Consider the following 72089-nt stretch of genomic DNA (forward strand, 5'->3'; position numbering starts at 1 on the left):
CATTAAAAAAAAAGTAATTCAATTATTTATTTATTATTGTATTGTTATACTGCCTTCAATCACATTCTTTCTCATATCATTTTGCAAATTTTTTATAGTAAAATTTGTAGTACCTTTATCGTTTTCTTAAAAAAAAAAAAAAAAAAGATCTGGTTAATATATACCCTTAGGGCATATATTAACCATCCATTTTTTGAAACTGTTTATGAGGATTTGAAAAAAATTGTTAAAAAAGTTATCACTTTTTCATTTTTCCATAACAAGTTTCTTAAATGGTATTTTAATATATGCCCTAAGGGCATACGTTAGTAAAACCTAAAAGAAATTATAGATTAATAGAAATCCAACCAAATCACCATTAAGTATACTACAAAATACTCACAAATTAATGCAACAAGAATAGACTGGGGTGCTACTTAAATAATATAATATATAAATGCTTGAATCAATTTTTCCTGATGAGTAATGCTCCAGACACAAATTATTTTATAACATTGTTACAAATTGCTGATGTAACTTTAGCAATTTTCAAATACTTATTGGTAAGTAAAAATATGATATTAGTTATGAATCCATATTAGAATTAGTAAGAATTTATCACATCTCACTTTTTCATTTTTCCATAACAAGTTTCCTTAAATGGTATTTTAATGTATGCACTAAGGGCCTACATTAGTAAAACCTAAAAGAAATTATAGATTAATAGAAATCCAACCAAATCACTGTTAAGTATATGGAAAATGTTAATATTACTACAAAGTACTCACAAATTAATGCAACACAAATAGACTGGGGTGCTACTTAAATAATATAATAAATAAATGCTTGAATCAATTTTTCTGATAAGTAATGCTCTAGACACAAACTATTTTATAATATTATTACAAATTGTTGATGTAACTTTAGTAATTTCCAAATACTTATTGGTAAGTAAAAATATGATATTAGTTATGAGTCCATGTTAGAACTAATAAGAATTTATCACATCAATAGTTTGTAAAAATATTGTAAAATAGTTTGTGACTATAGAATTACTCCATTTTGATGGGTGACACAAAACCTTATTTGATAAAATCTGTAATATCCTAATATTAGTCAAATGCATTATTTAAAGTTTTCAGCTAAGGCCTCAAATTGTATTGGGCAGCCCTAGAGAGGAGAAAGTGTCCTATTTGATAATTTATATAAATGACTAATAGATTTTGTGGGGTCAAAGAATTTGGCATCTCCGACTCACTTTATACCAAGCCCAAGGCCCATGCCGAGGAGGAAGAAACGTCCGAGAACGAAGTGAGAAAGTCTAAATTACCCAGGAACATTACCGAGGACAATCCTGTCCTCGGCCAACCAAGACCATGGGAGGAGGAAGCAATGGGCTATCAAAGGTAGCCTCCTAGAGCATCCCAAGAGAAAGAACAAGTACAATGTGTCAGTTATGGAAGCATAGTAGAGGAACAATTCCAGGATAAACTGTCACCTCCACATTAAATACCCACAACTAACATTCTGGCTGCATTAACGAGGAAATGACCCCTGAACAGTGCAGTCTTGGTTGCTGCAACCCATAGAAAGAATGGGAAGGCGACTGATGGGATAGGCACTCAAATAGTGACCTGCTTAATCAACAAATGTAGGGCTAAGATCAACTGAAAGGGGGTATATAATGTAAGAAATCCTTCTAGAAAGGGGAGGAGGTAGAAAATACAATGGCAATTTATAGAACTTTTCCAACCTTTGTAGTTAAGCACTGAAGAAATAATAAGGGTTACACGTTCCTCAAGAGAGTGCCGAGGAGCAGAATTTCATACTTTAGCCCATGTTCTTGTCATTCCCCCCACTCACTACCATGTTTAGTTGTTGCAATCCTCACTAAGGTCTCATTCTTAAACTCATTCTCTACAAATTCATTGTATTGGACTAGTTGGGTCTGAGTTCACTCGTCCAGCAGAAGAAGTGCTCAGATCCAGTTCCTACAGATTTTTATTATTATTCTTATTACTCTTATAATATTAGTATCTCATTAAATTAAAGCATATTCAAGAAATATATTTCTAGAAATAGATAAATACAAACCTTCATTTTCCTTTTTTTTTTTTTAAATTATGCACACTATATTTTTATTATTCTACTTTTAAAACAAATGACAAATGTAGGTTTTGTAGTTAAGAGTTAAAGATCTTTATTGCATTTGTCATATAAGAAAAACAAGGTTTTTTTTTATTAGTTTATGTTATTTTTATATTTTTCTTATATTGAATTGTTCATAAGGTTAGCAGAGGATATCATTAACATTACGACTTAGCCTGTGAGACTAACAATACATCCCATGCATGCAGGGGCGGAGGCACGTACAGGGGTGGGGGGGCCATGGCCCCCCCAAAATTTTAAAATTTTTTAAAATATATATACAATTATTTTTATGTTTTCAAAATTTAGTCTAAAAAATAAGAGTTGGCCCCCCTCAAATATTTGAATTAGTCCAATAATACTCTTAAAAAAAAATAATTGGTCTAATAGTTATAAAGATATAACTTTATTTTTCGCAATTCTATTTTTTATTGTAAAATGTGCTTTTATATCTGTTAAATATTTGATATAATTTGGTATCAAACATGTTTAAATCTATATTTTTCAACCCGTTATGTGACGATTAACAAGTCATTGACTCATTAAAAAAATTTTGTCACTAAAACTACACATGAAATGTGTCTTTAGTTGCCATATAATGTGTTAAAGTAAGGTAGCTTTAAATATGTTTGGAGCCTAACTTATTTCTCCAAGTTTTGGATCATTCATGTTTTTGAAAATTTCATTAGTTTAATTGAAAGATTTTTTACTTACTTTAGCATAAAATTTGATAATTTGTGTTTAAAATAAATTTTTTTAAGATTTTGACTATGAAAATAGAAAAAATGAATTTTTTTATGAAAGATCGCCGTCAAAAATAATTTTGATTGAAAATATTAAAATATTTTTTTTTTTTGGTTGGGTGTGTGTATATATATATATAACTTATCAAATAAAAAAGTGTGTATATATATGTGTGTATATATAATAAAAAGCGCGCGTGTGTGTATATATGTGTGTGTGGGTGTGGAAGTTGTCTTGATAAATATGTTAGCGTCGCAACTTGGCCCCCCCAAACAAAAATTCCTGGCTCCACCCCTGCATGCATGCCTATATCTAGGAACAGAAAACAAACTTCGATGAGCAATAGTTTGTTAAAAACAATTGTATCTCACTAAAAAAAAACTTCAATACAGGGGTTTAATAGCAGTTTTGTCACAAAATAATTCAATTCATTTCTCTCTATGTTACTCTGAAACAAAATTATTTACCTTCCATTTCTTTCCACTCCTCTAATTTAAAACATCCAAATAAATTTACGTAATTATATTTCATTGCTTTCTTTTCCATTACTCAAATACATTTCCATTAATTTATGAACTCTCAAATAAAGTGTAAACAACAATATAAAATGATCAGGAGACAAAAATCCTTACTGACCTCGAAACACAAAAGGGACGAGACTTGTACAAATACAAGATGATTGAGAAAACCAACAACAACCTCTTTCTTTGAATGAGGTCATGAGGAGATTTGAAATGGTTATGAACAAATGATTGAGCAAGCACTTAGAGGGAGGCAAAGGTTTTGGCTTGAAACTTTCCTGCGAAATTTGTTTGACACACAAGTGATTTGATGATATGCCGATATGGTATTTCTAGTTGCATTGCATTCAATTATTTTTTGAAAAGATAACACTATTTATGCTTCATTGTCAATAAAATGTTTGAATTTAATTGGGTAGTATCGATAGACAATAGTGCTTAAGATTAATGCTACATGTCCCAATACAATTGGTGAATAAGAATTTTTTGATAAACAGTTTGTGAATAAGGAAGAAGTTAAATTAAATTAAATACATGCCAAATTGTATACAAATATTGCTTCCTAGCTTCTACCGTTTCCTCTACTCTACTAATATAGAGTACCCAAGTCCTGACATATCGTGAGAGTTAGCTCAGTTGGTATTGGTTTGATGATTAATACAATTGGTGAATAAGAATTTTTTGATAAACAATTTGTGAATAAGGAAAAAGTTAAAATTAAATTAAATACGTGCCAAATCGTATACAAATATTGCTTCCTAGTTTCTACCTTTTCCTCTGCTCTACTAATGTAGAGTTCCTAAGTTTTGACATATCATGAGTTCTAGTTAGTTCAATTGGTATTGATCTAATGATAAAGAGTAGTGGTCAGAAGCAAATATCATGGGTTGAAATTTAAAAAAAAAAAAAAAAGTAAATTGAAAATTACACCACTAAAGTTTTGGGGGTGTTTGGATTTTACATCTTAAAGTTTTATAATTTGGATTTCATCCCTAAAGTTTGGAGGTGTTTGGATTTTACATTATAATATTTCATGATTTAGATTTTACCCTATAAATTTTAGGGGTGTTTGGATTTTACTTCCTAAAGTTTGTGGGTGCTAAACTTTAAGGTGTAAAATCTAAACACCCCAAATTTTAGGGGATAAAATTCAAATTCTAAAACATTAAAATGTAAAATTCAAATACCTCAAAACTTCAAGAGATAAATTCCAAAATTTAAAATTTTAAGGTGTAAAATTCAAACACCTCCAAACTTTAAGAGGTAAAATCTAAATTTTGAAATGTGTGTAAAATCTAATCAACTCCCAAACTACAGGAGATAAATTCTAAATTCTAAAATTTTAGGATGTAAAATCCAAACATGTCCAAACTCTAAGAGCATTTTCATCAGGTGTGCCAAATGTCAAATATTTGGCATTTGGCACACCAAACACCAAAAATAGCCCCTCATGAGGTGTGCTAAATGTCTTAAAATTTTGAGACATGCTACAGTACGTTCTAAAATATGAGAGCATACGAACAAGAATGCCAAACACTGTTTGACTTATTTTATTCGTTTTTTCTCTCTCGTCCTATCAGATGTCTCTCTCCGTCTGCAACCCATCTCTCTCTCTCTCTCTGTTTGGCATTCTCATCGCCGTCTTGCCATGCTGATCTCGCCATTGCCGATCTTGCCACGCCGATCACAACACGCCGAGAGATAGAGACCGCCCAGGCTCGCCACTGTTGCTTGTCGTGTGTCGTGGGTGAGATTTGCTTGTCGTGGATGGTGGGCTTTGCTCGCTGTGGGTCTGGGTTTTGCCGTTGTGGGCATGGGTTTGTTGAATCGATGTTTGAGGCTTGGGTTTGAATGGGTTGTGGGTTGTGGGTATTGGCTTTGGTGGTCGGTGGTTGCTGGGTGTTTGGGTGGCTTTAGATGTTGGTGTGGTGGGTTTTGGGTGTTGTTTTGGTGGCTGTTTGGGTGGTTTGGATTGGTGGATGTTTGGGGTAGTGGGTCTTTAAGTGTTGGTTTGGATTGGTGTTTGGCCAGATCGATGGGGGTGGCAGTGGTTTGGACTTTTGGTGGGGGTTCGGGTGGCTGTGAGTTGTGAATTGGGTTGTGGTGGGCTGTGCAGTGGTGGTGGTGGGCTATGTAGTGTATATTACTGTTTGAAGTGTTTTTTCTAATGATATTTTAATGTGATGTATATATTATTTTAATATATGAGATTGAAGAATAGAACATCTGATAAATGGTATGTTGTAAAATGATGTGCTAAAATGATAAAGTAAATTTTTAGTGTGTTAAAATGATATTTTTTATGAGAGAGCTGATGAGAATGTCCTAGGAGAGTAATTTGCCATTTGCTTAAAAAAGAAAAAAAAAGAAAAAGAAAAAAAAGAAAAGGTATAGACATGTCATTTTGAAACCTTTGTTTGACCCATTTGTCCATTTCCCTCCGCATCCTCTGCTCTGAAATCAAATTCAAAAAAAAAAAAGCAGCAGCAGCAGGAGCGGCTTGTTGTGAATGGGATTTCAGTCTCAGTCTCAGAGCTTGTTGAGCTCCCCAATGTTAGACGATGACGACGATTTCCAGATCCCTCTCAGTCTCACCCAAGCATCCATACGGAAACCTCTCAAGCCCACCAATTCTAATTCCACGCGCCGCCCATCCAAGAAGCCGAAGCGCTCTGGCAAAGAGAATGTAAATGTCCCGGGACCCACAGCCACTCAATCTCGGAAATCTCAACTCCATGATTTTGAATCCTCGGATTTGATTGGCTGCAGCAGCAGCAGCAGCTTGGATTCGATTCGGTCCAGCATCGTCGATTGCACAAATTCTACGGCCACAGATGAGAAGAAGGGATTGATGAAAATCAGTGGCGGTTACCTCTGCAATTCGATAGAGTCTAGGTTATTGAACTCCGCTGTGGACAATGTCGTCGGCGGCTCCGAGAATGAGATGGGTGAGGACCTCGATTTGTTGCTCAATTTGGGTTCCGATTCTCAACTAGAAGAAGATTGGGTTCGATGTCCACTATGTGGGATTGACATCTCCGACATGAGTAACCAACAACGCCAAATACACACCAATCAGTGTCTTGACAAAGACCAAACTCAACCTCAACTTCAACAACATGTAATAAGTTGGAACTCTCTCTTTTTCTTCTTCTCTTACTTGTTTGTTTATATTTTGAAAGCTAATATATGGGGTATTTTATTCAGGTTGTTCTTCCGGGTGATGACGATGATAAAAGTGAACCTCAAATTGCTCGGCAAGTTGCTGATGTTTCTACTGTTCTCGTGTGGCTGCGCAGCCTCGGTTTAGAGAGATATGAAGATGTTTTTGTTCGAGAAGAGATCGATTGGGACGCCCTACAGTGGCTCACAGAAGAGGTGTGTGCTTCCTTCCTTCATAATCAACGCTAACGTATTGTTAAAGTAATTGCTTTTAGTCCCCATGAAGTGATGAGCTAAACCCATGAACGATTTTAGTCTCTGAAGTTTAAAGCGATCACTTTTAGTCCCTTACATGATGCGGCCAAAATATATTTTAGTCACTAACAAACTTAAAGCTATTGCTTTTAGTCCCTGTGAAGGGATGAGCTAAACCCATGAGCGATTTTAGTATCTGAAGTTTAGTCCTTTAGATGACGTGACCAAAATATATTATTAGACTTCAGTTTATAAGAAAGATGAAAACAAGCATATGGTTAAATATAGGTTGGGATATAAAAAATTTCCCTTCCCCTCTTCTAGATGAAAAGGTTTGTTTGTGCTGCTAATATGATAAACATTTTACGTAGGGTGATAATTGAACTATAATCATAATGAATTTCTCTGTTAGAATTCAAACAATGTGTGTTGTTTGGGTATAAGTGTATATTTTTTCAGAATTCAAACAACTCATATTTGCTCTCTTTATGTTATGGTGCTGTTGTTTTTGGTACTTCATCTTGTGGCTTGTTTGTTTATGCAATAAATTTCATCTGATTTTTCCCCTCTTTTCTGCTTCAAAGGATCTGTTCAGCATGGGTATCACTGCACTTGGTCCTAGGAAGAAGATTGCACATGCTCTTAGTGAACTTAGAAAAGAAAGTGCCCGTTTGTCTGAAACACATACTGATATTCATGCCAGTTCTGAACCTCAAAGGCACAGCACCCATGGGGTTGAAATGCACAATGATGCATCCGAAGGAGCAGTTGATGAAACTAATAAAGTAGCTACAAACAAGTTGATTACAGATTATTTTCCAGGCTCTGCTAGTGACAGGAAAAAAGTCACTACCTCTGGGGGACAGAGTCGGGTAGAAACAAGAAGCTCCAATTCTGGGCGTAAACGTGCCATGTCAAAAAATAATGTTGCAAATGGAAAATTCAAGGATGTTCCCTCGTGGTGTTGCATACCAGGAACATCATTTCGAGTGGTAAATGGCCTTCCAAGTAATTATAAATATTGTCATTTTGATTTGTCACTTTTGCAGTCTTGATTGCTCCCTGCACTGGACTATAATGAAAATAAATTATATTGATAACGATAATAGTAAGAGTTTCCTCTTATGTAATGATTTTGTATTCATTGTGTGCATTGATCATGGTCATGTTGTTACATGGACATTTGTAAAACTTGGTCATAAATGCTGGCTGGCCATTGAGCCAGCAACACGTATTCAGTACTCTAGTCACTTTCATATTCCTTGCTGTAAAGCAGACATGGGTTTGGTGTAGTTCTACCCCCTGCATGAAATTTGACGACAATGAATCTGGTTAAGTACAATGACTTTCTCTTTCTTTATGTGGAACGCTTCCAATATGTACTTGCTCTTGAAATTTAAGAGAATTTTAGGGCTAATTTGCACTTCTTTGATAATTATCACAGAGTTTGTGTTGCTAATTTTGTTCTGATTGGCATTTGCAGGATGCTTTTCGACATCTTAGAGGAGATTGTTCCCATTGGTTTCTCACTCACTTTCATATGGACCGTAAGTTCAATAACAATTCTTTTTTGTTAAAGTTTGTTAGTCTGAGAGAAAATGTTTAATATGCATTTGTCATGTCAGTTGTTTATAGCAATCCCACATAGATCATTTATTGTTGCTTCTAGAGTTGCTTTCTGCTTAATACAAATTGTTTTGCAATATTTTAACATGTTACTTTATATAAGGAGTATTTACTCTGAAACTAAATCCAATGTTTCCTTGATTATTACTTATTCAATTAAGTTTCAGTCCCCTCTCCGCAGGTTCCCCACTGGATAATTAGATATAGATTCCTTGCACAGGCCTAGTTTTATGCACACTGCAGACTAAATATGGAAATTCTAGCAGTAGTGACTTGAATCTTGATTTCATTCTGTGACAAATTTTCCTGAGTAGGCCATGCACGTAAACGTTTTTGAGAAGAGTTTTCATAGAAGTGGCAGTTTACATACATTTGGGAAGGGTATTTTATAATCTCGAAGCATCACCTTCTCTTTTTTAAATCACCTTAAAAATGCAATTTACTGATGTGCCCATGAAATTTAATGGAATTCTTTCATAGTTAGGCAACATTAGATGCATTCACATAGCATTACAGAAACATGTGTGGTACTCTGTTGCATGAATCATTTTCTTAAACTATAGGTCCACTGTGATCATGTTTTGTTGTATTGAGGACAAAGTGAGGTTCAAGTAATTACAGTCATATTTCATTGTCCAAATGAATGCCTGAGGTTGGGTTGTTGCAATCATTCAGAAGTCAAGATTGTCAGTTTATAATTCATTAATTACAGACTTTTGGTTTTATGCCAGTACTTCTTTTTTTCCTGCAGATTATCAAGGTCTTACAAGGTCCTTCTGTCATGGAAAGATTTATTGCTCCTCCATAACAGCTAGTCTTGTAAATATGAAGATTGGGATCCCGTGGGATAGATTGCAAGTTTTACCCCTCAACCAAAAGATCAATATTGCTGGTATTGATGTGACCTGCTTGGATGCAAACCACTGCCCTGGTTCAATAATGATCCTTTTTGAACCACCCAATGGTAAGGTGTGGTCCTGACTGACTTCCTAATACACTGTACCCTAAATTCCATTATTGGCCTACCATTGATTTGAAAGCTGATCCAGGTTCCCTTGCATCTAGGCTATTCTGCATACAGGGGATTTTCGCTTTAGTCAGGATATGGCAAGCATCTCCGTTTTGCAAACATGTCCTATTCATACTCTTATCCTTGATACCACTTACTGTAATCCCCAGGTGAGTCTATATAAACAGTTGAATTATCTCTTATCAAATCTCTGGGCTTTAAACAAGTTAGGCTGAGTAAAACTCCCTTTTGCTTGGCTTGGTTAAAGCTCACCACAATCGTGTTAATGTAATTGGATGAGAATTATGTTTAAAGCCTGTAGTCCTAGGTTTTTTAAAGTGTAAGAGCATTTACACTGGCTTATTAATGTGTTGATCTTTTCAAATTAAAGTTGTAGGTTTAATTTCAGCCCTCTCAAGCTCAACTGGGATTGTTCAGTGAACCTGGTTTGAAGCTTGGGCTTGGCTCTTAGATAGATGAATTAATATGGCTCATTGGCAATTGGCATGCCTTCTAAAACTTTGTAATTTTTTGCTGAGTTCAAATTTCTGTATTGTTTTAGTGCATTGCTGGAGACATGGGCATTATGTGGTCATTGGTCAGTGCATTAGCGTTGGAAACCTAGTATTCTATTTTCTTGCAAGATATGCATTGATGTGGTAGATTCATTTATGTGATTTTATAATTTATTATGCACCTATATCTCTATTTATGACATATACCTTAAAAAATATTGCCTATTTGTTGCCAATGAGTTCTAGCTCAAATAGCTCCCCTTTTCCTTGTAAGATCAAGGTGAAAGGCAAGGTATTGAGTTCAAGACTTACTGGTGTGTGTGAGTTAACTTATCAATAGAAAATATTTCCAAAGTTGCAATTCATAATTGTTAAAGTTTACATTGCAGGATATCCATGTCTTTACCTGTAAGTTGTAAGTTGTAACTTCACGTATGTGCATCTTTGGCACTCTTTAAGACAAATTAATACCAAAATATTAATGTTGTTCCCTTTACTTCCAATGTAATAGAGATTTTTCCCCCTTAAAAGGGGTCAAATTACTTTATTATTTTGGTCACTGCTCACTATTCTATCTGGAGCATACTTATGATGTGTACTGTTCATGATTTCTTGCAGTATGACTTCCCAAAGCAAGAGGCCGTAATTCAGTTTGTGGTTGATGCCATTCAAGCTGAAGCTTTCAACCCTAAAACTCTTTTTTTGATTGGTAGCTATACAATTGGTAGAGTTCATCACTCTCTCCTTCTCTCTCCCCCTGCCCTCCCTCCCCTTCTTTCCATTGATCTCCATAGTAGACTAACACATTGAAGTAAATCCTTCCAAGATTCTGGTTAAAGGAAGTTTCATGTGAACAAATTCAATTTGTTGTTCTGAACTTAAGCTTACATCTTTATATGCTTATATACTTTTTCTTTTATTTGGTTACCGAGTCTTCTCCCCTCCACCCCCTTCAGATTGCTGTATTTATATATTTATTTATATTTCTGCTGACAAGAGTATTTTCCCTTTAACAGGAAAGGAGCGGCTGTTCTTGGATGTTGCACGTGTGCTTCGTAAAAAGGTTTATGTCACTGCAGCAAAGCTGCATATATTAAGATGCTTAGGGTTCCCTGAGGAAGATATGCGGTGGTTTACAATAAATGAACAAGAAAGCCACATTCATGTTGTGCCTATGTGGACAATTGCGAGCTTCAAACGTCTGAAGCATATTTCCAATCAATATGTGGTGCGCTCAAGATTATTACCCCTTTCTTTTAAGACATGAATACAGTTGTACACACACACACACACACACACACACATTCATATGTAAGCATGTATGCTTTAGTACATGTTTGTATAAGGAACATTTCATGAGATCCCAAGTACAATATAAGATTTATGACTCTCTCTCTCTCTCTCCCCCCCTCAAGTTTACCTGTTTGTGACAAATTTCTCAAGGTCCTAGCTATAGGCAATATGACCATTTTAAAGGACTGACAATATAAATTTATATCTATTTTGCATTTTTAATACTGAATCTTACTTTGTTTCATGAAATGGACATTCATCAATATCATTTGTATGCTGATTGTCCAGGGTCGATTCAGTCTTATAGTTGCTTTCTCTCCCACCGGGTGGACATTTGGTAAAGGAAAGAAGAAATCTCCGGGAAGAAGGTCACAGCAGGGTACCATTATAAGGTGATGCAATCTCCTCAACTTTAAAGACCTTTTGAAAACTATCTGGTGCTTAATTACTTCATAACTTCTGGCCCAGTTCCATGAAATATGCAATTACTGATGGATAGAGTGGGGCTGAACATGTGCTGCTAAAGTGTTTCTTCTCCATAGCCCTAGCCTCCAAACTTCATAGTATACATTTTATGCAAAAAGGAATTGACGTAGTCTTTACTAATGCTGGTATGCATATTCTATTTCAACCTGTTTTTAAGGGCGAAATTAATTTTTTTTTAAAAATAATAATAACTTTCAACCACATTTGACAAGTTTGGCAAACTAATAAAATACTCATTCCCTGGGATTGTCATTGTAGCTCAAAATTTATATTTACATGCATATGTGAGTATTTGATGACTGATTTATATAAATAGAACATGACTAATTTGACTTGAGGATTGATTTTATATTTAGTTAAACAGGGACTAATTTGAGATTGTTATGTTGTTTTCCAGGTATGAAGTGCCATATAGCGAGCATTGCAGCTTTACAGAACTGAAAGATTTTGTGAAGCTTGTATCTCCCATAAATGTAATACCAAGTGTAAATAATGTTGGGTCAGATTCTGCCAATGCGATGATCTCCCTCCTATTATCTTGATTTGTACAATACAGGCTTCCTTTAAGTTCACCATTCCAAGGCCTTAGAAAAGAGAGTTAACGTTGCAACATATGCTTTGTAATAAACTTGTAATGGCACAAACTTGTTATCATAAAATCGATCACTATGAAGCCAAAAAGAAGCAATTCTTATCACTTAGAGCTGACTAGCAGTGTTGACTTAGGCCGATCATGCATTTTTTTACTATATATATAGACTTGTGCATGACTGTTCGGAAAAAACAAGGATTGTGCAGCACAATGGATGCAGTCCATTCCATCCTCTTGTTCTTCCTCCCAACTGCTCATTTAAAACTAAGTGGGACAAGTTTAGAATACTTTCTGCCTACGCCCTCAGCTTGTTCTAAAAAATTTTAAGATTGGAAGCTTTTTATTTATTTTTTTAGTTCTTTAAAAATGGGTTCACTTGAACCCACTTGTTGGAGGTTAGGGGTTGGGATGTAAATAGTATATGACCTGATTCTCAAAATTCTAAATTGATATAACATGGTGTTTTTTCCATCAAAAAAAAAAAAAAAAAGAAGAAATTTTGGATATGTCCCGAGACCAATAGTGAGATGAGGTGACCTCAAAAGATGGTGATAATACGTTTGCTTTGTGGTAGATGGAGAGTGAAGGACAAAAGCACGACTCGTTTATTGTCCGACGGTCTACAACAATTCAAAGGATAGGATTGTCTACAATTTTCTTCAAAATTGGAAATCCCAACTCCATTAAGAGCATCTCCAGCAGTTTAGGCAAATTTTTACCAGTTTGGAGAGTGAACAGTACATTTTATTTTTTACCTACTTACTTTTTCAAATACACTTTCCAACAGACTCTTTATTTTATTCTCTATCTCATTTAAATATTATTTTTTTATTCATTATTTATTATTTTTTTAACAACTACATATCTTTCAACATTTTTTTATTCAACACTTTAATTATTATAATAGAAAAAAAGATTTGAAGAATGAACATTAAGCTCATCAAACCTAATGAGCTACTGTTTATTAGCAAAGAAAAAAACAGGATATAGCTAGTCCCTTGGAGCATGAACAGTAGCTTATTTTGTGGGTTTTCTCTCTAAAGTAGAGAGCATCTTGTGTTTAGCTAGTCCCCTGGAGATGCTCTAATATGGCTGATGTTAAGACACATTGCATGTTCTTTAATGGAACAAAACAGAGCCATGGAGATCACAAAGTGGGCCTCGTAGGTGATAACAGGTACGCAACAAACCGCACTCGCTCTTGGCCTTTCAAAGAATGAGAGGTGATCCAATCTTGATCTAATATGTCAGCGAAAACTCATGCGCACAAATATGCACACGCTTCAGTCCTAGGATGAAGCAAAGTTGTCCAGTGTTCTGTTGTACTTAACGCACGTGTTTAACAGTGGACATTGGTGTCCTCGGAAACATCAAAACCTTTTTCTCTACGACGATGCTCAAGGCCACGCGCTCTGAAGCAGCTTGTAGTTTCAACTTCAATGCCAAAAAGCTAAGTAAAAAAAAAAAAATCAGAGCATGAAGGGCCGTGGATTTGGATGAAAACAACAAGCGGCGTAGTTGACGTCTGAGTCTTTGGGCCGTAGTTATGAAAAAAAACCAGAGAGAATGATTGCACCCTTCACTTAAGAAATTATTAGGTTTAAGAAGGACAGCCGAAATGGTTATCTTTGATTATCCAATCTAATAAAACATAGTTATTTATGCAAATATAACATCACCAAGTAATTTTTTATTTTTTATTTCTTGTGTTGATTAAGAATTAAGCTCACTCATACATTTGTATAAGTGACATTAATTTATTAGTTGAGAAGATTATTTCAACACTTCTTTTGTGGGCCCAATAATATCTTCCTTTACACACTAATTTTTACAATAATTATACGTGGCAAAAGACAAATTGTGATTAGTTATTTATCACTTTCAGATAGTCCAATCACATTTTCTTCATTTGTCACAGTCTTCTGCATTAAAATTGTGGAACAAAAATGTGTGGTCTCAAATTTTTTTTGAATATGATCCCTCAAGTCAATTGTATCCATTCCTAGGGTAGATTTTCATTCCCTCTCCCTTGTGCCCACGTTTGTTTTCAAAAATAAAATAAAATGAAGGAATGGTTAACAAGTGCCAATGTATAATCACCACACATGGCATGATACAACTGGGTTAAGGGCTTAGTTTTAAATATGATTGTTTGCAATAGTTTTCTTCCCCCTAACATGGGTGTCCAAAGTGTAATTCTATGTCTCACACAATGTAATTATATTAAGGAATTCTTTTGGGGTGACTTCAAGTTATTTGTTATGAGTTTGAACCTGATATTTCATGAGATGTGACTTTAAGAAACACTAAACCAACCTTTGAGGCTTGTTTACAATAATTTGTAAGGAGATAAAAGAGACACATTAATGGAATCAATGAGAATCTTATATATGTTGAGGACAAGTTGAGAAGAAATGAGAGAATACAATATCGGAAATCTATATATTACTAAAAGCTGAAGCGTAGCGTTTAATGCTGCTACTCTCACGTTGCGCCACATTAGCTGCCATGTCATTTTTTTTTTTTATAAATATATTTTCTCCAACAATTTTTAAATGGTTTTTACATTTTCAACCCCATAAATGCTACCCATTACTTATTTATTTACTTCCACTATCACCCTATAATAAATCTAAATAATTAATCCAACCCACCTCTTATTTATTTAGTTCCACTATCAAGCCTAACCTAAAACCTTTTCAATTCAATTTTTGGGTTTTGTGTGAGCCTTTTTTCTTTTCTTTTTTTCCAATTTTTCTATAATTGTTTTAACATTTATTTTTTTTAATATTTACACTTCTCCAACCTTTCTATCTCCCTTACCATTTCATCTCCCCACTACTTCTACAATCTTTCTCCCTCCTTTACCTTTTCATTTCCCCACTACCCTCTACATTAATATCATTCTTCCTCTTTCCCTTCATCTTCCTTTATTTTTATCTTTCTCCCTCCTTTACCTTTTCATTTCCCCACTACCCTCTACATTAATATCATTCTTCCTCTTTCCCTTCATCTTCCTTTATTTTTGTCTCTTCTTATTCATACTCTCTTACTATAAATTTGTCACTATCTCTTCTATTCTATGCATAGTTTTCTCTCACAAAAAAAAAATGGTTCTCTCTCTCTCTCTAAATTTTTTGGTGGATTTTTTTTTTCTCGCATCCCTACTTTAGGTTGATAATTTTTTATATTCTTTAAAACTCTATTTTGGGTTAATGCGATTTAGTTTTGTTTTTTAAATTGTTGTTTTTGTTGTTATATATAATATTATTCTATTACATAGTATGTTTTAGATAATTTGGTATTTATTCTGTTACATATCATGATTTTTTATAGTGCTCAATTTAGATGTTAAACTATGAGAGACTTTACTATTTTTCTTTTCTAATCCTTTGTGGTGGACAAAGTACTCCTAATAGTTGTATTAGAAGTACTCTATAATGCCATTCATTTAAAGAAAAGTAAAGGTTAGCCAAGCAAAAATAATCGGATAGGTGACAAATTTTAACTTTTGCAATTTTATTTTAAGTATTAATATTTTATAACAATGCATGTATAAATTTAATTCTTAGATTTTGCTAATAATTGTTTATTTGATAATATGTTTTAGGTGGCCAAAATTATAATTTCTACAAAGAAAGTAACCTTAATAGATTATCAAAAACAAAATTTTATCCTAATATTGGTTCAATTAATCATTGTTAAGTTTTATTATTATTTTGTTTTTTAGTTTACGTTTTTTTGGTGTTTTGGATTGTTCCTAATTACATTTATGATTGTTCCTATAATAAATAAAAATATAATTATGAAATACATTACTCATTATTAGATTAGATTAAATTGTAAAAAAATAAATAAATAAAACTACCATAAAAATAATTATCACGCGCAATGCACGGGTTCGCGGCTAGTTTAAATATAAAGAGAAAGTCATCATCATCATAAGTATTATAATTTGAAGTTTTGAACTAGTGCAATCAAAGACATTTAGAAGGAACTAAAGCGTTCAATTGTAATTCTTTAGGCAATTTCTTTGATTCATAGCAATGTTTAGAACAAGTCAGAAGTCAGAACTTCTATGATCAGTATTAAAAAAATGGAAAAATTTTACATTTAAAAGGATGACATGGTTCAAACTTAGCGTACCTAGTCCGCGAGACCACCACTCGTTGGTACCTCGTTCCGCTTAGGGCACGTTCTTTGGTTATGCCCCTCTTGGTCACACAACTTGCATTGCACCTTCCTCCCCCCCTCCTTCCATGGTGTGGTTCTTGGCCATCTCCCACCCTCGTCCATCTCATTCCTAATTCGTGTTGAGACAGGGCGACCTTTCTCTCGGATTAATCAAGGGTTAAGGAGGACCTTTCGAGTTTCTGTAGAATCCGACCATGATAATCTATCTTTCAACACAAGGAAAACGAGAGCATAGCTTCGGAACAATGCATCCACGCTATAGCATGGGTTAATGTACTGCTCTGCATTATGTCGATACCTAATACAAACTGCAATGACATGTGAACATGGTATCTTGTACAGTTTCCATTTCTGACATGTGCAAGTTCTTTGCAGCAGATTAGCTCCATGTGTGTGATCCCCATGTCCAGTAGTCCCCGGATTATGTGATGTATCTACTTGATATTATTTTTTTTTTTTGAGAAGTATCTACTTGATATAATTGTTATTGCGCACTCAATCTCGTCACCCTGTGAGGCTCCGCATTCGCCTTATTTCTCATGAAGATATCCAAGGCATATTTAGTCCATTTTTTTTCTCGAATTCAACTGCGCTATGCTTTTATTGCAACGATCATCAAAGTAAGCATTCAGTTTGAACCATGTGTATTTCACCATTGCCGTAATGGGCAAGCTACGAGCACCCTTTAGAACACCATTGAAGCACTCGGAGACGTTTGTAGTCATTGCCCCATAACAGTAACCATTGTCAAAAGTTAGAGCCCATTTCTCTTTGGGCACACCCTTCAGATATTGGTGCACATCCCGATGGACATTCTCAATTAAATCGAAAGTGGCATTGAACTTTCACTCCTGGGTAGCACTTGCTGCCCTCCATACTAGATTCTTTAAAGTTTCATTTTTCCATCTAGTGTTAACATTACTGCATAGATGACGAAGGCAGTAACAATGTTCTGTCATGTGAGGTCGCAGGGAGACGTCTCGATTAGTGTCTTTGAAGATAGCTTGTATCCCAGGGTGTCTATCAGATATGACACACAGGTCTCTCCGGTCGGTAACATACGTTCCTATGCAAGCCAAGAACCAACCCCAAGTCTCTGTGCTCTCGCTCTCGACAACGGCGAAGGCTAGTGGATAAATCTTATTATTAGTATCTATCGTCATTGCAGTCATCAATTTCCCTTTATGTTTTCCATAGAGGTGGGTTGCATCAATGCTAATCACAGGCCTACACTTCTTGAACCCAACAATACATGGACGAAACACCCAAGATACAGACTTGAATGTACAGGTTCCCCGTTCATAATTATCGTCCACTAGTAAGTTATACTGTGTACCCAGACTTGCATCCGTAAGTCCTGCCAAAAAACGCAGCAACTCTGCATAAGACTCCTTAAAATCCCTATATATAGCTGCAACGGCCTTTTGTTTGGCATCTCATACCTTGTATGTGAACCATAATGATTACGTTAGAAATGAATACAAGTTAAATCATTATAGTTGATCCAACAAATGAAGACTTGTAAGGCTATCAGATGAATATAATATTTCTTTCTCTTTATTCCTTTTTTTCTTTTTCTTTTTCAATTTCAATTTTCATAATATAAAGTATTCATGGGTTTTGGGAAAAAATATCTTGGTTATACTTTACAAAAGACTGATGTCTCTACATTGTATTGAAAAAAGAATGCAAGTTAAAGAATACCTTGTAGTAAGATACTTCGTGTTTTAAGTCTGCCAAAACAATGTGACGTAAGTTCTTTATCTTATACACAGGGTCTTCTCGTATATAGCACTCAAGTACGTATGCTAGGAACGCCGAATCAATCATCCGACCATCATGAGTATTCTGAATTTTGTCACATGTGTGGGGGCCCTTGCATTTTGCGATCTTCCAGACATTGTCTCCCTTGCAACAAATCGCATGGACTAACCATGGACAGGAATCATCCTCACAACTCACTATAAGCCTCTCTGAGTCTGAATGCTCAATTTTGAAGCTAAAATTCTATCGCAATGCGTACCAAATCAACGCAAATTTTACTACCAATTTAGTGGTGAATACCATCCCTTTCAGTGGTTGCTCCCCAGGCGTCCAACTTGATACTTCCGCTTGCATAACCGGTGATGGATCAAACATATTATTCCAAGTGTTTTTGGTGAACCATTCCGGTGTAGGATCGGGACCTGGGCATGTGTCTCTATTCTCTTCTACAACCACATCTTCGATATGATCAACATCCTCATGTTCACCCATGGTATCTAGGAACTCCTCGAAGTCATCCCTAGTAACATCAATATGGTTTGCATCATCACCAAGCCTGTGATCATCTTCATTTTCGGATGTGCCCCCATGCAGCTCATCATGAGATAAATGCTCTCCTTCATGCACTTCTTAGGGCCTTTCCTCCTCCTCAGTTGAGTTCACATAGGGAAATGTCTGACACTGTTCACTGCCATTCCCATCTCCTGTGTTCTCTACACACCCTTGATAAAACTGTAATGGTATTGACTCGATGTGCTCATCTACAGTTCTATCGAAAACAGTATGTTGTGAACCCTCTCCAGCCTTTACTATGGCGGGCACAACAGTGACATAGAGCTCCGAAGCAACGAATCCTTTCACCATCATTTGTTGAACAACTTCCCACATCATCTTCACTTCGATGCCACCTGATAACTGTAGTGAATTATAGAAAACCTGGGTGCCTACAACCAGTTGAGGTGCTCGATACACGATGGAAATGTTATGCCTAGACTAGTCTAACCCCATTGCCTTTAATATTCTTTGTTGCAAGTTCATAAGGCCTATTCCCCGCTTCACCTTAACACATTTTTGCTTTTGGTTCGAGCCTTGGTATGACAACACATGCAACTCATGATAATACGTCTCTCCATCGTAGTACACAGAAAAAGTGAAAATCCATCACCGACCTGTTATTAACAATATTAAAAGTTGTCATAATCTATAAATAGTTACGTACATTTGGCGTATGATAAAAACAATTTATATTCAAACTCAACCTCCTCGACTTTGTGTATAGACATATATATATATATATATATTATACACATATAAAATAATAAAAGGCCATAATATTACTGTAAAAGTCTTTGTTGAGTATTGAATTCATATTATTATGAACACCTTTATTACTGTAAAAGTCAACAAAATATCATATTACCTCTATCTATCAACCCATGACTTTTATACAATTAAGCCACATGCAGGGAACCTGCCAGTGGGGGGCGAGTGGGGCACCTGCCCCCCCTGACTCCTAAAAAGTCTATTATATATATATATATATATGCTTATGTAAAGTGAGTTAGCTTCTGGCACAGAAGAGAAAAACAAGGAAACAGTTTTCCTAAACAAACTGTACAAACATCACATGACGGCCTTAATAAAATTACAAATCTGAAAATTGAGAAAGTTTAGATACATAACAAAATCTCACAATATTTTCACAATACTCTTGTTTTTTGTTGAGATGAATTTTAAAATATTTTATTTTATTTTATTATGACCAATGATGTACTAACACCTTAATTTATTGTACAAATATTGTGAGATTTTATGGTGTTACGAAAACAACTCCTCCCGCTTTAAACAAAATGACACAATAAATGCCACCAAACTGAAATTGTTAACTCTTTTTCTTTTTCACTTCCCTAAATTTACCTCTTTTCTGGTTTGAAGTTTTGCCTGTGGAGCTCTAATTACACATAATAATAATAATAATAAAGTATGGTACTAAAGTTGAAATTTTTTTTTTCTCAAATTATATCTCTAAACTTTATGTATATGGATTAATCTCATACTTTGATGATTCATTGTCAATAATGAATTAGATGTTTTACCCTTGTTTATTTATTTTACAATTTTTTTTTTAATTTTAATAGGCATTGTATGACAATTATTGTTTGTTTTTAATTTTAATAGGCATTGTTTATAATTTTATTTATTGCAACTCATGCATTGTTTATTAGGCATTATTTATTTTAATTTTAATAGGCATTTTTTATTTATAATTTTAATAGGCATTACATGAAACTCATGCATAAAAAAGACTTACGAACACAATCTAGAAACTAGGCATCTAACTCAGTGGTGAAAATCACATATTGTAAACACAAACTTTTTCTAAGACCCCAAAAAAAAGTAACATGATGAATAACTCAAAACTCTCTCTATATATATAGATTCTCAATATATATATATACACACACGAAATGGGAAAATATATTTGTAAAGTCATTGGCAAAAAAAGAAATATATGTAAAAGGTTTTAAATAATAAATAAGGAGAGAGAAACAAAATTGCTATTAATTAAGTGAATGAGGTGTAAGTCAATTAGTATTTAATACTATTTTTTTAACCATTAGATCAATCACAAATCTACGGTCTACAAATGGTGTAACTCTTGTCAAGTTACACCATGTGTAACTTGAACCCATCTCTAGAAAAATATATAAAATTTATATAGTTTTATCTAGATTTAATCAGTGAGTGTATAATTATGTAAACTTATAAATTTGTTACAATAATTATATAAATTTACAATGACATTATTATTTTATATTTAGATTTTTATTATTTCACTATGTATCTTGATTATAAAAAAAAAAAAGAAAAGATAATAAATGATAACTGTTGTATGAAAAAAAAAAAATCAAGAAAAACCCTTGCTCATATTGTGTTTGGGAGGAGTATACTCAATCATTTATTTAAAAGAATAATGATAATTGTGGGGCCAGAAAGTCAGGCAGCCCCGGCCCACTTCGAACCGGGCCCAGAAGCCCACGTCGAGGATGTATGTAGGGTCCGAGGATGAAAGTAAGAAGCCCAGTGTCCAAGAAGCTGATCCGAGGACGACTCTGTCCTCGGACATCCGAGACCATAAAAGTGAACATGCAACACACCATCAAGGGGGGTCTTCTTGAATATCTAAAGAGGAAAGAGCAAGTACCACGCGTTAGCAATGGAAACACGATGGAGGAGCAAGTCTAGGAGGAACTGTCACCTCCACATTAAATGCCCACAACTAACGTCCTGGCCGCATTAATGAGGAGGGGATTCCAGAACAGTGCTGCCTTGGTTGCTGCAACCCACAGGAAGAATTTGAAGACTGCTGATGGGACAGGTACTCAAGTAGTGGCCTGGTTGCTCAACAAATGTAGGGCTAGGATCAATTGAGGAAGGGGTATATAATGTAAGGAATCCCTCCTAGAAAAGGGGGACAGGGAAGGAAAGGAAGAGGAAGATGGTAGCAACCTGTATTCTCCTGGAAGCAATTGTAACAAACCACTAAAGAAGTAATAAGAACTGCAAGCTCTCAAGAGAAAGGCCGAGGAGCATCATTGTTCACTTTCATCTACGTTCGCACTATTTAAATTCACCAACAACCATGCATGGTCGTTGCATCCCTTACTAGGGCCTAGTTCTTGACCCTGCTCTCTACAAATTCATTGCAGGGTTAGCTGGGCTTGGGTCCACTCTCTCAACACGCAGGAAGGCCCAAACCTAGTCCCTACAATAACAATGTAAATATTATGTTTCTCTAGTTATTGTTAATGAAGATTTTACCTATTTAAAAGGACAAGAATATGCTCATAGTGTGTTTGGAAAGAGGATAGTACTCAATCATTTATTTATTTTTTAGAAAGAATCATTTATTTATTTATTTATATTTTTTTTTTGAGAAAGAGAATAATTTATTTAAATAAAGAGTAACGATAAGATACAATGTGTTTCTCCACTTATATATTGTTAATGAAAAATTTCTCTATTTAAAAGGACAAGACAATCTAGAAAATTTTCATGCATGTTACAATTGTTTCTCATAATAACGTACATGTCACGGGTCCCTTTAGACTCCAAGAAAAGAAAGACCCTCTCGCTCATATCCACACTGGTGACTAGACTAGTTACCCCAGCTGGTATGTACCTTTACTACTTATAAGCCATTTCATGAGTTGACTCTATAAGGGTCCGTTTGGATAGCACTTATTGTTGTTGAAAGTTGATAAAAATTAATTGTTGCTGAAAATACTGTAGCAAAATAATTTTTAAATGTGTGAATAGTATTGTGAGACCCACTTTTAATATTAAATATTACATGAATAGTGCATAACAGTGCGTAAACAGTGCACACACTGTTCACGCACAGTAAATTTTGTTCCCCCAATTTCAATAAAGTGTGGAAAAAAAAAAAAAAAAGGCTAAAACGCAACTTTACTTTGAGTAGCAAAACTTGCTATCCAAACGCTGGCTAAATTTTACGCGTTCTTGCTTAATATATGTCGGGAAAAATAGTGTTTTTTTGTTTGCCATGAAGTAAAGAAATTGAAAGTGGTCATATCTGCGTGTATAAATAATAAAATTGAAGTGCTAAAGTGGCACAACCAAAGCAGACAGGCTGTACGGCTTGTACTGCTAGCACTCAAAGTGCGAACGATGAAAGGACTGACATGAGGTCAAAGGAGAGAAAGAGAGTAAAGATTGGTGATTCGTCACTGCTTACGGCAGTTTTTTTTTTTTTTTAGAAATATTTTTAATGGACTATTTAAAATAAATTTTGATATTATTTTTATGAGGAATATAAAAAATCGTCAAAAAAATTAGTTTTTTTTTTGTTTTCTCATAAGATGTTTTTAAAAATAATTTTTAAATTAATATCCTTAAAATATTTATTAACTTTTCCAATATAATTATTTTGAAGTATAATTTTACTCTTGTGCCCGTAAAAAGAATTATCAACTATCAATATCCCAATTTTATTGGAAGACTGCAGCTTATCTCTTTTGTTTGTCCAAGTGATAAATGGCAATCTTTAATTTACCAATATGACATCAATTGATTTATTTGGTTTAATTAATTTAATAACACAAAATTTAGGATTGGTAACTAAATTTTGATGGGACAATTTGTAATTGGCTAAAAAAAAAATTCACTTCCTATAAGAATACAAGTAAATACATGAAGCATAAGATTGAGAAAATCAAAGAAAATTTAATACAAGGTCGTAGCAAATGCACAAAGGTGGAATTGTGAGAGGTTATTGGTAAGCAACCTTAGTCCCAAACTGAAAATTTTTAATATTACATATATATTATTGTGTAAATGGTTATAGAGAAGTTAAGTGCCTTTATGCAGGTCTTGATAAATCAATTCATTGCATAGCAAATGTGAATAATGAAAATATGGAAAAATGGATAATAAGGACATCAATATAGTGATGGCCACTGATCCTTTGATACTTAATTCAATGAATTTTTATGCCATATGGCAGCATCCCATTAGGTCCCGTGCACAGAAAGCATTGGACCTAAGCCTATTATTATTATTATTATTATTTTGAAATGGTTACAAACTAATTAACATAACAGTAAATGCGATTAGTGTCACATGAACAATATAAAAACAAAAATATCTTCTTCTTTTTTAATTTTGTTTAGAAGTTTACATATCAATTCATAAGTTTATGTTATAATATTTGTTGTAGTTATAACATCACTTTACAAGTAACTCCAACAATGCCAAAGGTCTTGTACCTGAATTGGCACATTTTCATGCACAAAATGCTTGGGAGTTTAGGGAGAAAAAAGTTCGAGTTGCGGAGTTAACAGCATATTGTAATTATTTTTCAAAAAAAAAAAAGTAACTCGAACAATATATAACAACAATTAATAACCTTTGATAATTGTTAGACATATTTATATAAAATTATGAGCGCTTTTAATTACACGTTAGTGGTATGTGTGCATCACCTTAATTAAAATTGTGAGTTCAAAACATAATTTTAAGTAAATTGTGAAATTATATTTTTGAGACATGATTTCACAATATCAAATTTATAACACACAATTTCTAAATTTTCAAGTACTGACTTGTACTGTACGTGCAACAAACAATTTTTCTAAAATGATTAGAAATGTTAATTCTAAGTCCAATGACAAGACGCATGAACACTAACATGTAATTAAAAAAAATGATTACGTGTCCCGTCTAGAATACTATACCAATGCGCTCTCTTGCCATTTTGTGGCCCAAAGACAATTGTGATCGGTTTTGCGGGTTCAAAGCCTGCTTTGATCTATTGATTTGATTGATCAGTCAAGTCAATAGATCGAAGAAGGAGCATAATGTGTGGCTTAATTAATTGTCACCAAGATAAACCATCAATCATGCTAACCCATGGTTGAAAAGAAAAGACGCAAAGTCCTGTCTATTTTTTTTTTTTTGCTAGGCAAGTCCTGTCTATTTTGATATAAACAGTAAACTGCTTTCGCATTGGATTGATGATATACACCTGCTTGTACTTCTTTTTTGATAAACACACCTGCTTGTACTTCAGCACTTAACAAAGATTATGCAACTTACATTAAAAATTGTAGAGTCATCTGGAAAAAAGAAAAGGAAAGGTTTGCTATTTTTGCTAGCTAGCTTAGCCACTATATGCATTGGATATTGATGACCTACAACTTGTATTTCAGCTCTGATAACAAAGACGATACAACTTACATTAACAATTGTAGAGCACACTGTTTATATATAACCAGAATCATCTGTAAAAAAAAAAAAAAAAAAAAAATTACATTAACAATTGTAGAGCACACTGTTTATATATAACCAGAATCATCTGTAAAAAAAAAAAAAAAAAAAAAATGTAGAGTCATCTGGAAAAAAGAAAAGGAAAGGTTTGCTATTTTTGCTAGCTAGCTTAGCCACTATATGCATTGGATATTGATGACCTACAACTTGTATTTCAGCTCTGATAACAAAGACGATACAACTTACATTAACAATTGTAGAGCACACTGTTTATATATAACCAGAATCATCTGTATAAAAAAAGGAAAGGTTTGCTATTTTTGCCAGCTAGCTTAGCCACTATATTAAGGATATCCTACTGGTCGGAAGTGAGATTGCAAATCTGAGTATAAGGAAGATGGCACAACCAAAAAAAAACCGGGCCATTTTCAATTTGGAATGGGAAGGAACTCTCCGGCCTAATAAACTTACTAAGCGAAGAATAATTGGCAAACGAGTCTGCTCGAGTTGGATAAGATTTCAGAAATTCTAGCTAGAAATTCCAAAGGAAAGATGGCTGAGAAAAAGCCTCAGCAGCATTTTCATCCCCATTATTATCTGCGACAGGTCCTGGTAGTACTGGAGGATACAACATTTCCCCTGAATGCAAACTTTCTAGCCCAGAAAAAAGCCCAAAATCCGAGCTAATACCCATGTCATTGGAATCTAACATGCTCAAGAATGACCAATCCATGGCCTCATTGTTGCTATCCACATGGACTGTCCCATCAGACACAGATGAAGTAGAGGGCGTGTAGCATTGATCCACGACCATATGTGAACTAGATTCACCCAAAAAATCATTGTCTTTTGGTGGGTGTGAGTCCTTATCATCATCATCATTAGCAAACCTAGCAGCAAGCACTCGAATTTCTTGTGGACTAAGAGTTTGCCTGCCATTAGCATTGATATTAATCTCCGGAGGAGTGTCTGGGAAATTGAACTTAGCATCAGGACCACGCAGACAAAAAAGGGCTGCATCGAATGCCCGTGCTGCCTTTTCAGGCGTGTCGTATGAGCCTAACCATATTCGCTCTCGGCTATTCGGAAGCCGAATTTCAGACACCCATTTCCCCCATTTACGCCTTCTTACACCTTTGTATTTGGTGTCACTTTGCTCCGAAGGTTGTTGCACTTCCCTGCTAGAGCTACTACTTGTTGTTATTGTTGTTGGCTTTAACATTTTTTTTTTGTGCAATAAAACCCAGTGCTAAGGTTGTACAACTCTGCTATATGGAAAAGAGAGAGCGATATCAATTGGAGGGAGCCAACAGGTCTGGTTTTTGGAATGCGCTGGATAATGAAAGTGGCGGCTCTATATAGTGCTATATATAGGGTAAGCAATACATAGTAGTTTTACTATATTTTGAAGTTGTAGAGAAATAGCTGTAGAATTTCGAATGTCCAAAAGACAAACGTGTTTGATGCGAGTAAGTGGACACGTGGCAGTGAGAGACGCGGTAGGGCCATTAGGACTCTGAGGAGAATAAGAACACGTGAAAGTGTTTCTGAAAGATACATTTTCTTTATGTCTAACTCGTGTGTCAAATGTTGATTTTGTTGGACCACACCAGGTCACTGGAGCTTTCCCTGGCCAACCCCAGAGGATTCAAGAGTACTCTCACCCATGGGGCGTCCAAAACACTTATCCTTACCTTACAGGGTAGAAAATAAGCATAGGGTTAAGAGGATTATCAAAAAAAAAAGAAGCATAAGCTTAAGACACTTGTCCGTTTGTTTCAGCTTTTAGAAGCTAAAATGCGCTTTTTGAAACCAAATAAATAAAATGAGCATTTGGTAAATTTTAAAAGTTATTTTTTTCTAAAAAAGTTATGTTTTCATTTGTGAAGAAAAAATGCGGTTCGCGAAAGCAACCTTGAGCTCCATTACAAAAAAGCGTTGGTGCATTTCATGTTACCATTGCACAAATTTCCCAAATTGGACACTAGTTTTTCTTAAAAACCCAATTTTATCCCTTTGTTTATAACACAATTTTACAAAGGAACCCAATAATGAAAAAAGAAAAAAAAAAAAAAAAACTGATCTGACCTATTTCTACCGCATGTCGTTGGTAGTAGGGAAGAGATCAAGCAACAGTGGGGAGGAAGACATGTGGCGGTGAAGGTAGAATAGATCAACAGACGACGGAGGCGTGTTGAGGAAGACAAGCGGCAGTGAAGGCAGAGATCAAGCACCGATCTGACCTATTTCTCCCTGTTAGGACATATGTGGTTCACTTGTTAAGAACAGATGTCACTATTTTATGTAGTTGGCTAATCCTTTGACAAAACGCATTTTACTTGTATTTGGGTAGATTTATGATGTGTTTAATACTTCAAGAAACCTTGTTTCAAGTTCAAGTGTTAAAGTCATGCAAGTCTGTCCAAGAATCAAGTGAGAAAGTGCTGAATTTTAAAGCTTGATAGCTGCTCGACACATCCTCGACACTTGGCTATCTGTCGAGCTCTTTAGTTGATTTTTATCACAATCTCGATAGCTTCTCGATAGCTGGTCGATCGATCGAGAAAATTTCTGTCCCTTCGACACCTTCTCGATAGCTGTATCTGTTGAGATTCATTAAACCTCGACACCTTCTCGACATCTGCTCAACACCTTCTCGATATCTGCTCGACACCTGCTATCTGTCGAGGTTACGAAAATTCAGATTTCTGTTTTTGGGCCAGGCTTATGTATTTGTGTAGGGTTTCTTTTCTCACAACCCTAGACCTATATAAGGCTTATTTTAGAGGCCGTCACACAAGAGAATACAAGGAGAACATATGCAAAAGGTGACCGATGCCTTATTCTCTCTGAAAGAAGCTACTGCATCTTTGTGCCTTAGAGTTTTGTAACCAAGTACTTCTTGATCTTCATTGTTGATGAAGTGAAGAACTTTGCAGCCAACATTCTTCTTCCTTAAATTGGTGAGTGAGTCACGTACTAGGATTCGTGCAAAGGAGTTAGTCACGTATTGGGATCCGTGCAATATCAAAGGGTAGCATTCATATATTAAAGAGTTCAGAGGTTCTAAAGCGGTAGAAGGTTTCTGCTGTGAGTTCATCTACAGGGATTGTAGAGTCTAGGGACAAAGGTTTTGTACTAGATCTAAAACTTTTCTTTACTATAGTGGATTGCTTTTCAGGAAGGTTTCCCCCTAGGTTTTTTACTGTAAAACTGGTTGGTTTCATTAGTTTTCCTAGGTTATCATATCTTGTCTTATTTATTATTTCCACTGCATGATTTTGACATGATATTGATGTTTTTTTGTTTTTAACAAGTTTTATTCATAATAAATCTAATTAACAACTTGGGTTTAAAACTTATTAATTTTATCAACCGGGGTCTATATTTCTCAACACTCCCTTGGCGATTTCCCCCTTTATCTTCGTTTGATGAGAATCGAATTGTGTGATGTGTGTGACCTTTAAGTTTGTGTGTTTTGATGGGATAGGAGGAAAGAAACTTGCAGATGAAGTGGTAAGAGAAAAGAGAGAAAGGGAAAAGAAAAATAAAAAAAGAAAGAGAGCTTTGCGGAAACTGGAATGTTCTAGAGGAAGTGGTAGGAAAAAAAGGGGAAAGAAGGAAAAAAAGAAAAGAACAGAAAGAAAACTGGAATGTTCTGGAGGAAGTGGTAGGGAAAATGGGGAAAGAAGGAAAAAATAAAATAAAAGAGAAGGGTATGTGTGTGGAGGAGAAAAAAAAAAGAGGGAAAAAAAAGAAAAAGAAGAAGAAGGAAATATGGATGAAAAAAAAAAAGTAAAGAAATAAGGGAAAAATAAAATAAAGAATGAGAAATAAAACTTGAGAAATGCTATCACAATATTTTCACAATAAATCTTAAGTGGTAGGTTATTATTGTTAATATTGGCGAGAAAAATTTTTTTTTAGAAACTTTGAAAGTTTTTTTTAAAATAATTTTTTAGAAAGTATTTTCACAATACTTTATATATACATTGTCCTTTTTGGTAATTTACCACTTAAACCGCCATTTTTATAAGTGCTAGCCAAACATTCAGTTTTTTCAAAAAGAATTTTTTAACAACTTTTACTAAATACTCAGCTTTTTCAAAAAGCATTTTTTCATACCGCACTTTTTGAAAATTCAACTTTTTCAAAAAGCCCAATTTTTAAAAATTGAACCAAACTCAGCCTTAAGAGTGAAAATTCATTATGGAAGGGAATATGGGCAATGATATTATGCGTTGAGACTGGCAACAACAGTGGACCGAGATAGTAACAGTCGTACTAATTGTGTTTGGTCTATATTGTCTCATTAGGAGGTAATCCCATGAGCCAAAAGTAGCCTTAAAAAAGAAATGATATAGTCCTAACCAGTGGCGGAGCTAAAAAATTTTCTCAAGGAGGGCCAACCCAAATGTATCATTGTATTTGAGTAACTTTAACTTTATATATAAATGAGTATGACTTTATTTTTGGAAAATAACAAAAATCTTTTGCTAAAGAGATTTACTTATATATTTTTATTAACTTATACTTTAAATGCTCCTAAATTTAAAATAAAATAGACAACAATAAATTAAAGAGAATTTGTACTTTTTTTTTTTAAATGAAAGGGGGCCATCACCTAAAATTTACTCAATATTTAAAAATTTTAACATTAAATAGAGGGGGAGGTGGCATTTTTGGAAAATCCCGGGGGGGCCACGGCTCCTTAGCCCCCCCCCCCCCCCTCCCTCCACTATGGTCCTAACATGTTGCACATGTTGCGTAAGGGTATAAATACCCCCTCCATCAGCTTAAAGTGGTATGCATAAAGTCAAAACCTCCTCTAATCATTTCTCTTCCCCCCTCCCCCCTCTCCAATGTAATACCATGTTTCTCATGAGGACTTAAATGGTACTTAGTTTTAGTAGAGCTTCATCTCTCACCAATCCATAATCTATAAGCCCTTAAACTATCTAGTGTTGGTTTTACGACTGCTTACACTTAGGATGTGTTTGGTTTGGTGGAAAATATGTTCCAACTGTAAAATATTTTCAAGTGAAAATATTTTCCAAAAAATCTCTCCCAATAACTAAAAAGTGTATCATGCTTGAATCTAACTGGGGTTCGCGGTGGTGGAAATTATTTTATGGTGTTTGGTTGCATTCCTCAAAATGCTCCGAAAAATATTTTCAAGTGTTTGGTTGTGTTCCTAAAAATGCTATGGAAAACATATTTTTTACTACTTTCTCACATTTTCTTATCTCCCAAGCACATACAATATAAAAAGGGAAAATTTTAGATTAAAAAAAGGCATGATCAGGGACAAGTGGTGGTGGCGGCCACCAGCCACCGACGGTGTGGTTGGCGATCGAAGACCGGAGACGCTAGTAGGGATGGTGGTTGGATGGTAGACAATAGGGGATAGGAGGCAAAGGTTCAATTGATAAGTTTTGGATGAAATAAAAAATAGTTTACAGAAAATGAAAGCATAAATTAATTCTTGCCATAAAGCATAAACCAAATTTATGGTTAATTACAGTGATGGCTCTAAAATTTTTTTTTAGTGTGGTCACTAAAAAAACTTAAATTATACAAAATTTAATAAAGAGTAATAAAGTAAGAGAATTGAAATGATAATAAAGAAGAGAAAGTAAAACGAATGATATTTCCTATAACTGCAAGCTAAGTGAGTCGCTATGGAGAGCAAAATTATTATGACTGCAAAGCTAAAAAGAACATAACTATCAGTACTATCAAGGAACTCATACTAGCTACAAAATTTTCTTGAGTCCTTCTTTCAAGGAAAAATGAAATTAGAGATTATTTTTATGTAATAGGTGGAAAGTGTTACAAATTTGAATGATTATTTTTCTTTTTTGAATATTCTTTTTGTTGAATAATTATTGTTTGTTCAAGTTTTGTTTTTGTTAGGGTTATTATTGTTGTTATTTGGGCTTTTTTTGTTGTTGTTTTTATTTAAGGTTGTTTTTTTGGATGGTTTAGGATTATGTTTAAGGGGCTAGAATTATTTTGGAGTAATGCTACATCTACAACATTTTTAAAACAAATCTTACACAACAATTTGTTATTAGTGGGTTAAAAAGTGATGTCAATATTGGGCCCAAATTAGAATTAGGAACCAATTTCCACTTATCACATAAGATTTTGTTGTGAAATTATTTTAAAAATATTGTGAATGTTGCATTACTTTTATTTTTATTGAGCCTAAATTTTGGTAATTCTCAAGTGAAAGTGGTCAATATTTTCATCAGCATGGTCAATATAGGTTAGTTAGTGTGTGTGTGTGTATATTTTTGCAAGTATATATATACATTTTTTGGCAAATAAGGGCAGTCTTGTGACCATCCTGAGTTACAAATGGAGCCGCCCATGGTTAATTGGAAAACAATTTCCGGTTGACCAACATTTTTGATCATCCCAAACACCTATATTTTTTGGAAATCAACTTCCGTCTAACCAAAATTTGCCTTAATTTTGTTTAATTATATAGTTTGAAGAGCTTATCAAGCAAAGAATTGAAAAAAAAAAAAAAAATAGAAGTAGTTCTTGATTTAGTGGTGAGATTAGCTAGGTTTAATTATGGTTGAACTGTGATGTTATGAATAATAAATATATTTTATTATACTTATTAACATGTGAACTTAAATATATTTTTCATTTTGAAAAAATTAGGATAACATTATAAAGATTTATATAAAGTCAATTGTCATGTAAACTACCCATGTATTAAAAAAAAAATAGTGTTCACATTTTTTTTATTGCTTATCAAGGTATGATTAGTTTTGTGGTGAAAAAATGCTTAATTACTGGGTGGAGTAAGGCCACCTTATATGAAGCGCGTGCCCTGGCGTTGTTAATTCTCTTCCCAATGATAAAGTGGGTTGCAACTTGGTTTGGCTTATATTCGACCCAAAAAAAAAAAAAAATCCGACCAAAAAAGCAAAAGGGTTAAACTTTTTATATTTGTTAATTCTATGGATATCGGTCCAATTTGGCTTTAGTAGTTACCGGCATGCGGGGTCCAAGCAACGAGATATTACATTATAAAATTTATGATCACAATTTTTTGTGGCTTAACTTTAACGTGGTTATTTATGAAAAAAAAAATATATATATTTAACGTGGTTATTCAGCAATTTTTTTTTTAACTTGATAAATTATAAATGATAAAAAAAGAGTTCATATAAAAATGACAAACAATCAATTATATAATCTACTACATAAAATAATTGTAAAAAATAATATAATAAATGTCATAATTTGAAATCTTAGAATAACTCATATTATATTACATAGCATGTGTTTCCATGAAATTACTCTCACAATTATTGTTCTCATAAGATAATTTTCTGTGTAAAACAAACTTTTATTCCAAAAGAGATTTTTTTTTTTATTTGGTTTTGTCTTTCATTTTTGCGTGTTGGATTTTAGATTTCAGAATTTAACATGCTTCCAGAACACCAGTCCTACTCCCATATTTGACTCGGGCCCTGAATCAACCAATAAAAACTATAAACTGATGGAACTGAAATAATGCTCATTAAAAGTCGGTAGTCGGCACTTGACCAGCTTTCCTTGTATTCCTGGTGTCCTCATTCTCGAATCTCGAATTATTTAGCGTGCGTTTGGAAAAAGATTAAAAATAAAAATTATTTCATTATTCAGTTTATTTTTATTATTATTTATAAATTTTATTATATTTTTTGTCACTATTTATAGGCTTATTGTACTATTTCAATTAATTTTTATCTTTATCAACAATATTTTTAGCAATAATTTTTCAATTTTAACAAAATAAGTAGTATCTAAACACATCTTTAGTATAAAAAAAAAATTTACTAACGCATACACTTAAGGCATATGTTAATAAATTATTTTAGAAAATATTTTAATGAAAAATGAAAAAACAACTAATTTTTTCACAGCTTTTTTAATTTTTTTTTAAAAAGTTTTCAAAAATAGATAATTAATATATACTCTAAGAACATACATTATCCAGACAAAAAAAAAAAAAAAAAAGGGGTTGGGGGTGGCATGGCCCCCCTCTACCCTCTACCCTTAAGTAGATCCGTCCCTGCTACATGGCTTGTTATAAGTATACTAAACTATTAATGTAATTTATTCTAATTGAGACTCTACTCAAAGTTTTTTTTAAAATCAAAATATACTAATCCGATAAAATGTCAATTATCAAAAGTTTCAAAAAATTGAAAAAGGATTTCATTATTTATTTTAATATGAATATATTATGTTTTCGGCATGTTATTTGAATAAATTTAAATATAATTTCATTATTTATTGTTCAATTAAAAATATATTATATATCAGAAATATTTTATACAAGATTTTTTATTGAACCATGCAATGCATCACTTATATCTATAAAAATATATAGTACTGGATATACTATGCATATCTATTCTTTGTTTGTTTGTTTGTTTTGTGTGTGTGTGTGTTAGAAGGGGAATTCATTGAAACTAATTAGCCAAAACAGGCAAAGTACTGACTGAGAGCCTTAAAGAGTACAAACCAGAGGCATCTGAGTCCAAATACAACATAGATTATATAGACTCTATAATAATATATTTAATATGTTCACTCAAACAAATTACTATAGCCACATAATAATTTTAATGTATTTATAATACGTAATATTGTAAAAGTAAGTCATACGCCATGTAACACTTACACTAAGCTCGATAGAAAAACTGGATTTGTAAGACTAAACATTTATTTAACACAAAATAAATTATGAAAGTTGATAAAAATGATTCGAAATATATAATGAGATTTCCTTTATTTAGAAACTTTAGGTAATAAATTAATCAAACTTGTTAATTTAAAAAAATAACCTTTAGTAACAAAGTTATACATTAGTAAAAACTATATTAATAATTCTAATTTATTTATATACCCTACCCACATTATACAACATATAATACTTACATTGAGTTATGTAAATTGTGAAGTATAAAGCAATATAAATTTTTTTACGACTTCATCAAAAAAATAAAGTTTTTTACGATATTTGCGTTATACTAATAATCATTCGTTTAAAAAAAAAAAAAAATCTCATAATCATTTTTTAGTCTAAGTTGACCTATTTAATACGTGGTGTATTGAGTAATGAACTAGCCAAATTACAATGAAAACTTCTCATAGCCATTTATATAATCCAACCTATTTGATGTAGAATTCACTACGCCTACTTAACACAAATTTGAACAATCTTATCTTATCAAAGAATTTGAAGTAGCACACAGCATCTGATGAATCAAAATTCTTTCACTTTATATTACACCAATTGCAACCTTTTGCATCTAATTGATTTTATTTCTTTTCCTAGAGCACTACCATTTTTTTAAAGAAAGAAATAAGAACCATGCACCGTTTGTCTTATATATAATTAAACTTTACAGCAGGTTCTTTTAAAGTAAATAAAGCAGTAAGCCACTTGTCAGTCATCAACTTTGATACGTTTTATAGATGACATCTTTTTAATAACCAATGACAAGTTTCCTTTTGCACTTCCATCAAGTTGAATTCCTCTAATTTTTTGCTGACTTATCTCTGTTTAAGAGCCAGGTGTACTGAGCATATAAAATTATACTGAAAATTTCTGACACTAACGAGTTTGAGTTGCTTTCCATATGTTTCTCAGAAAAAAGAGTTGCTTTCCATATTATTTATGCTCACCCCACCATCAGTGGCGAGTCTGGCGACCCCAAAAAATAAATTTAGCGGGTCTACATGATTTTCTTATTGCAATTTGTCCATAATAGGAACTAACAAGAGAATAAAAAATAAAAAATACTACGTCTATAATATTTTTACAACATTTTCTTAATAAATCTTAAGTGATAAGTTATTAATAATTTTAATTTAAACCAACTATTGAAATTATTTTTTTGTCAGTCAGTAACAATCTGCAATTTAGAATTTGTTGTAAAAATATTATAAATATAGCATTTCTCATATAAGACAAACTATAAGTTTTTTGCATATTGTTGCTTAATACAATAAACACACTAATTATTCTTGCTGAAATTAAATCTTTGAAATCATCTATTGTTTTTAATACAATAAACCTATTAATTATTGTTCTTAAGTGAACTCTAAATGAGATCTAAATACAATAAACTTTTATTTATTTTTTTAGTTTATTTCAAATTTGTTTGGATGTAAATGATATATATATATATATATATATTTTTTTTTTTAAGATTTAAGATGAACAAATATATACTTTTATTGTTAGGTTTAGTATTTTTCCCCTGTATTTTATATCAAATTGGTTTTTTTTTTTTTTTTTAAAGACCAAGATATTGTCAAGATGATCATATTCAAGTTTATTTCAAATCTGCTTAAAAAAAAAAATTTTGGGTTCAAAGGGTTCAAAATTTTATTTTCAGAAGGTCAAATAAATTTTTTTTTAAAATTATATATAATTTTTTTTTGGCCAGCTTAGGGGGTTCATTTGAACCCCTAAACTAACTAGAGCTGCCCATGACCACAATCCATAGACTGGAGAAAGTATATGAAATTTTCTATGAAAATTCCACACCTTATAGACATTTCGTTTATTTTGTCTCACCTTTAACTAAGTAAATTAGCAAAAAATAAACTTAGTCAAAGATGCCAAATACACCGTGGCCGCGCCACGTTCAAGACCATTTACCTACCCTTAAAAAAAATTAGGAACACCCTCAAACTCATCAGCATAGCATGTCATTACCTGCGTCAAACGCCTAAAAAACAAATCCAGCCATTGCAGAGGTTGCCCCTTCTTCTTCTTCTTCTTTGCTTCGTCTCAGATGCTCTGCTAGTCTGCCTCTTCTTTCATTTTTTACTCTAGTTTTTGCTTTGTCAAGTTTTTTCTTTAGTTTACCTTTTAAACTTTTAGTCCCCGCCCACGTGACAAATCTTTAGAAATGACAAAACTCAAAAAGCTGACAAAAGAGCTTGATTTCAAACTTATTTATTGAGTCTTGCCTCTTCCTAATGTGATATACATGTATGCACTCTGATTCTACTGTTTTTGGTTTTTGTTTTTTATTATTTAATTACATATTTTATGTTTTAATATACTAAAACAATAATTATTATGTAATAACTAAGTGATTTGAGTTAAAAAAAAAAATAAATAAACGATTTGTTTTATTTGAGGTTTACTTATTTGGATCAATAATTTTATGTTGTATAAGAAAATATAAATATATATTATTTTTAATTTTTTTTTAAAAACTCTGAAACACCCTAAAATGTTATGCCGAAATAGATCGGTACTAAAATATTATGTTCCACTAAACAAACCGAAACAGGGTCTGAAACGGCATTCATAACATTACTTTCAAGCAAAAAGAAAAAGCTAAAAAACAAAATTTTGAACTAAAAAAAAAGGAAAAAAAAAAAAAAAAAAAAAGAAAAAATTTGTAACAGAGCAAGCCCACCTAGGAATACCCTGAGTAACATTCCTGGAGCTGCCACCGGATTTACAAGTCTTTTGTTTGGCAGACCGCCTAATAAATCTGACCTTTAAAGCTACATTTTCCCATTTCATCCATTCCTAGCCATGCATGCTACTATATATATATATATATATAGCCAACAAGTGAAAAATTCAAGTCTCAATCATGGCTATCAACAATCACCTTCTCAAGTATCTTTTCCTGCTCTTTTTGTCATGCTTGTGGATTCCATGCACCACAGGACGTGATAGTCTCAAACCTGGAGACACTCTCAATTCCTCAAGTTCCCTAGTTTCTCTGAAAAGCAGGTTCGCTTTGTTGTTCATCCCACAAAACAAAATTGCTAACGAGAGCTACTTATTAGGAGTATCAGACTGTACTTCTAAGTTTACTGTTTGGTACTCCAATCTAGACTTTCCAATTGCCAAGGATTCGGACTTTCTCACCCTGGACAGGTCAGGAACATTGAAAATTATGCGCAAAGGTGGGGATCCTTTAGTGTTATATTCTTCTCTAAAGCCTACCAATAATACTGTCGCTACTCCGTTGGACTCCGGAAATTTTGTCTTGAAAGAATTGTACTCTAATGGAACTACAAAGTGCGTGTTATGGCAAAGTTTTGATCATCCTATGAACAAAACTGCTAAAAAAGGTTCAAAAAGAGGTAATTTAGCTAGTTTATTTATTGGCGAAAAGTCACTTTTAGTCCCTACATTTTCAGGCGATTTCCATTTTGGTCATACATTTTATTTTTACCGCTTTTAGTCTCTATCTTGGAAAATGCTTCCCGTTTTAGTTCCTACCGTTACATCAGAAACGGAAAAAGCTGACGTGGCAAACGGTAGGAATAAATAATAATAATTTAATGTCCACGTGGCATAAATTAATAATAAAAAATATTTTTTAGCATTAAAAAATATAACGTTAGCATCTAAATTAAAAAAATTAATCTATTAATTTTAACTAAATAAAAAAAATTAAAAACTAAATTAAAAACTAAAAATTACATAATTGAGATCTAAGTGTGTCTTGAACAAGAACACAAACTCAAATCCAAGAACACAAACCCAGAAATTAAAAAAAAAAAAAAATTACAATCTAAGCCACGGGATATTTTATTTTCTCAAAAAACTCTCTCTCTCTCTCTCTCTCTCTCTCTCTCTCTCTCTCTCTCTCTCTCTCTCTCTCTCTCTCTCTCTCTCTCTCTCTCTCTCTCTCTCTCGGGCTTGGATTCCTCGTGATCTGCAGAAAATTAAAGCTCCTGGTTGCAGAGCTTTGGAATGGAAAACTGAGAAAAGCTTCAAAAAAACTCTTGAGAATCTTGCTACCTTACGACACTTGTTAACCAAAAAAAAAAACAAACAAACAAAATTGAAAAGGCACGAGAGAAGTAATATAAATAAATAGGACTCCAAAATCAACAAAATCTGACCAAAATCTCAATCTCAAATTCTCTTAATCTAAACATAGCCTTAATAAAAGCCTCTCGTTGTTTCCTCCGTTCTCTCAAAGCCATATCTCCTTGATTCCCTCTCTCCCTCACTCTCTCTCTCTAAAAAGAATCTCCGCCGTGTTTTTGAATTTTACCAAGTAATAACAAACATGGTGGCCGAAAATGAAGAGACTACGAAGAGCCTAGTATTCACGGACGGGATGCTGAAACGAGGTTTCTCCAACCACACCCTAATGCAGGACCTCATGCGAACTGAAGACGCCACCTTCGTCTCCACATGTTTTTGTGTTTTTTTGAAGCTTTTCTCAGCTTCCCATTCCAAAGCTTTGCAACCAGGAGCTTTAATTTTCTGCAAATCACGAGGAATCCAAGCCCCAGAGAGAGAGAGAGACAGAGAGAGAGAGAGAGAGAGAGAGAGAGAGAGAGATTTTTGAGAAAATGAAAATATCCCGTGGCTTAGATCTGTAATTTTTTTTTTTTTTTTAATTTCTAGGTTTGTGATATTGGATTTGAGTTTGTGTTCTTGTTGTTCTTGGTCAAGACACACTTAGATCTCAATTCATGTAATTTTTAGTTTTTAATTCTGTTTTTAATTTTTTTTATTTAGTTAAAATTAATAAATTAATTTTTTTTTAATTTAGATGTTGACATGGCATTTTTTAATGCTAAAAAATATTTTTTTATTATTAATTTATGCCACGTGGACATTAAATTATTATTATTTATTCCTACTGTTTGCCACGTCAGATTTTTCTGTTTCTTATGTAACGGTAGGGACCAAAATAGGAAGCGTTTTTCAAGATAGAGACTAAAAGCGATAAAAATAAAATGTAGAGACTAAAATGAGAATCACTTAAAAATGTAGGGACTAAAAGTGACTTTTCGCCTTATTTATTTTTTGTTGTGTGTCTGTGTATGTTAAGAACAATGCTCAAGCTTTTTAATTTCACCTTGCATATCAAATAAAAGATAACGGTGTCTGAGATGTAATCTACAAATAACAATCATTTCCCAATAAATCTGTATGCATTTGGATTTTCATAAGTTTGTTTTGTTTATTTATTGTATAGTAGTAAATTCATACACTTCAAAAAGATAATACTTTGAAAGTTGTATATTCTCTTTTAAGGTGAAATATGTGATGCTTTAAGATGAAAGAAAAATGAATCTAGGGTGACATTGTATTATGTCTAATTTTCTCTCTCTCCAAGTGTTAAAATGAAAATATTATCTATAGAAAAAAAAATGAAAAATGCGTATGAGTAAATTCTCAAATTGTTTAGTGTGGGGCTTTATATATGTTTAAATTGGTTTCTTCTTCACACTTATTGATTCAGGTTTTCTAATTTGATGGCTCTGTTTTTTGTATGTCGTTGAACTCTGCGTAATTTGAATCTCTTGAGCTGATAAGGCTTACCGAAGCCTCACATTTTATCCTTTTTCATCAACTTTCACCATTAAGTTAAAAACATGAAAATCTCATTTCCTTTTATTTGTAGATTAACGAAATCCATATATATAGCTTTGATCAAAAGCAGCAAAATACTTATATGATGATTAATAACATTTGTACTTACAACCAAATGACAATGTAGGAAGGAAGAAAGTATGGCTATGCATTCCAACCGTAATATCGAGTGGTCTACTTTTGAGTGTTCTTTGCATATTGGGTTGTCTACTCAAAAGGAAAAAACTTATATATCAAGGTAGATAGATCGCAGATGAAATTCGTTTTAGTTAAATTTAGCAATTTCTTGAATAATTATTGGTTATTATAAATGGAAATATGTTCTATGTTAATTAAAAAGGTAGTAAAGAAACGAATGGTGAAAATGAAGTGCTTGCTTTAGTGAGGTCAGACGTATCTATCAACGACAATGATCCAAATGAAAGGAAGAATGAGTCTGGGCCTGATTTCAGTGTATTTAGCTACACGTGTCATGGCGGCAACAAACAATTTTTCATTAGAAAACAAGCTTGGAGAAGGGGGCTTCGGACCTGTTTATAAGGTAGCCTCTATATAAATTTTTACAATAGAAGTTCAAATTAACATATGCCTGGCACTAATGTAAACCTTTAAATCATGACATCAGGGGAAACTGCCTAGGGGGCAAGAAATAGCCGTAAAGCGACTAGCAAGAAAATCAACACAAGGAACACTTGAGTTCAAGAATGAGTTGACACTCATTTCTAAACTCCAACACTTGAATCTTGTTAAACTTTTTGGTTGTCGCATTCATAGAGAAGAGAAAATATTAATTTATGAATATATGCAAAACAAAAGCTTAGACTACTTTTTATACGGTTAGAAAAACTTTGATGTTTAATTGAAGAGTTCCTTTGCTTTTCTCCAACAAAATTTTCTTTTTATTTTTATAATTTATTGAAAGTAGGTTATTGATCATATTTAATTGTTAATATTGGATAGATTCAAACAGAAGCAAGTTACTAGATTGGAAAAAACGCTTCAACATAATTGAAGGAATTGCACAAGGATTGCTCTACCTCCATAAATACTCAAGGTTAAGGGTAATACACAGAGATATAAAAGCTGGTAACATACTCCTTGATGAAAATATGAACCCCAAAATTTCTGATTTTGGCATTGCAAGAATTTTCAAACAAGATGAACAGGAAGCATGCACTAGTAGAATTGTTGGGACATAGTAAGTTAAAAACATATCCATATACTCGTTATAATTAAAGTGCTAATTGTTGGGACATAGTAAGTTAAAAACATATCAATTGAATCATTTGACCAATAAAATGTATATTGTGTGTTTTTATGTATAGCAGTTCCATGTCTCCGAAGTATGCTATGGAAGGTGTGTTCTCTATAAAATCTGACGTCTATAGCTTTGGAGTTATAATGTTTGAAATTGTGAGCGGTAGAAAAAACAACTTGAACCGTCCACATTGTGCCTAAAACCTAGTAAGATGTGTATGTCAAACCAATCTAAACCTCCCAATTAGACGCACTTTTTTTCAGGCATTGGATTTATGGCATGAAGGTCGAGCATTGGAACTAATTGATCCAGAAATAAGTGATTCACATGTTAGACATAATGTGTTAAGATGTATTCATATCAGTCTTTTATGCATAGAGAATGATGCAATTGATCGGCCAACTATGTCAGATGTGCTATCTATGTTGACAAATGGAAGTATGCCACTACCTCTACCTAAAAAACCAGCAATTTCTCTCAGAATGCTGATACACATGGAAGAGAGAGAATGATTTTCCTTTTTATTTTCTTGCAAATAAGATGGACATAAGTCCATTAGTCTCTCCACCCCAATAATTATTTTGCATTGCTGTAAATAGTTTACTCATATTACAGCATTGAGGATTGTTGAGTGTGATTGTTCTAAGGTAATTAATAAATACTAACAGTGAGGTTTTTAGTGTAATTGTAATAAGGTAATAATAAGAACAGCCTATCTGTTATCTTCAAGCTTCAACTTGCCTAGCTACCAATGTGCAATTCTTTTCACAATAAGTATTACCTTAATTTTGGTCTGCTTGTAATTTAATCTCTAAAGTCTAGGTTTTCTCAATTCTATCCCTATAAACTTTGAGGCCACGTTCAACATAGCCCTTTCAGTCGCTTGTTTCAACCAGGCTACTCTTAAGATTCCCAGAGATTTTAATAATTTACCAATTGATAGAAAATAAAAATAAAGAGAATAAAATCTCCTACAAATAACGATTTAGATCCCGTTTGTTGATCTTAATCGAACTAATTAAAATTTATAAAATTAACCTATTATGATGTTCTATGAAATCTGGTTAATAAGCCAAAGAAGACAGATCACCAAGTACAGTACAGTTCAGTAAATAAATGATACATGCAATTTGTTTATGAAATGAAAAACCAATAGATGAATCCAAAGGAAGAAAAAAAAAAAAAAAAAAAAAAAACACTCTTAGCGATTAACACCAACCTCAAAGAAAACTAGAATCAGAGTTTATACATTGAAATAAACCTTATTTCTACTTGTTACATCCAATAATAGTTACAAATGTAACCCACATTGCTCCAAACTCCTTGAACTCTTCTAATAAGGAGTTCTTACATGAACCACGCCCATTACTTTAAGGACTGCCTTGAAGATTTTTTTCTTTGCTGTAACGAATGGGAAAGTTATCGTTGCTTCATCCTTGATCACCAACTCGAACAACTAATCTTCAGACTCATTTGTTAAACACTCGGTAGTGGTGAACAAAAAGGTCTAGGACAGGGACGGAGCCAAACTTTAGACTTAGGGGGGTAACTAAATGAGACTATCTTATAAAAATTAATGTTTCCATTAGTTCTTTTCATTATTTATTTAATTAATTTTCAAATGTTTCATTAATTTCAAACCTTATAGCTCTACTGATTGAAAATTAAAAAGAATATATAAACAAGAAAAAGATAAAGATAAGCCCATATATATATATATATATATAAAGATTCCTTCCATAGCATATATCAACGATCTATAAGCGACGGTAACTAATAACAATTTTTTTTGGGCATTTAGAATATGGAATGTTGTTGCTTATGTGTACTTATTAGCAACGACTTTCTCATTGTCACTGATAAATTGATCACAAAAGACCAAAATTCTTGTAGTGTTCTTGTTGAAACATTTTAAAACTTTGAACTAAATTGATGCTGAAAGATAACAAGCTTGAAACTTTAACAATGGCGGATTGAGAGAAAAATAGAGAGAAAAGAATGATGAATCAATTAAAGATTTCTATTCAAGCTTGATAAAATGAAGACTACGTACACAACCTCTATTTATATCTTACAAAGAATGGTAACCACCCTAGAAGCTTCTAGAAGGTTCCTATCTAACAACCTGTAACAAACTCCTACCAAAACTGACTGAAGATTACAGCTGTACATCTCAGATAAATATTTACAAAATGTCTACTCTGAACCCAGAAGAGAAGAAACAGAGCACGTCTTGAACTGTGAAGAGGGAAAAGTCTTTGATCTAAACAACACCGTCTGAGTTAAAGGTTTAATGTGACATGCGTGTAAAAAGACGTCGTGTCTCATTAAAGTAAAACGCTCCGTTTTAAACTCTTCACAAATAGCCGTTGCAGAACTAGCCGTTATGCTTTGAGTCTTCAACCTCTGTTTCTTCAATTTCTATAATACTACTTTCAGATGTGACTAAAATTCTAGGGTTGAAATTAAAATCTAACACAATTTATGATTCTTACTAAAACAAATTATATTCTTCATGATTTGAAACTGTATTTTAATTATTCTCATTTTGTTTGCAAATGGATAAAGTTTGTTTACAAAATTGATTGTAACCTTAAGTTACGATCTTACTTAATAAAATAAATATTACTACATATTTTGAAAATATAACCATTAAATTGCATGTTTTTTACGCTTTTAATACATATGTTATATTTTTTGTTAATCAGATATTATTTACTATATAATCTATGAGTTCATATTTTATGCACAATTTTAAACTGCAAAAATTTGCAAGTTAAATAATTTATTGATGACATAGTTATTGATATTTAATTTTTTAGAAATTTTGCAAACCTAAAGGACATAAGAAGAAGCTGTAACCCAATGATAGATTTGTCAAAATTCACGTTCAATAAAAAGATATTAAGTAAGGATGTAACCTTAGGGTACAACTAATTTCATAATTAAACTTTGTCCTTTGCAAAACACCGCTGTCATAAATTTCAATGTTTTAGACTCACTGATGACATAGTTTATAGGCTTCTTCGTTTTAATATTTTACTAATATGACATAGATGGTGAGCATTATATGAGGATGCAGAATGTGTTCTACCAAATTAAACATCAAATCGAGTAGTTTGATTTCTTTGTGGACAGATCATAGTGGACAGCCGACATAATTTTATTTTATTTTGCCGCTAATTGTCATATCTTCGCCTTTCTTGCGTGAAAATATGAACTTTGATAAGGCAAAGTATTTTTCTCCAAAAAAAAAAAAAAAAGGAAAAGTTTTCGTGGGTCAAGTTAAAGGCATTTACAAGTCTTGAGTAGGGTAGGAAAGAAGGGGAAATGGAATCTAATGACCTCCCTTTTTATTATATTGACTCTCTAAGAGAGGCAACAGGTCGGCTACGCGGGGATTTGTAGTTCACCATGCAAACTAGCCATATAAAAGACTACTAAATAACAAGAATCCAAATCAAATTCAAAATTCATTCTATGAAAGTTTAATTTTGTGCCAAGGGTTCATATTTACTTTTTTAATGGGAAGAGAAGAAAACCCACAAACATCAGTGGTTTGGTCACTTTTGTGGTGGAGCTGGGCATACTAGATCAAATTGCTTTAACTTGCAAGCTTTAAAGAAAAATTCCAAACAAAAAGTGCCAATACCAAAAGCACAAGATCTTGTGGCACTTATCCGTGAGCAGGTAAAGGTTCTTAACCTTTATACCAATACTGGAGCTGAAATTAAGGTCAATTCTAATAGAAATCCCAACTCCAAGTTTGCATCTAAAAGACTCTAGATGCAAAAGGCTCAACCTCAGTAAGTCTATCTAACATGGTCCTTATGTTAATTTTGTCTATCTCTTGTGACCAAAATTGTTTTTCTTTGGGTTTGCATCTACGTAACATTCATACGTTGCATTTTAGGGTTGTTTTTGTTGTTTTTCAGTTTTTTTTTTTTTTTTTTAAAGAAGAGAAATTTAAAAAAAAAAAAAAAAAGTCCTTATATTATACATCTTCAAGATGTGTAATTGAGGATGACCCATGAAATTTACATTTTATTGTTTTACATAATAAATTTTTATTCCAATGGTTTTTCTTGGGTCACTATTGTTAGGTACTAAAGATTTAGTTTTAAATATTTAGAATCATATTTTTATTGTGTTGGCAAATCAAGAACAAAACATGTTTAGTCTAGGTCTTTAGGTAATGCTTTAAAGTGGTTGTTTCAAGGTTCAAGTCCAGCTGATTGCAAAAAAAGGAAGTGTGGTTCTGCCTTGCGTGACTGATCGAGAATTAGGTTCAACCGATCAAAAATCGCAGGTCCAATTTTTCTACAAAATTTTTAAACAGGCCCAAGCCTGCAAAAATGTTTAGGGTTTCATCTTAACTTCTCCACATATAAAAGGGAAGCTCTAGCCACATTTTGAAGACTTTTAGAAGAATTGTGTGTTATTCTTTGTGAGATCTGAGAGACTTTATACCTTCTAACTACACAAGAATCTACCAGAGCCAGAACTACAATCAAGTGTTGGTAGAACATAGTTGTTGCATCAAGATCATTACTGATGGTGATCTGAAACCTTAGAGTGGGATCTCAAAGTCACAAGCAAGGCGGCTTATGTTGGTGTAAATCCGAGAAGAGAAGCAGTTTGCGGATTCGGAGCCTACATGTGGTCGTGTCAATAAAGTTACTACTGGAGATAGCAATAGATTTAAGGTTAAATATTTTGTAAAAATTTCAATTTTCTTATAGTGGATTTATTTTACCTTGTTTAAACAATCTGGTTTAAGGGATCTAAATGTACAAACAACTATATCGCTGTGTACTATTTTATTTCTACTATACTTTTTTGTGCATGATATTGGTGATTGTTACATTAACCAAAGGTAGTTCATAATTTACCAAAGGTATGATTAGACAATGCTCAAGGTGCTATAAAATCATAATACAAGAAAAAGGAAACTGCAGGTAATTCAAAATATGCCAAGTTTGATCGATCGAGACCGTGGTTCAACTGATCGAGATACGATTCTGCAGAATTTTAAGTTCAGCCCATTAGCCCAAACTTGTCCATTTGAAGCCCAAATCGTGATTTGGTTGTTGCAGTATTTAATGGACATTATAAGCTAACCCTAGGGGTGGTTTTTAGAGAGAGAAGAGTGCTTCTTATGCCTCCTATTGTAGATCCAGGGCTTTTGTACCCAAACCTATTTTAAATCTTCTATCGGCAATATTCTTTGAAGAAACTTAAAATCCAATGCCATAGAAGTTGTTGCCATTACTAGTCATCAAAGGTGCTAGAGATCTAAACCTTTGAGTGGGGTCTCAAAGTCATAAATTGGAGTGTTTGTGTACAACAAATTCAAAATAGAAGAGTCCATTAATTCGAAACTGTATATGGTCATGTAAGTAAGTACTACAAGAGTTAGTATTAGATTTAGGGTTAAATCTATTGTAAACACTTCTATTCTATCTCGTGAATTTGTTCTTGGAGGATTGTTTAGATTAATGCCAAAAATCTTATATATTACTAATATGACGTAGATGATGACAACTATAAAGAAAATGGCCGACCGAGTAGTGTGATTTTCTCAAACATAATTTTATTTTATTCACAGTATGCCGCCATTAGAGTCAAGTCTTCGTCTTTCTCGTATAAAAGAAAATGAAAAAGTGAACGTGCGGGGACCAATTATCAACGCGCAGGATAGAAAAGAGAGGAATATTGGAATCTGGAGATGATGCCTTAGTTTTTTCTATGTTGACTATATTGACTTTCTAAGGAAGGAAACTGCTCCCTGCTCGGGAATTTGAAGTTGATCGCGCCAAGCAAGCAATCATATACAAATAGTAAATAGACCCATTAAGCAAAACTTCTCCTAAGGTTGTAAAGGAAAAAACTCTAGTGTAAATTAAGTTGCTGTTGTGTTAGTCACAAAATAGATATTTGTGTACTGGAGAGATTTACAAGGTAGATGAGTCCAACTGAGCTAAAGCTGCGCGTGGTCATATGAATTAATCTTACCATATAAGTGGACGGCTAGCATGGATAAAGACCATATATGAAATTGGATAAAGACTATATAAGTGGACGGCTAGCATTTTTATTATCTAAGCTACAACAGGGTCAATTCTTTGATTTTCTCGTATGAAAATATGAAATTGGATATGCGCTTCCTACTAAAATCGACTAAATTTATATTAGTCTCACGTAGGGTAGAGAATAAGGGAAATTGGAACCGACAATGCATCCCTTCTCTTCTGGCTTCCATGTAACTTCTCTTCATGGACGCCTTCCTAAACTAAATGGTCTTTGTTTCAACATTGAACTCTGACTGCAAAAGCTAATGGTAGACTAATTAATTGCCATAAACATTATTATTATTATTATTATTATTACAATTAGATTTAACGCTAAATCTATTACTACCTCCAGTAGTAATTTACTAACATGACCACGTATAAGTTCCAAATCCACAGACTCCTTCTCTCTTGGATTTGCAACACATAGGCTCTCACGCTTATGACTTTAAGGTCCCACTCAAAGGTTTCAAATCATAGCTTGTTGATCTATGCAGCAAATAGATTCCGCCAGCACTAGATTGTAGATCTTGTTCTGGTAGATGCTTGTAGAGTTGAAGGTATAAAACCTCTAAGATCTCACAGGAGTAACTCACAAGTCTTCCAAGAGTCTTCAAAACGTGGCTAGGGTTTTCTTTTTGTATGTAGAGGTGTTGGATTGAAACCCTAAATGTTTTCACAGGCTTGAGCCTATTTAAAAAATCTGCAGAAATTATTTTTCTGTGATTCTCAATCAATCGAGCCTAATCCTTTGATCGGTCGAGCTTCACAGAAAATCAATTCTATTTCTTGCAACTTGTACATTCATGAGTTTTTGACTTGTACAACTTTGAGTAGTGTCTAACACTAATCCTAGACATGTTTTTGTTCTTGGTTTGCCAACATTACAATTTGAAATTCTAAAAATTTAATCCTAAATCTTTAGAACCTAACAATCTCCCCCTTTGGCAATCTGTGACAAAACACACTTAAAAAATAATTTCTCAACTCAAGAATTTGCCCAACTTACACATTGTTGCCCAAATACAATTCCATCACAATCCACTAACTATTAGTTGCTAGAATAGACAGTTGATGAGAAAGAATTAACCTATAAGTTCCTGAAACACTAAAAAAAAAAAACCATAAATGCATGTGTGAAACCATAAAAACAAAACTTGAATTCCCAAAACATAAGAGATAGACAGCACTCTTATACTTAGCAAAATCTACTCTCAAGGTAGCAACCTCAGTAAGTAGCTCATCAATGAGCTATCCATGAGCTACCTGAGTGGTCGTGAAAGTTTCCATCATGGCATGGAGTGCAAGAGGAGGAGCAATAGTAGGATTAGTAGTATCATCAACAGCAAGATCAACAGCAATAGTAGGATCCACATGTATCTCTTTAGTAGTAGGCTGATCACCAGAGGCAAGAGCAGCAGTAGATGCTTCACCTCTTGATCTCTTTGAAGTCTTAGTGCTTGGCTTAGCACTCTTCATCTGAGCCTATCGCTGTCTAAGAAAGGTGGCTCTTATGGGGGTAGTAATATGTACTAACTCAAGAGAAGGAAAACTGTCTAATCCTAAAAGGTGTAAAACCCTATAGATAAAAACAAGAAAGAACAAATTATGTATTGTAGAATTACTTCTATACACCTAACAATGGTTTGGACAAAAAGAGAAGGAAAACACATAGACGCATTTCTAATAAAGGCATACAGAAAAGCACATCAATCTAAAGGGATTGTGTAAATGTGAGAAATAGGAAAGATGATATGACAAGCTATCCTAAATATAAGATAGTTAACCTCAGTCAACTCACTTGAGTTAATATTGGTTTAGATCCCCATGAGATTGATCTGCCACAAAGTAAAGACATTACATCATTTATAGGAGGATACTTGGTGTATGGGAAAGTGGGTCTACGAACTAGAGGTACACATAGAGCTTTAGAAACTACACGCTTAGTTATCTTGTACATTTTACCTCTTATCCAGGAAGTCAAATAATGACCACCTGTTTCCTTAGAATATACAAAGAGATTCGAGTAAAATTCTCTGACCAAGGCAGCAAGAAGGGGATGAGAAACTTCACACAAAGGACCTCAATTCCTAGAACTAATTGTCTTCCCCCACACACCCCCCCCCCTCCCCACAGATAGACCTATACTTAGTCAATGTCTCAAACATTTCCTCAATTTTGGCTGTAGGAAACCAAACCCTCTAAACCAGAGCAGAAGAGGATAAGGATGCTATGTTCCTATTGGTTTTGGTTTTAAACTCTCTACCAACCTTAGGAGCCATGTCTAAAAATTAAAGAAAAAGGAAAAAGCAAAGCAAAACAAAACCAAGGGCAAATTGCATCAAATAGAGTTAGAGCATAGGATAACTTGAAATTTTAAAGACTATATGATGCATGCTCTAATGCTTAAACATAGTTCAATTTTACCTTAATTTTGAAAATTGACCAAGAAAATTAGAAATTTAACAAAATCCCCAATTTTGAAACCCTAATTTTCTATAAATCCTTATATTGACCAATTGAACAACACAATAGGTATAAAATATGTTATGATTACTCATTTAAACAATATCATAAGTCAATTTTACTCAATTTCATCTAATTGAACAAAATCCCCAAATTCCTCAAGAATACATAAACTCTAATTTTTAAATTTTGAAGAAATCATGCAATTTTTGAAATTAAAGTATGAGAATCATGTTTATATGATGCATGAACAAAAATCCATCCAACAAATTGGATAAAACCATCAAAATCATCAAAAACCCTAAATTCTCTTTAGTTCGAAATTTTTGAGAAATTGAAGAAAATACATGAATGCATGTAAAATAAGCAAAAAGAAGGGTCAAAAGAGTCTTACTAAGAGGAATGAAGAACAAGAATCTTAGAAGTTTTGACTTTGAAAAAGACAAAAAAAAATTTGACTAAGAGGAATCGAGAGAGGGATCGAAGAAGATGACAAAGAATGAAGAACAAGGTTCAGATTCCTCTTATTTCTTTTTAAAAAAATGATTTTCAATCGGTCGGAAGGAATTGAGCCAGGAATCAAAAATATTCTAAAAATAGGTTCGACTGATTGGAAGAAGGAATTGAGTCAACCTGAGAGTTTTAGCCTTAAAAACTGAGTTTTTTCAATTCGTCTAAAAACAAGTTCGATCGATCGAATCCTAAAAAATCAGAAAATTTTGAAAACTTGGGAATTTTCTGCAAAAATATTTTTAAAACAATTTTTTATAATATGAGATGCATGTTAATGATTCCAAATGTTTTCAAAACTCTTTCCCTAAAAAAAAATTATCAAGCTTCAAAAACTTCCTCACACAATTTTTATCTCACAACCCCAAAAAGTATTAAACATTTCAAGAAGCACAATTTCGGATGGCCACAAAAATTAACACACAATCACATGTATAGAGTTTAATAAGGATTTGCCTATGGTGTGTGCAACTAGTAGGTGTATGAGTTACCTAAAAAGGTAATATGCATAAAGAAATTAAATACACTTTCTACGTTATCAATCACACAAGTTTGAAAGTGACTATTACCTAAAGAGTTACATCATATAACTCCTACATCTCCTAGAAAACATGCTTGCAATCATGTAAAAGCAATTTTTAATTCTTTTTTTTTATGCCCCTTTTTTTGTTGGCTTTTATTTTTATTTTTCTTTTGAATTCACTTTTGATTTTTCTTTTGATTTTCACATTCTTTTCACAATTACACCTCGTTTAATCTTGCTCTGCAAGTGCTACACCTTACTGAAGCAAGGCTTTTATAATTTGTACACAGGTGTTCATGATTGGTGAGTAATAGTGGTGAGATAGTTATTTATGTCTTTCTCCTAGGATTTTTTAGACCTTACAATCAAAAGAATGAGACTTCAAAACCAAGAGCATGTGTTCAAAAACCATAAACAACTTACACAATATAAGCACTATATAGCACAAACTAGCAAAGTGCAGAAAAATAGCTTATCTTAGCTAAATAAGCTACACTGTCATGAAATGCAAATTCCATAGGCCAACCTCAATTACACAATTAAAGATGTGTAATACAAATTCAAATTTTTTTTTTTATTATTTAAAAAAAAATAATCTTAAAACCATCATAAACTAACCTAAAATGAAATGAAATAATGTAATGCAATTGCAGATCCTAATGAAAAAATTTTTGGTTACAAGATGTCAGCATTCTGATGATCAATAGGGATATATTCAAGAGCAACAACTTTCCTTTCAACAAGATCCCTAATAAAGTGATATCTAATCTCTATATGCTTGGTCCTAAAATAGATTGTTTGTTTGTTTAGACCCCTTAAAACAGATTGTTTAACCTAATATATTAGCCAAGTGATTACTTAGGTTAATTATGAGATCTAAGTTAAACAAGAATAGATCATATCATGCATAGCAGCAAAAAATAAATTATACCATAATATGATGACGCAGGAAAACCAATGAAACTGACAATTTCAAGGTAAAAACCTGTGAAGAATTTGACCTAGTTATTCTCAAGGTAAAACAAATCCACTATAGAGAATCGAAGTTTTTACAATCTGATTTAAACCTAAATCTATTTTACCTCCAATAGTAACTTACTAACACAACCACTTGCAAACTCCGAATCTACGAACTTCTCTCTTGGATTTGCAGCACACAAGCACTCATGCTTGTGACTTTGAGATCCCGCTCAAAGGTTTCAGATCACAGCTTGTTAATCTATGCAGCAACTAGATTCCACCCGAACTTGATTATAATTCTTGTTCTAGTAGATACTTGTAGAGTTAGAAGGTACATAACCTCTTAGATCTCACAGGTGTAACTCACAAGTCTTACAAGAGTCTTCAAAATGTGGAGAGGGTTTTCTTTTTATATATAGAGGTGTTCAACTGAAACCCTAAACATTTTCGCGGGCTTGGGCCTGTTTAAAAAATCTACAGAAATTATTTTTTTATGTTTCTCGATTGATCGAGCCTAATCATTCGATCGGTCAATCTTCATAGAAAATCAATTCTATTTCCTGCAATGTCTAACACTAATCCTAGACATGTTTTTGTTCTCGGTTTGCCAACAATACAAATTCAAATTCTAAACATTTAATCTTAAATCTTTAGAACCTAACATTATTATTATTATTAACTCATGAATAAATATTCATTAAATTTATATTATATATTTACTTATTATAAATGATTCCACTTAGTTCTAATTTATTTAATCAATTGTTTATTTGATAATTGTACTGATTAGTTATTAATAAAGTACATAAAAGAATACTATCAATCAGTAATAAATAAATTTGATTAGAATCTATATATATCTATCTAGGTTTCAATTCATATTAAAATGTGCTACAATTTTCATTTAACAAATTTGATTACTTTAACTATATACAAAGTTATTTAACTAAAGGTTTTTTACATAATTATTTAATTAGTTTAGGTTGATACCTATATTTTCGTATATTTAATTAAAATTAGAACTAAGTGGAATCTGTTTGTTTGTTTAGACCCCTTAAAATAGATTGTTTAAACCTAGTGAATTAGCCAAGTAGTTACTTAGGTTAATTATGAGATCTAGATTAAACAGCAAAATATCATATCATGCACAGCAAAAAAGAAAAAGACACAACGATATGATTACCCAGAAAAATCAATGAAACCAACTATTTCAAGGTAAAAAACCTGTGGAGGATTTAACCTAATTTATCCTCAAAGCAAACAAATCCGCTAGAAAGAATTAAAGTTTACAAAGAATTTAACTCTAACTTTGAAGCTACCTCCAGTAGAACGTACTAACATAACCACGTGCAGCTTTGACTCCACAGATTCTTCTATCTTAGATTTGCAAAACACATGCTCCCATGCTTGGGACTTCGAGATCCCACTCAAAGGTTCAGCAACACAAACTCTCTAGTTTGTGACTTCAAGACCACCCTTGAAGATTTAAATCATTAGCTATGTATGATCTTGTTGCAGCAACTTCATAGCTACCTATTCTAATGATATGAGAATGATTCCGATAAGTGACTTTAAAAGGAGAAGGCACAGTACCTTTTAGATCTCACTACAGAACCTCCAAAGTCTTCACAAAATGTGCCTTAGGGTTTCCTTTAAATACTAAGTAAAATATATTTAAAACCCTAATCACTTAATGGGCTTAATGAGCAGTGGACCAAAATTAAAATATGTGGAATTCACATCTCGATTGGTCAAGCCTATATTTTGATTGGTCAAACCTAGCATGTTTTGAATTCTTCTTTCTATAGCTTGTATGTTTTTGTGTTATGACTTGTAACACCTTGAGCAATGTATAATAAATCCTATAGACTCTAAGATCTATACCTCTCACATTTCCTAAAGAGTTTTATCATATAATTCTCACATCTCCTAGAAAACAAGCATGCAATCATGAAAAAGCATTTTGTTTCTTTTTGCTTTTTCTTTTTCTTTGTTTTTATATTTTATATTTTTCTTTTGAGCACAATCAAAGATATCATTCATGGGCATATGGGAGATAGAAAAGAAAAACAACCTTGTTACACAATTTTTATTTTTTATTTTTAATTCTTTTTCAACACCTCGTTTAATGTTGTTGTGCAAGTGCTACACCTTACCTAGCATGACTTCTATAATTTGCACGCAGGTGCTCATAATTGGCAGTGTAACAGTGGTGATATAGTTATTTATGCCTTTCTTCTAAGATTTTAGTACTTACAATCAAAAGAATGTGACATCAAAATCAAGTTCGTTTGTATAAAGACTATAAACAACTCACACCATTAAGTAATACATAGCACAAACTAGCAAAGTGAAAAAAATAGCTCATCGAAGCTAAACAAAGTACATAGTCATGAAATGTAAATTTCATTAGCCAACCTTAATTACACACTTAGTGGTGTGTAATACAAAAAAAATAAAAATCTTTTTGTGTTTTTATATTGTGACCAAAAAAAAAAAAGGCACACATTATGCTAAATGAATACAATGCAAAAGTAATGCATGTTAATGCTTGATTAAGCTATAGAGGGTACACAAACAAGAAATAGCAATTTCTTAATTAACCTAGGAGTACATGTACAAACTAGTACATACTCATACAAAATCAGAAATAGCTCATGCCTTTAGTTATGCAACACACACTTTCTATGTTTCTCCACAATATTAAGCACATTCTAAATCAAGAGAGAAAGATCACAATTCATATACTCCTCAAGAAAAATAAAACTAGACACAAAATAAAATATTTTTGTCTTTTCAAAAATTTTCAATGTTTTTGGATTTTTTTTTTTTTTAATAATCAAAACAAACTAAAAACTAGATAGCCAAAAACAGAAAGTAAACATGTCCACAAATAATTAAAAGAATTAAATCAAGGATAAGTAGACAACACTTACCAGATAAATAGAGTGTATTTGAGGGATTACACCCTTCTTTTGAAACAGACTGAAATTCTGCAATTTCCTTTCACAAGCCAACTAGCTTAAATTTTTTAAAAGCATATGAAACAATTTATCAAGACTTATGGTAGGAGAAATATCATCACATACCCACGACTGAAACACAACATACTTCGACTTATGATAATTAGAATGAATGTGATCGAAAACACCACAAAAGTGACGTACAGAAACAAATTTAGAAACATCAGTATTCCTAACAGCAGATCTAGTCTCAGATTTTGGTTTTTGCCTCAACAAAGAACAATTTGTTCTAATATGACCAACAACACCACAAAGGTGACATGTAGGCACAAAAACATATTTCTTTTGTACTATAATAGTAGGTTTAGAAAATTCAGTGTCTACATCAAAAATTTTACTTTTGTCTAATCGAGAAATATAAGCCTTTTCTTTATGATTTCTCTTGAAAGGAGGAATATAAATTGTCTTTAGGCTCAGGAGGAACAGAAACGGAAACAAATTTGTCATCAACAGCAAGTTTGGTATTAGACAAATTTTCAAGTTTCAGATTCAGCTAACTTTTATTCCAAACTTTTCAGCTTGAGAGGAAAATTGATTTCTCAAAAATTCAATCTTTTTATTAGATTCATCTAATCTCACAATCAATTCCTCTTTTTCAAGATTAGCAAATTTCAACTATTCCTTGAATTTTTTAGCAATTTTCATAGATTTAAATCATTCTTTACTGACAGTTTCACTGGCATCAATAAAATCAATAGAAACATTAGTGTCCTTTTTATTCAAAACATCACAGGTAAAAGTAGTAAGCCACTTAAAATTATCCATGATAGCAAGGATCAAGGATCTCACTTAGGATGTTAATCCAATCAGAGTGAACCCGCTTTAATACCACTTGTTTGTTTGTTTAGACCCCTGTAAACCAGATTTGTTTAACCTAATAAATTAGACAAGTAGTTACTTAGGTTAATTACGAGATCTAGGTTAAACATATGCAATCATATTACTTAGTTCGGAAAAGTAAATAAGACATCAATATGATTACTCAAGAAAACCAATGAAACTAACCTTTTTAAGATAAAAACCTGAAGAAGATTTAACCTAACTATCCTTAAAGTAAAAAAATCCACTATGATAGAATGGAAGTTTACAATAGATTTAAATACTAAATCTAAAGCTATCGCATGTAGAACTTACTAACACAACTACATGCAGCTCCGACTCCATGGACTCTTCTATCTTGAATTTTCTTTGCACAAGCACCCACATTTGTGACTTTTAGATCTCACTCAAAGATTTAGCATAACAAACTCTCCGGTTTGTGACTCCAAGACTACCCTTGAAGGTTTAAATCATCAGCTATGTATAATCTTATTGTAGCTACTTTAGATTGACCAGTTCTAATAGTATGTAGATGGAATTCCGGTAGTGACTTTGAAAGGAGAAGTCATAGAACCTTTTAGATCTCAAAAGATCACCTCCAAAGTCATAACAAAATGTGTCTTAGGGTTTCTTTTAAATATTATGTGAAATAAATCTAAAACCATAATCATTTAATGGGCCAATTGGACTGTTGGGCTTATTAAAATTCTGCAGAGCCCATGTCTCAATCGGTCGAACCTGGCAAGTTTTCAATTTCCTAAATCTGTAACTTTCTTATTCTTGTATTCTAACTTACAACACCTTGAGCATTGTCTAAACAAGCCTATAGAATCTAAGATCTATATCTAGACAAGTTTATGTTTAGAGTTTGCCAATTATTCTAAACTTTTCAAACCTAACAGAATCAACTAGAGATTAAGCGCAAACAATAGATCAAATGATAAAGCGATTTTTTTGAAATAATCTAACTAACCATAGTTATCAATCAAATCTTTGAGAGTTGATCTCTAAGTCACAAACAAGGGAGTTCGAGTGCAACTATCTCGAATAGAAGAGTCCAAGGATTTTGGAGCTACATATAGTTATGCCAGTAAATACTACATTAGATTTAGAGTTAAATCTATAATACAAATTTCTATTATATTTTAGTGAATATGATTCCTTGAAGATTGTTTTGGTTAAATCATCCTCAGTTATTTATTTATTTATTATTAATTTTTTTTTTAAACAAATTGTTTCATCAGTTTTTATAACATAATTGAGGCCTAAATTCTCAGGGACGGACTCAGGATTTCAAGTTAGAGGAGGTTGAAGTATAAGTAAAAAAAAAAAAAAAAAAAAAACTCCAAATAGGCATCCATATACTATTAAAAAATTATAAATATACAAAATCATTGTTTCTTAATACATTAAGATACAACAATCATCCACCAACAAAGATACAAAAAAACATAAAATAATTTTTTTAATACTATGTTGGCTAGGATTTTTTTTTTTTTTTGAAGTTAGAGTATTCACAGTAGTGGTGCTAAAAAATTTCGCTTTAGAATCTCAAAATATATATTATTTTTTTTACCACCTCACTTTACAATACACCAAACCTCAAATGTTCTATTTTTTTTTTTACCACTTTATTTAAAATAAAATAAACAACTCATTGAAATAATAAAGGTAGAGAGAGAATTTCAGATTTTTATTTTTAACAATTTTCTATAGTTAGCAGGTATTTATACTAGTTTACTGTAGTTACAAAAAAAAAAAAAATAGTTTTAACTGTAGTTACAAAAAAAAAAAAAAAAATAGTTTTAACTTCTCCAATAGCACAATTGTTAGGACATATGTGATTTGATGTTATGAACATATGTCAATATTTTATGTAATTGGCTAATCCTTTGACAAAACACACTTTACTTGTAATTGGGTAGATCTAGGATGTGTTTAATACTTCAAGAAACAAGGTTTCAAGATTAAGTGTTAAAACCATGCAAGTCTGTCCAAGAAACAAGTGAAGAAGTGCTGGATTTTAAAGCTCAACAGCTAGCATCTGAGGTTTAAAAAGTTGCTGAAACCCGAAACTCGACAACTAGCTCGATAGATACCCTATCTGTCGAGGTTTATAAAATTCAGTTTTTCAAAACTGATTTCAATCCAATCCATGAGTACGTGTTTATGCTTTCTTTTCTCACAACCCTAAATATCTATAAGGATTATTTTAAGGGCCGTAAAAGGTTGCACAAGTGTGAAGCAAATTTTTATTCATGCAAATTGTGACCGGCGATCAAATTTTTCCTAGTTCATCTTTCTCTTAAAGAAGCTGCTGTGTTTGTACACCTTAAGGTTTTGTGGCCAAGGAGCTTTGCGATCTTCATCATGTGATGAACTGAAGAACTTTACAGCCAACATCTTTCTTAAGTTGGTGATCAATTCGCATACTAAGATCCACACATCTATTGGTTGGTCACGTACTGGGATTGTCACTACAGAAAACATCCAATTGGGTATTGGGGTAAGGGTTCAACTGTAATTTGGTATAAAGTACTAGGATTCATTTACTTGTAATCACTTATTTTGATAATAGTGGATTCTCAGGAGTAGTGACCTTAAAATCACTCGATGGGGTTTTTGCTGTGTAGGTTTTCCCCATTCGTAAACAAATTACTGTGTCATTTAATTTTCGCTGCATATTTAGTTATTTGGTGATTTGTTTGTGCTACCACGTGATTTGCAAGTTAATTAACTTAATTAATTCACTTGACTAAATTAATTGATTAATTTATCATAAGGGGTCAATACATTCTTGGCCTATCAACAGTTTTTTGGTTCTTTGGGGGTAAAATATATATATATATATATTTGACTAAAATACAATCATTATTGTGAATGCTTTTATTGTTTTTATTAAGTTTTTGAGTTAGATAGTTGCTAGTTGGTCGAGGCTGGTTAGGCTGATTGGATAGAAGAGGGGCCTAAGGTTTTGGAAAATAGGGGCCCAACTACAAAATTAAAAAAAATATATATATAACAAGTAAAAAAAAAAACAAAAATTTTGGGCCAAACCCCTAAGAGCATCCACAACAGTGGAGCTAAATTTTAGCTATTTGGCACCACAAAAAGTTATTTTGTTTATTTTACCTATTCACTTTACAAAACATGCTGCAGTAGTGGATCTATTTTAACTTTCAACACAATAAAATAATATAAACATCACAATAAAATAATATATCTATTACAATAAAATAATATATCCATTACAATAAACAACAATTACAACCACCCACAACCGCTACTGTTGCCACTACCGCTGCCGCCACCACTGCCGCCGTCGACTCTTCCACCGCCACTGCCACTGCAATCGCTACCGCTCCTGCCACCACCACCGCTGCCAACGCCACCGCAATCAGCTCACTGGAGCTGATTGTTATAAAAAAATAATGTTAATTTATTTCTACACGCGTGCCTCTCTTCCTTTTTTGTGTCCTTTGCTTCTCCCTATTTCTAAAATTTCCCATCACCCACGTGGCCATTCCTAGCCTCTCTCCCTTTCTCTCTCTCATATGAAATCAACTCTCTCACCCAAAATGCCTCTCTTCTCCATCTTGCAATTGAACCCAAAATGTCTCTCTCTTGCTTGTCCCTCTCTCTCACTGTGGTTTTTGGTGGTTCGGTGGTCCAGTAGGATTTTCAATGGTCTGTGCTTCAGTGACCATGGGTATTTGGTGGTTTGATCTAATTTTCAGTATCTATTCTTCATGGGTCCGATTGAGTGGCTGACGGTGGCTGGTGTTTTTGTTTTTTGTTTTTTCCTTTTCCCGGCTAGTGGTGGTGATGCGGTTGTGGGTTTGAGTTTGTGATTTGGTTTTGGGTTTGTGATTTGTTTATGATTTTGGTGGTTGAGGTTGTGGGTGGTGGTGACAGTGGCTGTGGCGGTGGTTGAGTGGTTGGTTGTTGAGTGTGTTTTGTGGCTAGTGGGTTATGATTGGTGGTAGCTGGTGTTTTTTTTTTTTTTTTTTTGGTGGTGGCTGGCGGAGAACGAAGAGATCAATCGGCATTGTTGGTGCTGGGCAAGGGCTCGGGTCGGTGTTGGGCAGGGGCTTGGGTTGGTGGCAAGTGGAGGAATTGAAGCTTGCAACGGGAAGAAATAAAGAGTGTGAGGACCGACTAAGGGGAGAGAGAAGCAACGGGAAGAAATGGGGGAGGAGAAAGAAAAAAAAAATTAACATATTCTAATCATCCGTGTGAACACAAAATAAAATAATTTCTTTTTTTTTTTTTTTTTTTTACCTTTGAGCTACAGTTCACATCTATCTTTAGATGTGCACTGTAGTTGAGTAGCTAAATTTTTTTGCTATAGCTCCACTGCTGTAGCTCCATTTTTGTGATTGTTGCATGGGCGGCTCTAGGAACAGTTCAGGGGGTTCAAATGAACCCACTAAGCTGGCCAATATATATATATATATATATATATATATTATATATCATTTAATTTATTTTTTGATCCTCCTAAAATAAAATTTTGAATCCCCTAGACCTAATTTTTTTAAAGCCTAGCTGAAATGAACTCGATTATGATTATCTTGACAATATCTTGGTCATTAAAAAAAAAAGGCAATATCAAACCAATTTTACCTAAAATATGGGGGGAATAGTAAGCCTAACAACAACCGTATAAATTTATTCTTCTTAAATTAAAAAAAAAAATCATTTAGATCTTAAAAAATTTGAAATAAACTAATACATAAAAGTTTATTGAATTTAGATCTCGCTTAGAGTTTACTTAACAACAATAATTCATATGTTTATTGTATTTAAAAGCAATAGATGATTTCCAACATTTAATCTTAGCAACAATAATTAGTATCTTCACCATATTAATAAACTATTATAAAAAAAAATCATATTAATAAACAATATGCATTAAACTTATAGTTTATCTTATATGAGAAACGCTATGTTCATAATACTTTCACAATAAATTTTAAATAATAGATTATTACTGGTTGTTACTGATGAAAAAAAAAATAGTAATTTTAGTAGTGAGTTTAAGGATCCGTTTGGTAAGAGATTTCTAATAACATTGTTTAAGTTTTGTGAAAATACGTGTTGTGGTATTTAAACAACAAAAACTGTTATTTAAACAATGTTACCAAACAGGCCCTAAATTAGAACTAATAACAACTTATCACCTAAAATTATTAGAAAAGTGTTATGAAAATTTTATAAATATAGCACTTTATAATAAAGAAATCACATAAACTGTAAAATTCATTTTTTACCAAAAATGTATTTTTTTACTGATCCCCCTAAAAATATATCCTGGAGCTGCCACTGAATTGTTGGTGCTAAAAATTACAATAACTATTTAGCACCGCTGCTGTGAGTGCTTTAACAACAATAATATAGATTTTCAACAGATAAAGTGATAAATATACAAAGAGACAATGTGAAATGAAGTGTCGGAGCGGTACATATTTAGCAAAATAATTGGACCACGGACCAGTGATAGTCATTAACCAATGAGATGTCGGAGCGGTACATATTTAGCAAAATAATTGGACCACGGACCAGTGATAGTCATTAACCAATGAGATGTCGGAGCGTAAAGACCACTGTTTCTCAAAAAACAATAAAAAAATCTTTTTCCAATGGACGGCCTAACTTTTTTAACTAACCTGTTTGACCTTAGCAGGACGTAGCTGTATGTTTCCTTGTAGGCCCGCATTATACGCTGACATGAGCATATAAGTAGCTTGCTAATTAGGTCACAAGTGAAACGACAGTAGTCGATCGTCATGGCTAACAACGTGATAAACATTCTCAAATTAGTTTTCTTTCTATTTTTCTCATGCTTGTTGTCTACTTCTCATGGCGTAAATATGGATAATTTTAAATCAGGTGATACACTCAAATCCTCAAGGTTCCTAGTTTCCACAGAAAGAAGGTTCACTTTGCAAGAGTCATTGAATTTGAGCAATATATATATATATATATAATGCAACTTTTAAGTATATGCATGTTTATATAAGGAAAATTACCAATAATGCAAGAGTCATTGAATTTGAGCAACTTCCAATCTGGGTTATTAATAGAGCAATTTTTAAGTGTATATATATAGATAATTTGTGACGAAGGTAAGGTCATAGCAGCAGATTTAGATATGTTCGATCATTTCCTCAGTTCACAAACAGATTCAGATCGAGCTTCTCCAAACTTAAACTTCTTGATCAAGAAATAGCAGCTTGAATCTCTCTCTCTCTCTCTCTCTCTCTACATATACAAACACTAGGTTTGTTCAATCATTTACTCAATTCCTCAATTATCTTTGATTTTTTTTTTTAAACCTATAAACTTCTCTTGGCCCCTGATTCCATTTAAATATGCTCAATCATTAACTCAGTTCCCAAACAGATTCAGATCGAGCTCTCTCCAAACTTAAACTTCCTCAAGAAATAGCAGCTCTCTCTCTCCCCCACTCTCTCTACACATACACACACTAAAAGTTTTTTCTTTAAAAGTTTTGCCCTAGTTAGATATTCATGTGTATTGCATCTTAATTATCTTAATTGAGGTTTTATTGGAAAAATATTTGTTACTTATAGATGGTACACAAATTAGCAATTGCTAAGGATCTTAGGAAATGTGGATCTTATTCAAGGTTTATGTGCCTTGTACTATGGGATTACACAAATTACAGATGCAACAAAAAATAAATCTAGGTCAAGAATTTCAAAACACAAACCATTAGTAAACTAACTAAACTAAGGCTTGTCTAATTTTCTCTTTCACTGAGGTTTCAAATACAAACTGTTAAAGATTTATAAAATTGGTTAGATTGGAGCTTCATATGTGATATTAATTAGTTTGCATTTCAACACCTTTTTAGTTAAGTTTTGGGTTTGAAGGATCTGAACTTTGCATGATTCCTTTGATGGATCTCCTTTGTTTATTATGCTTAACACTCGTTTATCCCTTCGTAAGGGCACTCATCTTCCACAATTTCTTATCAACACTGCTATATATGACCAGGTATAGGAACAAAGAAGTGGATATGCGTTGCAATTTTCACAGCCATTGCTCTACTCGTGATTGTTTTCTGCATATTGTGTTATCTACTCAAACGGAGAGCAGTTGTAATTCAAGGTATATATATATATATATATAATATTTAAATTTACCAATTCTTGATTATTTAATATGCTATATGCAAATTATGACGTTCTATGAAAATTTAACAGGGAGTGATTAAACAAACGGTGAAAACGGATTACTTGCTTTAGTGAACTTGGACCCATCTATCAACTTGAATGAAATTCTAAATGATGTGAAGGATGGAGCTCATTTCAGTGTAATTAGCTATACATGTGTCGTGGATGCAACAAACAATTTTTCATTAGAAAACAAGCTTGGAGAAGGAGGCTTTGGGCCTGTGTATAAGGTCACCTCTAAATAAATTTCTATTGGGAATAATTCTATATAGCTGTGAATAAATTTCAGCAAGCATAACGGAAGCACAACCATACAATAACACAAAAATTTACGTGGAAACCCTTTCCCCTCAAGGGAAAAATCACGGGATAAACTCCGAATAATTTCACTATATTAAATAGAGATTACAACACTTAGAAATACAACTTGAGTAAAGAAAAACTTTCTTTTTCTTTTCACTCACTTCTCTCTTTCTCACTGTGTATCTCTCACAATTTTCTCTTACTCTCTCTATTTTTCTCTTCTCTTTTCGCTTGCTCTCACTCACACACTTAGTCCTCACACTCTGGGACTTCACTTCTTTTTTCCCACATCTTCACTGGCCGAATGGCCTCCCTATTTATTTGTTTCACCTTTTCTTCCTTTCTTCCTTTCACACTCTTCTCATCAAATCACAATAAATGCAAGCCACTTACTTTGACTTTACTTCAACCAATTCTCTTTTCTTCAACTCTGCAATAGCCGAATGACTCTTGCTTTTGCTTCTTTCTTTTCTTTTGTCTTCAGCCTGTTCAACACACTTTGGCTCACTTCTCATTAAGAGAAGTCAGACTTCTCACAAGTCATGGGTGCCATGCTCATTAAATGAGCTCTTGAAAAAAGCATGTGGGCTGGACCCATGGTGCAATGCACCCAACAACTTCTACATCAAGTAGTTTTGAGTAATTTACATCTAAGCTGAATTAATCTTTTTTAATCACCACATCAGGCAAAATTGGCAGGGGGGCAAACAATAGCGATAAAGCGGTTAGGGCGAAATTCAGGACAAGGAATATTGGAGTTCAAGAATGAGCTGATAGTCATGCCTAAACTCCATCATGTGAATATTGTTAAACTTTTTGGTTGTTGCATTCATGGAGAAGAGATGATGTTGATTTATGAATACATGCCCAACAAAAGCTTAGATTGCTTTCTATTTGGTTAGAAAAACATTGACTTTTACTAGAACTTCCTTTGCTTATTTTTCAGAAATAAAATTTAAGTTTATTATATTACTTTCTGAAAACTAGATTACTGATCACAACTATTTAATTGTTTATATTGGATAGATTCAAAGAGGAGCAAGTTATTAGATTGGAAAAAACGTTTCAACATAATTGAAGGAATTGCTCAAGGACTACTTTATCTCCATAAATATTCAAGACGTAGAATAATTCATAGAGATTTAAAAGCTGGTAACATACTCCTTGACCAAAACATGAATCCTAAGATTTCTGATTTTGGCATGGCACGAATTTTCAAACCGGATGAATTGGAAGCAAACACTAACGTAATTGTTGGAACATAGTAAGTTAATAATAGACCCCTACACTTGTGATGATTAAAGTCCTATTTTAATCTTACTATTACGTGTGCTCAATTCAATCACTTGTGAAATGAAATTTTTATTATGCTTTTGGTGTAGTGGCTATATGTCTCCTGAGTATGCTATGGAAGGGGTGTTCTCTATAAAATCCGATGTCTACAGCTTTGGAGTCTTGATGATTGAAATCGTGAGTGGTAGAAAAAACAATAGCTTCTACCATGTTGATCACACACTCAATTTAGTAGGATATGTATGTCTATTAAATTTAAGCTTTGGATTTAATTTATATTCATTGTTATGTGTGCTTCTAATATTGTAAACGATTTTCTCAGGCATGGAATTTATGGGAAGAAGGCCAAGGGCTAGAACTAATTGATCCTTCAATAAGTGATTCATGTGTCAAATATAAGGTGTTGAGATGGATCCATATCGGCCTCCTATGTATACAGAATAATACTGATGATCGGCCCACTATGTCAGATGTGTTATTTATGTTAAGAAATGACAGTACACCAATGCCTTTGCCCAAAAACCAACCATTTTCTTTTGGATGAAATGGCTTTAGGGAAATTATTCCCAAGTCCTAACAAAGACTCAAAACGCTCTTTTTAGTAGATTGCTTGTCCACTTCTGTTAGGGCAGATGATATAGTAATAGAGAGTATAATTATCCTTTGTTATCTAGCTTTACCACTTCTGTTAGGATCAAGTTTTTCTTTTCTCCTCCATTAACTTTCTTTGCATATATGGCCATAATGGTGGCTCATAGTAGAGAATTGTTAATTATACCTTTCCCTGTAATTGTTGTAATATGAACTGCCTGCCTGAATCTACTCGGGATGTGTGGAGGAAGGATGTTTGTGTTGTTCTTGCTTAATGAAATTGGTATTTATCTAAAACAGTAAAATTAATAAATAAATCTTCACCTTTCAACTACGCTACATATTAACGTGCAATTTTCTTAGTCATAGATATCATATTTCTTTTTCTTTTTTTAACCATTTCTTCTAGAAAATTCGATTTCTTTGACGTCTTGTTCAATTCCTCATACATGAGAAAAATATTTGCTAAAACAACACATGTTATTGCCAAGGGTTTTTATTTTTTGGGTGGGGGGGAGGGGGGGGTGTGTTGTGGTGGGTGGGGGGTTTTGTTGTTCAATCAATGTCACATTAATACTATGATATTGATATCATATATGTATTTTCTGATTAAAGTCATTAAACGTTAATTTATTACTAATATATAGCTTATTTCTTAGCCGTTTTCTTGTTGCAATTGTTTTCCATGTTATTTTATTTTATTTTATTTTATTTTTTGAGAATGGGTTTCCATGTTATGGTTAATTTAGATTAGACCAATTTTGTTTATATTGTTTTTTAAATTATTTATATTATTATGTTTCAAAAAATATATACAAAATAATTTTTTTCCAAAATTTGATTGGAACAAGTTAGCCACAATTTTTTATGGGGAAAATAAAGTGCACATTATCGCATTTTTTCTTCCTTGAGCAAATAACAACAAAGGGCTAGCTGATGGGGGTGGAGGATAGCAAGAACCAAATTTCATTTATCTCAATAAAAAATAGTCATTAATAAACTAGAGTTCTTTGAATTCACAAGAAGAATTATTGAAATATCCACTAAAAAAAATAGAGACAAAAATATGAAATTCTACTAAACTGAATATTTCATTTTTGTTTACAAGCTTGAAACCTAATTAAATTTTAATGCATGAATTTATCTTTTGTAGGATAATAAAATTAAATAATTGGATTTGTGCAAAGAAGAAAGCTAATGGACTTTACTTTTAATAGAGCTATGATGAAGTCAAAATAGGCCAACCCAATTAAATTCGAGTCCAATTGGAGCAAGGAATCAAAGAAAATTTGTACCAAATCCTAGTCTAATTCGGATTAGTATTCCAGCCTGCGCACCAGTTAGTATTTAGAGCATAACTTTCAACTCAGATGTCCAATCAAGATGATTCAAGTTGGGCTGCGAAGCTAACTTAAAGGGCTACAACTTTTTCGTATACCAAAAGTCTGAATTATGAAGATAAGTGGGCTGAAAACGTCGGTTAAGTGAAACCTAAAACCTGGGATTTTCTCCAAACCGAAATTCAAATTGTAATAGGATTCCTTGACCTATTTAAAGGCTCCTTAGGGAGAAATTCTGGGGATAACTGCTTTGATAGGCTAAAAATGTATTGAGCCCTTGTGATTAAATTAATTAATTAATTAGCCAAGTTATTAATTAATCAATTTAACATGCAAATGCGTGATAGCACAAACAAATCACCAATAAACTAATTATGCAGCGAAAAATAAATAACACGGTGATTTGTTTACAAATGGGGAAAACTTAATGGCAAAAACCCCATCGGGTGATTTTCAGGTCACCACTCCCAAAACTCCACTGTTATCACAACAAGCGGTTACAAGTAAAGGAATCTCAAGTATCTTACCAACTTACAGTTGAACCCTTACCTCAATACCCAATTGGACTTGTTTTGTAGTGACAGTATGTGACTAACCAATGCGTGATCCCAGTACGCGACTTCAATCACAAACTAGAGAAAATTTGTTGGCTGCAAAGCTCTTCAGTTCATCCCAACGATGACGATCAAGAAGATGCTTGGTCACAAAACCCTTTGGTGCAAATACACAGCAACTTCTTCAATAGTAATGAACTAGGTCAAAACTTTGTCTCTAGTCACAATTTGCTTGAACAGAGTTTGCTTAATGCTTGCGCATTGTGAACTCTTTTACGGCCCTTAAAACAATTTGTTTATATGTCTAGGGTTAGGAGAAAAGAAGGCCCAAACACATAAACACGGATCCCAAGAAATCAGATCAGAAATTCTTATTTTATAAACCTCAACAGATAGAAGTAGACATGGCAATACGGGTCAGAAAATTCTGACCCGACCCGAAAAATACCTGACCCGAACCTGATTTTTTTGACCCGAAACAAAAACGGGTTGACCCATGACCCAACCCGATTTTTTTTTTTGCCGGTAAACCCGACCCGACCCGACCCGGATAACCTGTGACTCAACCCGTTAAAAAAAATTCGCTAATTTTTTTTTTTAATTACGTCCTGATACTATGTGCATAAAGCACAAAGTACCAAAACTTTTAATAATATATTCAATGTTTATTATAACCAATAATATATTCAATTTATGTGACAGTAGACAAGACATATCACAACACTATTGTCACTACACTCTACACAAGGGCCAACTTGGCCGACTCACAACCATTAAAAAAAAAAAAAAAACAATCTCATTCATTCGTCAATGCTTGCTAGCTGTAGTCCATCACTCACTCGGTTCACTCTATTGTCCAAAGTTGAAGCACAAAACAAAATGCACAATACAATTAATTTTACAAACAAACCTGAAAGTTTAGTTGAGTTCTTCACTTAATATGTTGTGTTTATTTTTAAATCTTTTTTTGTTTAGTTTATATTTCTAAGTAATCTAACTTTACTATTATTTTAAATGCAACAGGAACATGTGCACTTAAGAAGACCAATAACTTGCTACTTTGCTGGCTCACTTGTTTTATTGGTTTTAAGATTTATCTCTTTTTAAAGTTGCAAACTTGTAATTATTTGCATTTTGACAATGAACTATTAACATTGAAGACTTTTTTCATCATCAATTTATGACTACAAATAATTTTTGTCATGCTCAAAAGTCAAAACTGTTAGAATTGGAAGGATATTAACAAGTGGCATTAAGTGCAATTCATTTGCTTAACTGATTTTATTCATTCTCTCTAAACAGGTTGTCATTAATTTATTTTTGTAATTGAAAAAAAAAAAAAAAAAAAAAAAAAAAAAAAAAAACTTTGAAAAATATGGGTTAACTCAACCCGACCCGCAACCCGATTGACCCGTAACTTGATTGACCCATTTAAAAATTACCCGTTTTGACCCGTTAACCCAATTGACCTGACCCGAACCGAACCCGACCCGACCCGCCCATTTTGCCATGTCTAGATAGAAGCTGTCGAGCATCTGTCGAGATAGCTATCGAGCCACGGACAGAACAGCTTCTTTAAACCTTGACACATGCTAGCTGTTGAGCTAGCTGTCGAGGTTTAGTAACTTTGCACTTTTAACTTGTTTTCTTGAACAGACTTGAAGGTTTCAACACTTAATCTTGAAACATAGTTTCTTGAAGTATTTCAACACATCCTAGATCTACTCAAATACAAGTAAAGTACGTTTTGTCAAAGAATTAGCCAATTATATAAAAGAATGACATATGTTCTTAACAAGTGAACCACATATGTCCTAACAATCTCCCCCTTTGGCAATCTGTGACAAAACCACAACAAACAAATGAGATATGAAAGAAGTCATAAATCACTCAACTCATATTCACTTGTTGAATACAATGAAATCTATCCTAACACAAACTCTTGAAAAACTTTGCAAGAAAAGAGTTTATGGCAAGTAGACTTTGACAACCTGTATTTCTGAAATACTTTAAACAAAACTCATCAAGGCATCTTAGTGTGAAACAAAAATAATAGATTGCATACAAGTATAAGAAACATGTGTATAAAGAAAGAAAAGAAACAACATATGTAAAGATAGGTGAAAGAAACATACATCCACATATAAAGAAGATAAGTACAATGTATGTGTAAAAATGATCATAAGACCCAAGGTACAAGAACAATGTATCTATAATAGAAAGAAAAGAGAAAAAAAAATACATCTTATCCTCACTACATCCCTCAAGTATCAACACTCTCCCTAACAAAAAGTCCTATACTAACTCTCCCCCTAAGATAACTACTCTCATATTCAAAAATACTCCCCCTTTTTGTCATGAGTGACAAAGGGTAGAGTTTCAAGTAGACATCTCATCAGTAGAGCTTCATCATCTGAAGCATCATCGTCATCACCATCATCATCATCATCATCCTCAACATCAGAATCAGAAGCCACTAGAGGAGGTGGTGAAGGAGTAGCCTCAGAAGCATAACCACCCATAGCCGCCTACCATCGTGTAATATGACCGACACGAACGTTCACTTGATACGACTCCGTAGAGAGTGTATCAAGGCGAGCATCCATGCGTTGCAGCTGCGCCATGATGTCTCCAAGACCAAGATGGAGTCAAACCGGAAGAAGGAGCTACTGACTCCTGTCATGACCTAAACTGAGCCTTACTACGTTTTACGGTAGCGACGTCTATGGCACACATGACAGAAAAGTGATCAGAAGAGGGAAAAGGAATAGAAAAATGGCGTAGAATTTGCGTGATAACTGAAGGGAAGATGAGCTTATCAAGGGTAGCCGTATCCCTAAACACATCTATGATGGAAAGAATAAAATGTGAAGGAAAATCTATAGTGAGGTGCTTGAACAAAGAAAGCAAGAATCGAGCACAAGGCTTTGTGATAGAGTTATAGTGAGTGAGTGGGTACAAAACAAAAGTCATCACCATGTTCATGAATCAAGGACCTTTAGCAAAAGACCAACATGGCGTAAACTGACGCTCACCCCAAACAGATAGGTGCTCATAGAAAGCAGACATCATCTTGTCTTTGGACACAGTCCTTAGACGCTCACAACCAGGGTAGTCAAGATGCTCTACCCTCGAAACACGAAGCACATCCGCAACAAGCTGCAGTGTGACAGCAAAGCACACACCTCGAACGCGAGTGTGAAAGAAAGGTACTAAAGAATCAATCTCGTGCATGTTGGAGTAAAACTCCTGAATAAGCACGAGAGGACAAGTGACCGGGACGTTACACAGTAACTCCCATCCCTGACTGTGAATGACATCGAGAAGGTCAGTGTCGGCGAAGTTCGCCAAAATGACTCAGCGTTCCGAATGAACACCTCGTCGAGAAAAGTTCTCCGAGTATGCCTTTCGAGCATCCTTATCACGGAACCGAATGTTAGAAGGAGTAGGATCAGAAGAAGATGATGCCCCAAAATGAAGAGGGTTCCGAGACGGAGCAGACTTACATTTAGGTGCCATAGACATGACTAATGTAAACACAGAGAGAGAGGGAGAGAATGAGACAATCAGAAAAGTCCCAAACATTTCAAATATATCAAAATATACTGAAAAGAGAGTACGTATGCATGAAAATGCATGAGTATGTGACATGCAAAGTAAAAGGCATCATGGGCTCAGCCCAATCCAATCCTACCAACACACAAGTATGTTACACACATCTAAATGCATGAAAATACTATTATAATGCTAATGTGATGCAATGCATGAGATTTTAAACACATGTAAATGAAAACTCATCCCAAAATTACAATAAACACTCATCAATTTTGAAAAACCCCAAAATTTTTCAAAAACCCCAAAACCTAGGTTTTAAAACATGAAATGCATGAAGAATGAATAGATAAGAGAGCATACCAAGTGATTTGGAGCAAAGAAGAGTCGAAAATCACGTGAATTGAAGGTTTTGAGCGAGAAAAGAGTGTTTGGGAGAGAAAAGAGAGAAACTGTCAAGAGAGAGATTGAGAAAAGTGAGAACCAGATCGCGCTGAACAAATATATAGGAGTTCAGTAAATCTCGATAGATGAAGGTATCGAAAGGTGTTGAGACAGCTATCGAGGGAGGTGTCGAGAAAAAGAAGGTTGACAGCTATAGGTGTCGAGGAGGTATCAAGGGATAAAACACCAGATTGAGGACAAAATCTCGATCGATCGACAAGGTGTCGAGAAGCTATCGAGGTGGCAGGAGATTTCTCGATCGATCCACCAGGTGTCGAGGAGGTGTCAGGATTGCGATAAGAAAAAGCTTGAGAAGCTCGATAGATAGCAAGGTATCAAGGAGGTGTTGAGCCAACTTTTAAAAACAGTTTTTTCTAGAAGAGAAAAACACAAACACGAATGAAATCCAACATGCAACTCAAACACTGATCCAATCAACATATTAAGCTCTCAAAAACATCTCTCAACAGTAATTTTAAGCACATGGATCCCCAAAAACACACACACACACTAAACAAGTCTAACAAATTTTATATCTCAAAAATAAGTCAAGACAGTTTAGTGAGCATACATTAGCACATGTAAAACCTTGTGATGGCCAAATCACATTGTTCCTACACATGTATCAAGAGTAGGAAAGAATATTGCGTGTTGTGTGTGAAAAACATCGCAAGATTGCATATGTGCATACATGTTATGACAATTTGAGATATGAGAAAATCACTTTAACTCACACACAAGCATAACTGTTCAATGGGGACTATCACCTTCGAGGTACATCCTATAACTCCCACATCTCCTAGAATACATGCTTGCAATCATATTTAAAGTATTTTTGATCTTTTAGCTTTTTATTTTCTTTGCATATTTTCTTTTTATTTTGCATATCATGCATAGGCATATAAGAGATAGAAAAGAGATACCCAAGATATTAAGCATTTGACATTGCACTTTTACTATGCCGAAGCATAAGGATGTCTTTGACACTGCACTTTTGCTATGCCGAAGTATACAGGTGTCAAATTATGATTGGCGGGCAATAGTGGTGAGATGGCTATTTATGCCTTTCTCTTAGGATTTTCTAGTCCTACACGTCAAAAAGAGTTATACGAGTGTTAAGTTCAAGAGATAACTTAATCTTACAAAAGCCACAAAGTTTACTTGCTTAGTTGTGCATAGAGATGCTCATTTAAGTTACAAAAGATACAAAGTTTAGAAAACTTTGTTTCAATGGTCATCCAAGGTACACAAGTACCAAAGTACATAAAACACACACTGTTTTTGTATTTTTCTGATTTTTCAATATTTTTTTTTATTTTATATCAAAAACAAAACAAGTAAAAACTGAAAACAAACAAATAAAAACATGTTTAAACAAAGCAAAGCATAAAACTAGACTGACTAAAAAAAAACACACATAAGTAATGCAACAACAAATTAAAGCAAGAAGACAGAAGAAAGTGATAAAATCATTTAGAATCCTTTTTCTTCCACATCTTGGAAGAGCCTTTCCTTTGATTAAAACCTTGAACCGGCGGTGAGGGGGAAGAATTGAAACCGTTCAAATTCGAACGAAACATGAGGGCTTTGAGAAGATCACCAAGAGGAGCAAGAGAGGATTGAAGCTGATTCTGGCTTCCAGATGCGATCATGCCATTGCTCTGTTGAGTAGCGAACCACTTATAGCAATTTGGTTGAGTATGACCAG

At 33.3% G+C, this 72089-nt stretch overlaps 3 protein-coding genes and 1 pseudogene across 4 annotated transcripts; 3 read left to right on the forward strand and 1 right to left on the reverse strand.

Moving 5' to 3' along the window:
* Window positions 1–5817: 5817 nt before the first annotated feature.
* Window positions 5818–12439, forward strand: LOC111984578 (DNA cross-link repair protein SNM1). 2 transcript variants are annotated; one of them, XR_002879934.2, is made up of 11 exons: window positions 5818–6513; window positions 6600–6770; window positions 7394–7801; window positions 8293–8356; window positions 9187–9404; window positions 9501–9614; window positions 10578–10683; window positions 10976–11187; window positions 11541–11644; window positions 11721–11863; window positions 12136–12313. XR_002879934.2 is itself a non-coding variant. In XM_024016209.2 (10 exons), the coding sequence occupies exons 1-10, from the start codon at window positions 5902–5904 to the stop codon at window positions 12278–12280; spliced, it is 2154 nt and encodes a 717-aa protein (XP_023871977.1). In that variant the 5' UTR covers window positions 5819–5901; the 3' UTR covers window positions 12281–12439. The 2 variants fall into 2 exon arrangements, 1 of the variants encoding a protein (XP_023871977.1); XM_024016209.2 differs by lacking the exon at window positions 11721–11863 and having other exon boundaries at window positions 5819–6513; window positions 12136–12439.
* Window positions 12440–25207: 12768 nt separating this feature from the next.
* On the reverse strand, window positions 25208–26419 carry LOC111984657 (ethylene-responsive transcription factor ERF017). Its single transcript, XM_024016280.2, has one exon. The coding sequence runs from the start codon at window positions 26297–26299 to the stop codon at window positions 25610–25612; it is 690 nt and encodes a 229-aa protein (XP_023872048.1). The 5' UTR covers window positions 26300–26419; the 3' UTR covers window positions 25208–25609.
* A 10297-nt stretch (window positions 26420–36716) lies between these two features.
* LOC112040122 (G-type lectin S-receptor-like serine/threonine-protein kinase At1g67520) lies at window positions 36717–41242 on the forward strand (annotated as a pseudogene).
* Window positions 41243–60975: 19733 nt separating this feature from the next.
* On the forward strand, window positions 60976–64444 carry LOC112040121 (receptor-like serine/threonine-protein kinase SD1-7). The gene is made up of 7 exons (XM_065763170.1): window positions 60976–60994; window positions 62126–62239; window positions 62377–62534; window positions 63294–63364; window positions 63644–63871; window positions 63990–64140; window positions 64223–64444. The coding sequence occupies exons 1-7, from the start codon at window positions 60976–60978 to the stop codon at window positions 64442–64444; spliced, it is 963 nt and encodes a 320-aa protein (XP_065619242.1).
* The last annotated feature ends 7645 nt before the right edge of the window (window positions 64445–72089 follow it).

This window comes from Quercus suber, unplaced genomic scaffold, assembly GCF_002906115.3.
Source record: "Quercus suber isolate HL8 unplaced genomic scaffold, Cork oak 2.0 scaffold_495, whole genome shotgun sequence".
Taxonomy (NCBI): Eukaryota; Viridiplantae; Streptophyta; class Magnoliopsida; order Fagales; family Fagaceae; genus Quercus; species Quercus suber.

Excerpts from the sequence above, each read along its gene's own strand:
- LOC111984578 (XM_024016209.2), top strand. The coding sequence starts at position 5,902 with ATGGGATTTCAGTCTCAGTCTCAGAGCTTGTTGAGCTCCCCAATGTTA. Across the intron at positions 8,357-9,186 it reads CACTCACTTTCATATGGACC|ATTATCAAGGTCTTACAAGG; the intron begins GTAAGTTCAATA and ends TTTTTCCTGCAG. Across the intron at positions 10,684-10,975 it reads GATTGGTAGCTATACAATTG|GAAAGGAGCGGCTGTTCTTG; the intron begins GTAGAGTTCATC and ends TCCCTTTAACAG.
- LOC111984657 (XM_024016280.2), bottom strand. The coding sequence starts at position 26,299 with ATGTTAAAGCCAACAACAATAACAACAAGTAGTAGCTCTAGCAGGGAA.
- LOC112040121 (XM_065763170.1), top strand. Across the intron at positions 63,872-63,989 it reads AACGTAATTGTTGGAACATA|TGGCTATATGTCTCCTGAGT; the intron begins GTAAGTTAATAA and ends CTTTTGGTGTAG. Across the intron at positions 64,141-64,222 it reads CACTCAATTTAGTAGGATAT|GCATGGAATTTATGGGAAGA; the intron begins GTATGTCTATTA and ends CGATTTTCTCAG.